Source organism: Schistocerca cancellata, chromosome 1, assembly GCF_023864275.1.
Source record: "Schistocerca cancellata isolate TAMUIC-IGC-003103 chromosome 1, iqSchCanc2.1, whole genome shotgun sequence".
Lineage (NCBI taxonomy): Eukaryota > Metazoa > Arthropoda > Insecta > Orthoptera > Acrididae > Schistocerca > Schistocerca cancellata.
The window spans coordinates 540,572,587-540,644,675 of record NC_064626.1 but is presented as its reverse complement, the minus strand read 5'-3'; the positions used below and the strand labels follow the sequence as shown (position 1 = coordinate 540,644,675).

Sequence of the window (72,089 nt, the reverse complement as noted above, 5' to 3'; positions counted from 1 at the left end):
GGTTCATCTGGAAGTGCATGTGTTGTGTATTTCTCCAAGAGCTATCTGGAACGTTGATTGCTCAGCTTCTCCACCGCGATGTTGCAAGACATCATCATCTCACTCAGTTCCTTGAAGAATGATTGCACGGTTGATGATGGGTCTGCCTGCTTATGTAACAGCGTCGATTTGTTATCATTGTCAGCACTTCAAAAAGCTGCTGCGTTTGGCGGTATTGCAGTGTTGCACATTAACACGGTTTTTTGCACTAGCTTTAACTTCACATAGCTTACAAAATAATGTTTCACCACCAGTGATGAAAAACGTCTGTCCAAAATTGCGAGAAAAACATCGTAATCTCATGCTGTTGAAGCACTTTATATTCGACATGTTGAATCAGACTGTGTTTGCACCACGTGTGCGATTTTTATTACACCAGAAGCTGCATTTTTGGCATAGAGAGGTTTTTATGGATCCCATACAACAACATCTTACACATCAACCAACCAATTAGTGTGCTACACTGCTCACTATAGTCATAATAAATGCTTTGTAACAATTGATGTGTTTATTTGTATGTCACCTGAAACATTATCATGTGATCATTTTTGTGTTTTTATTGTTGTGCCTTTAAAGGTGTGACAAATATATCTATTTTTGGTGAAATTTGACTGAAATATGGCCCATTAATAAAAAATGTGTAAATATGACTTTATATGAACAGTAATAAAACATTTTTCTGTACTGCACTACCCGGCTTCGCACGTAAAGTGCAAGGAAAAAAATATGACTTTCACTAAAATCAGGGACCCAATTACTATTATTATTATCATTATTATTATTATTAGTGTGAATTACTATTATTACTGGTGTTATTACTATCGTGAATGTTTTTGTAATGTCTTTGGTATGCTTTGTTCCTGGTCGGATGTGATAGAGGGCCGTAAGACTCTAATCAGATCGGGCTGAATAATGAATAAATAAATTAACAGGTATTATTGTGAGAATATCCACAAATGCACATGAAGTTTGTCGTGGTGTGTCAGTGCGATAAGGTCGCCTCGCGCTTCTTGCCGTGTGAATCCTCTGTCCACGACGCTTTGGAGGACGCGTTCTCTCCTTCCACCTTACGTCAAATGCCCGAGTTCTGCTGTGTGTCTCCTTATATAGTCATCGAATATGGCGGACATTTAAATTCCCGTACCTGTCGTTCGCAAACATTTAACCGCTTCCGGATCCCAAAGATCATCTTAAAGTATCAGCAGAAGATGTATAACACTTAACAAATGACGGTAAATTTCATCTTAATTTACGAAAAAAAATTACGCAAGACCCTTGAGGGTAAGTTGTTAAAATTTTTAACAAAATGACCTCCCCCCCTTCCCAATATCCCTAATACCGAATTTTCGTGGTTGTCAACAGAATATGCATGAAACGTCCTGGCAGATTAAAACTGTGCTGGACCGAGACTCGAACTCGGGATATTTGCATTGGTTCGGTGCGGATGTCCCAGGACACCCGTTCAAGTTCAGTGTTGAGCCGTTTTTTATTACAGAGGGCAGCTAACCCTCTGACTGAACACACTGAGCTACCGTGCCGGCATCGTCCGAGCTACCGAAGCACGACTCACCGCCCGTTCTCACCGTGAAACGCAAAGGTCCCAAGTTCGAGTCTCGGAACGGCCCACTATTTTAATCCGCCAGGAAGGTTCATATCAGCACACACTCCGCTGAAGAGTGAAAATCGTATTCTGAAAATATGCATGTTAAACGAGACTTTTCACTTAACAACTGCCATAGTGCGTTATTTGAACTAAACTCTTGCTGTGTACCAAGTCCACATTTCACTGCAAGGAACATGTTCGTGCTTTAGTAATGTTTTAAGAAACAGTGACAATGATGTCACTCACAGGATGCCTTAGAGGAACCAGCCAGTATAAGATTACAGTGTTTTAATGGCGGACAGCTCGCTGACACTCAACCGCTGCTTCATGAAATGCTGAGTGTCGCGACTCCCACCTTAGGCCTTGCAATGAAAAGTATCACAAAGCACTGAGAGCAAACGCTCTGTCTCCGCTGACGAGATTTAATGTCAAACGAATTTCAGTTGCACCCTCAATAATACTGTTTCAGGAATAACTCGCCGCGAATTTAACAGAAATAATTATGAAACCAAATTACTGTTTCTCCGCTAAACTATGCTGATCCACTGCTGATTTTAAGTCCATATTACTGAACACAATCACAGTGAAAATTAACGTTATTTCTGCTACACCAAAGTAAACCACACAAAAATTCTCCGTCTGGCTCTGAGCACTATGGGACTCAACTGCTGAGGTCATTAGTCCCCTAGAACTTAGAACTAGTTAAACCTAACTAACCTAAGGACATCACAAACATCCATGCCCGAGGCAGGATTCGAACCTGCGACCGTAGCGGTCTTGCGGTTCCAGACTGCAGCGCCTTTAACCGCACGGCCACTTCGGCCGGCGAAAAAATTCTCCGTCTGTAATTATGCATTCACGTTTCATTTATGCTATATTACATGGCATCACGTTCAGTTCTCAGTTTCTAAATTATCGTTGCAACAGGACCATGTCGGCTACTATTCAATTCTCCTTATTTATGAAAAATATGACCCTGAATATCAGACTACTCTATGCCATTTCAGCACTCGTAGGAGTCAAATTTCGTTTTTATGTGTATGAAATGATAACTTGACATTAGAAAATCCGAAATCTTCAACGATAATTGAAATCTCACATAGATTTGCTAATGGTCAAATAAAATGTTGCTCTGAATCACTTAGTAATGTAGTGTCTTAATAAATGTGATAATCACCTGCACCATCACATGTACAGACCACTACTAATCATCAACTAAGAAACAGTGAAATTAATATGGTTGATACTTGTGGGTGATACTCGTAAATATATTACTTTATTGCAATGCCGGAGAAGTGCATTTTTAAAGCAACTCTGTACTTAAGTTCCACACTTCGATTAACATCCAATATAATTTTATGATGATGGGCTATAAAACAGTCAATAAAAAATCAACATCTTTACGCTGCATTTTCCCTCAAAACTGCAGAACTTGAGCTGAATTGTTGTTGTGGAAGTCGTGACATAGTGATGGAAAAATAAATTTCTAGTCTCCATCATTCCTTCTGTTCCAATATAACCTTAATTATATCATAGTGCCTTCACCTTCTCACTTCTCAATATAATTTATATCTATTTTGCGACATGCTGTTCCTCAAACACCATGGACATACATAGTTGTATTCAAACACACAGTAATGACAAACTACCACTGTCTGCTACTACCAATGTTGTTATAGTAAATAACATTGCTCCCCAACTAGCACAGACCTCTTTTAGACATAATGAAGTGCTGTAAACACATCGTTTCTTTTTATTACATGTTCTTTGGTGTATATGTTGTCTAAGATTTCATAAAATGGATCACAAAGTAATACTGTCTGTAACTACTGGTTTACTTAGACAGAAAAGTGATAACATATATGCTAATATTTACCTATGCTACTAACAGACGGCATTACTAGTTGAATTTACAGAAAACTGTCACATATCAAAATACCTCAAGCTGAATTATCGACTGAAATTGACAAACACATGAATGCAAATTATGCTGTACCTTAATGATCTGAAATTGTATGTTTAACATATATGTTAATGTCGGTAACTAACCTTGTCGCCGGGCAGGGTAGCCACATGGTCTAGGTGTCTTGTCACGGTCCGCGCGGCTTCTCCCGATGGAGGTTTGAGTCCTTCCTCAGGCATGGATGTGTGTGTCATCCCTAGCGTAAGTTAGTTTTAAGTTATATTAAGTAGTGTGTAAGCTTAGGGACCGATGACCTCAGCACTTTGATCCCATAAGAAGACCCTACCACAAATTTCCACATTTTTTAACCGTATCATCACATATGCCCCTCCAGCTCAGCACAGGAATTCACTAGATAATACTGCCTGAACTGCCTTAGGTAGTTCATAATTGTTATAAACATGTTACAAACTGTTATCTTTAACAAACAAGATGAATAGTTCATCTACTTGTACTATAAATATAGATTACATAAATATGACAGATTCTATGGAGTTGAAAATTTCTGTTAATAGTTTAATATAGTAATGCTGAACTCAGTGTGATATAAAAAGCACTCATCTTTCAATGTTTTACAGATGCCCTTAGAAGTGTGTATTTGTTTGCATTGCACAGAAAACTTTAGTCGTGTTACTACATAGTGAAATAATACAAAATCTATTAAATATGTTACACGTCTTTCGTCAGCATAGCACAATACCCAATTACGCGATTGAATGGTAACCAAACAGCATACAAACGGTAAAATTCTTGTAGGTTAATATTAATAAAGTATTGAAAAATGCAAATCTAGGAAAGAAAAGCAAGCACTATTGTATTCTTTTACAAATAATTAAAGAAAACATCAGTTAGTCTAAACATCGGAAATATGGAAATTTTGTTAATTTGGTGCAAGTGTATTTGACTAATGAGAGTAATTCCACTTACAATAATAGTTACATGAATCTTATTGACGTACTCCCACTCATGAAAATGGTGCATCAGTGCGATCTGTGCATAGGAAAAATATGAATCAGTTAATAACAGAATATTAATGTCATTTTTAGATTTGAAGTGAATATGTTTGGAATATATTCATGAAAACCAATATCTTGTGTTGATCAACACATATTGATCAAATAAATATATTTTATCACTTTTTCATATCAAACACCATTCATGAGAATTATGTTTCAGATTTGTGTAACAGAAATTTCTTATTAATTAATTCACCTGTGACTCTTCACTTGCAGACTCTTAGTTTGTCCTTTTATGTCACATCTCTTGTTTGGGTGGTATTTTAATGATTTCTTCAATAAAGTTCGTTGTTCTTACTTCCATCATAATTTCATCATGTGTGAACCCCATACTCTCATGATTCATCAGTTAATTATACTTTCAAAAAGTACAGTAATTCCTCAGTAACTGTTATGTTGGTAGCAATATGGTCTACTGATCCTCTCCACTCTCTTATATAATATCCAGTAGGATTGCAGGCTGCGTGGTAGGCTGCTACGTATTTTAGATCAACACCAGATTCCATCGCTGTATTTTGCCATACTTTAGACAAAAATTGGGACTAGCTACCCAACAACATCGTTTTAGGCTTACCTATTTGCACAAAGTAATTTTTAAGCATTTTCTACCTTACTACCACAATAGTGGCTTTTCTTAAAGACTGTAGTTTAATATATATTAAAAATATCTTCTGCAACGAGAATATAAACAAATATCCTGAAGTTTTTGGTAATTGTCCAAACAAGACAATAACAGCTAATTCTAACACTTCATTAAGTAAAATGGGTTCCCTTAGGTCTTTATTTTCCAAATTTGGAACTTTTACCTTTGACACTTGTCACATGTTTTTATATACTCCAGCAATTCCTAATCATACTGTCATAAATTATTACCATCATTAATTTTCCCAATAAGTTTTTACCTCCACTATATCCTTATGGTAAATATACACACTCAATAACTACTCGTACATGTTTTTCTGGTCAGCATGTTTCCATTCTGTGTTCTTATCTTTGCCTAAAGAGTATCCCTCAAGTGCTCAAAAGTACTTAGACAAATTATTATCCCCTGGTTTCCCCAATTATTTTTTCATTAGTTTTGAACATTCATCATTATTTTGTTTCCTACACAAATATTTAATATACTGATTATTTCCTTCTGTTAAGACACTCCCTTTATGTAAACCATTTTCAACTTTTCCTCCAAGATTACATTCCCATCATTCTCCTTCATTGTCACAGGTTGCCTAGATGAAGCATTCAGCACTATATCTTTTTCCCAATATATGTCTAATTTCAAAATTATATTGCTGTAAATAAAGTACTGAATGTGTTAGTCTACTGTGCACCAGCTCACATACATTAACCAAGGTCAAAGTCTTATGAACATAAAAATAATCATTTTATGCACTCAAAGAAAGTTATGGAACTTTTCAATATCCCATACGGTAGCAAATGCCTCTTTTGTGAAATGCAATAATTCTTTAAACGTTTAGTTAAATTTTCTACTTGCAAATTCTATTATTCTGTGCTGTTCACTTTGATTAGTTTCTATCAGTTTGAAAAACTGACATCCAATGCCGCACACACTGCTGTCAGTGCTCATACAAAATGTTGGCTTACATTTGGGACACAGAATCCTTTCCTCACCGAAGGCAACTCTCAGCTTCTCAAAGCTCTCTTGATACTGTCATTTCCCAATACAACCCTTGTTTTTTGCTTTTACCGTTTTCAGTTCCTTCGGTTGTCACAATATATCCTTGAAATTTTGACTCTGCCCCAACAAATTCTGACCTTTTTTTTCAATTTCAGAGTCAGGTAACCTTTTTGCAATGGGTGAAATGCTGTTTCCATAACTCTACAATGATTCCCTAATCTTTGGTTCCTATTAAAGTACCATACACATATATAGTAATTTTTAGTGCAGCTGCCGGCCGTGGTGGCCAAGTGGTTAAAGGCGCTACAGTCTGGAACCGCGCGGCCGCTACGGTCGCAGGTTCGAATCCTGCCTCGGGCATGGATGTGTGTGATGTCCTTAGGTTAGTTAGGTTTAAGTAGTTCTAAGTTCTAGGGGACTGATGACCTTAGAAGTTAAGTCCCATAGTGCTCGGAGCCATTTGCACCATTTTTTAGTGCAGCTACTTCCCCAGAATGGAGTCCAATGCTCTAATGGAAAATGGGACAGAAATGTTTATCCGAAATGTGAGAACACATTATTGGTAATTTCTTATGCAAGAAAAGTAGCAGTTTATTTATGAGACTTTTTAGATAACGACATTTGTCAGTAATTTGGTGTTAGGTAAAGAATTGTCATAAATTTAACACTGAAAATCCTTGTATAATATCTTCTGTATTGTCTGATTTATCAAATTCGCTCTGCACCATAGCACTGGACTCTATAGCGTCTATTACTACCCATACACTCACTGCACGTTAGAACCACCCGGTCTGTTTCAGATGCACTGTCATTCCCAGACCAAATCCAGAGAAACCAAATATCGTCTGGGGAACGTGACCTGATGAAGTCCGCACTCCTCTACCATACGCCACGGAATCTTAACCTGTCTCTTCCGTAGATCGCAACCAAATCCTCTGACCTTCACACTATCTGCCTAACTCCGGAATAGATCTGTGTGGAGTTTCTGCAACAAACTAAAACTGACAATTGTAAACTCATAAAACACTCCTGCCCTAATTGCCCATCACTTTGTGTGCCATACAGCCTCTCTCCATAAGACGAAAGAGACTGTTCCTCCAATACCAGTACATTGACACACATCCACTGTGATGATTTATGATATTACGGACTGTGGTCCAGTCAACAGACTGAGATATTGCACACATGGGAAACCGCGTGGTCTGGAGTGTCCACATGACCTAGAGAGAAAGTCACAACTTTCTCTGGTCGAGTTAATACTGATCTTAGCTTGAGAAGGAAGCAATATGTGGCCCCCTGCCGAAATGGTGGACTGCTCTTCACGTCGTCTGAGAGTAACTGCAGCTCTCACATTCCCATGAAAGTCTGAAAAAGAATTTATGAGACCTGTTTTTCCTCTGGCTACATGGACAACATGCTGAGGCCTCTGATGCTGGCTCCTCACTCCTTGTGAGCAGTGACGTCCCTGGCTTCAGTTAGGTCCTTTATGACAGCTTCTGCTGCGAAAGCCCCAGCATAGCTACCCTTCTCAGAAAGGGCACCGTCAAGCCTCACTTACGCTTGTCTTTCCACTTCCTGGCTGCCTAAAGACCGACTGTCCGCTTTCGCATCTCATTCCGAACTGTACACTTTGGTGTCTCCAGCCGAACTGTACTTTTTGGTGTCTAGACCAGAACTGCCCTCTGACCGTCTCAGACTTCGTTTCCCGCGTGCTTTCCGATAGATAAATAAATAAAGAACAAAAGTAAGTATTATGCACTGAACCCTACAACAAACATTCTGTTACCTAATGATTCAATAAATCGTTCAATGTGTTTTGTGTGGAGGAAATGATGATCCCATGCTTCACTGAAAATACTGATAATTTAAATTTACTATCTCTTTTAAACAAATAAAGTCACAGAGTTGATAATTACGTTTGTCATTTTAATGATGCGCTTCTATATGAAATGTCGATCGTTAAGATCTAAGAAAAGCGTTAAGATTTTAGCCTTCAGATTTTTGTTGCAAAACTTGTTAATTTCACTTCAACAGTAAACTATTATACATATGACCAATATTCAAGTTTTATTGGGATCACAATGAAAATTTATGAAGGATGGTAGATTAAAATAACTGTGGCTGAATTGCCTGAATTACTACATAATTAAACAGCTTTCATAAATGTTTCCCTCTATGGTCGATCTTAGGTTCGCCATGTTTAACACTGCTATGCTTCCCTGGGTACCCTATACCCTATGACGTAGGTTCTCTGTGCCTCACTCGCACACTACAGTGCTTAGGCCTCAATAGACAAATGACGTCTGTGAGATTCCCCATCTCGTGGTTAATCTGCGCCCTTTGTGGCACCCGGTCCTGGACGACAGGGTTCGTTTCACAGTTCCTGAAGGCTCACTCTTTCGGCCACATACTTAGATGAGAGAGGAATGCTCGTCAATTCACTGTGTGCACAGCTGGGATGTACATATCATGTGGGTTTATTGACAAAGTCGTCGGGTATTAGTGCGACCTAGTGAGAGCAATCTGTATTCCTACATGTAATCTTCTTTTCTCTCCATTTTTCTCCTTTCCTTTCCACCAAAAAGGGTTCTCATCCTGCTATTTTGCTGTGTCCGTAAGAGAATAGGGGATTTAGTTTTAAGTGCAGCATTCTTGAGATACAAATGGCTGAACCTATTCTCACGATAATCTTCTTCACTTGGTACAATAGAGCAGCCGTTTGTGGGACCTCTGCTGCTGACAAGAAAACAGTGGTTTTTGGCGTTGTTTTACTGTCACTACAGGGCCAGAAAAAGATGCAAAACTCTCAGCAACAGGGTCATTCCATTGACAGGTGAGGTGACAAGTAGTTCATTATTGTAGGTGTATATGATAACAAATTCGAACCAAATATAACGCAAACGACACAGAAAATGGTGTACGAACAGTCCCATAAATCAACAGTGTACCCCCATCTGGTAAAAATGCAGACATGTGTTCTCACATACAAATAATCATAAAAGTGCCAAACGGATATCTGCCATAGATTGTCCCAAGGATCTTGTTGCAATTCGGCAATGGTTCTTCCAGGCTTTGGGGGATGAATAAGTTCCTGCCTCATCATGTCCTGTACATTTTCAGTTGGCGAGATATCTGGTGACCTGTAAGAATGTCTACAACTTGGTCTACAGATGTGGGAGTCTTCCACAGCCCACTGCTGGAAGCAGCCAGCCGGCCGAGGTGGCCGAGCGGTTCTAGGCGCTACAGTCTGGAACCGCGCGACCGCTACGGTCGCAGGTTCGAATCCTGCCTCGGGCATGGATGTGTTTGATGTCCTTAGGTTATTTAGGTATAAGTACTTCTAAGTTCTAGGCGTCTGATGACCTCAGATGTTAAGTCACATAGTGCTCAGAGCCATTTGAACCATTTTTTTGAAAGCACCCACAGGACACCGTACACTGTGCAGAACACGCATAGCAATCCGTGGATACATCTCTCCATCTTTCCACAGTCACACGCGACTCCGTTAAAATAGTTGAAGCATTGTCGAGAAATGGATTGGAGAGTGTTAGAGATGACGATTTTTCCCCACGTAGGCCCGCACGCCATTCAGCGGACGATTGGAATGATTGCACTGATGCGTTTGAGCGAATAAAATAATACTAGCATTGGGTCATATTTGTTATTTGCGAATGATTTTATTAACTCCGTAGTCGAGGAAACTTCAATACAAAGGCAAAATCGACTCATGCACCGTAACATATTGGTGGGTCACAACAAATCTATTCCTAACTCTCGTCATGGTAGCGACACAAGAGGGAGGTGACCAAATAAGCTATTCTGGTACGTCAATATCGTACTCGAACTGTAATCGATGTATCTTCTTATTGGTTCTCAGAAAGTTACGTTATTCTTGATTCAATAATTGTAAGTAGGCTGTTTATGTTTTCTTATTGGCAACGTTACGTAGCGCTCTATATGAAAATCACTGGCTGTGCTGTGTGCAGTCTGTGGCTAGTTTGCATTGTTGTCTGCTATTGTAGTGTTGGGCAGCTGGACGTGAACAGCGCGTAGCGTTGCGCAGTTGGAGGTGAGCCGCCAGCAGTGGTGGATGTGGGAAATGAGATGGCGGATTTTTGAGTACAGAATGGATGTCTTGAACTGCTATGTATATTATGATTTTTCAACACTATTAAGGTAAATACATTGTTTGTTCTCTATTAAAATCTTTCATTTGCTAACTATCCCTATCAGTAGTTAGTGACTTCCGTAGTTTGAATCTTTTATTTAGCTGGCAGTAGTGGCGCTCGCTGTATTGCAGTAGTTCGAGTAATGAAGATTTTTGTGAGGTAAGTGATTTGTGAAAGGTATAGTTTAATGTTAGTCAGGGCCATTCTTTTGTTGGGATTTTTGATAGTCAGATTGCGTTGCGCTAAAAATATTGTGTGTCAGTTGAAGTACAGTCCTGTATTACATCTGTTGGTAAATTATTGCATCAAGAAGTTCATACCAGCCGTCGTCCCACGATCCATAACGTATCAACGAAGATTGAGTTGCGTTATTTTCTTCCAGACTCGACTGTCAGTCCCTACACTAATCGTCGATCTCCTACAGGTCATCCTGCATTTCGTTAGCGTTGTCTGACGATGCAACTTTCAACAGACAATGTGTAAAGTTCTTCAGGTAACAAACTACCTTTTTTTCTCATATAATCCCAGTTTGTGCTTCTGTTGTGGGGTTGTTGACGGTCGCTACGTTCTCCTCTCTCAATAAACTGTGACAGAGTAAGTCTCAAACAGTGACGATGGATTCTATGCCACGAAATTGACGGCTGTTGACTGTGACTTTGTTCTCCTCTTACCATAAGCAGTGAGAGATTTACTCTCAACTGGTGAGGAAGAGTTTTGAGCCTCGTTATTAACAGCTATTGACTGCAACTCTGTTGTCCTGTCACCAGAAACTAACTCTCACGCGGTGAGGACGGATTTTGTGCCTCAGTATTGATGGAGTTTGGCTGCGACTCTGTTCTCCTCTCAACAGAAAGTTTGACACATTAACTATCAAACGGTTCGACATAATTTTGGATTTTGATTGCGTCTCTCTTGTCCTTTCACCAGAAACTATTATTAACTCTCAAACGGCGAGGACGGATTTTGAGTCTTGATATTGGCGGCTGTTTTCTGCGACTCAGTTTTCCTCTTAACAGAATCTGTGATAGATTAACTCACAAACGTTGCGAAAGGATCAATATTCACGGCTGTAGACTGTGACTCTGTTCTCCTCCTCTCACCAGAAATTGTGACAAAATAACTATTAAACGATGAGGAAGGATACTGCCTGACTTGTCGACTTTTGTGAGCAGTTGTGATCCGAATTGCTACTTCATTGTAAGTCTAACGAGGTTACTTAACTGAAGAATAAGGCGCACGTGTTTGGAAGTTTTATCGACAGAAGCGCCGGCATCCTCATTGTGAAAACAAGTAATCAAAATCTAATTCCAAGAGCTATACGAACGTGTGTTTCCGTACCTTTGATGCTATCATTCCTTCAGCTGTCTTCGGGGACCCCAGTGTTGGCCAGATACGGGACATGTGAACTAATACTGGATCAACCTTCGTTGTTGACCACTGAATTGTGAGATTTCATGGAAGCTGCACCTTCTCTCCAACAGGCTCCGAATCGACGCTACTGCTCTCTAAAATTTTAATCAGTGTGTATTACATCGAAACGGCGTTCCTCACTCATTCTCCAAAAAAATTGAGTATGAATGGTATCACGTCAACAGATTTTTTTGTGCAGAAGGTTGGTCGTGTAAAAAAAATCCAAACGAAGAAATGACTAGTTGAGAGAAAGGACGATACATCTGAATGACAACAGACTCTGACGACCAGTATTAAAATGAATGTACGCTGTAATTGTATATATCTGTCGGTTTCATCATCAGACTGTGCTTAAATTTAGAACCAGTAAAATGAGACCTAAGTAAGCGGAAATATGTCGTCTGTAATACGACCAGCTGCTGTTAATTTTCCGGTCAACAATGCACCATTTTTCCCGAATTTTTCGGAAAGAGAGGACCGAGAAAGGCTATGCCATGCTGCGTCTCCTGTCTATGAGAACCGTGTTGCCCACAACATAATCCCTTTGATGGTTTGCAACAGTAAGCCTCTCAATGATGCAAAACACCTCTCTCGCTGCGTCTACCACTGGTGATCGTTTATTAACGCCGTACGCAGATTAAACGAGCCCATGAAAAAACGCGTTGTTCTTCTACTAATCCAATCTTGTTGGGATCTGGGGCTTGGACAGGTCCTACAGGTGTCATGTATTCAATTTATGTGATTGAATTATTACACTTCCACGTGTGGACATTATCTCCATCTGGACAGTGGTACATATTTCGCTATTACTGCTTCCACTGATAGCGTAATCGAACAGTAATGGTGATTTGGACGTTATTCGCTCATTTACTGATATCTTCCTTTCCCACATTACCCACAGCCAATCACATGACTTGATTTTATCAGTAGTAGTTATGAGCAATTAATTAAACCTAAATGAGCAAAGTAAGAGCCCAAGTGAGCGGTTTGTTTACATAAGGGGAACTAAAGCTAGTGGCTGGTTTCTTTACATAAGGAGAATAACGTACCCTTTGTCGCAGGCACGGCGTATCTCCTGTACCTTCACAAACTTACTTTTTCTGCACAATATTCCGGAGACTAGTCTTAGCTACCAGAGACTCGCACGCGCATGAAGCTTCTAGTGAGGTGTCGGTGCTGCTATTTTGTCGACATACAAGAAGCCTGTACGATGGATTATCACAAAATGCGTTGTATTTCTTTTTAACCGCTACGACCATATGATCTTGGTAGGAATAAGTTCAGTGATAACGCAGATTATGTAGAATAAATACACTGTAGATCTGCAATAGCGGCTAGTGGCGACTCATTCACATCGAATTTTTGTATTTACCAGATCTTACACTACCATCTTTCTAGGTCTCCTGATCTGTCGACACGTCATTACCATTCAGCTACCAGCACTGTGTTATCCGTACAGGTTTCCTTTACTGATTAAGGGATTTCATGTATACACTGCGTAAGAAAATTTCGTCTAATCGCAGTTTTACCCATCGTGAGTTTCATAATGCGTTAATTATCAGGTACTATGGACAGGAGTGAATAATCGACATCTAACCCCCGACAAAAAGATAATTTCACGTATCTTAAACACTTTGTAACTTCATAATAGATAATTTGTTGTTCCCCTTCTGTATAGATACTGATTGCACGCACTCACTAACCATAAACTTCGCAATCGTAACGTCTTAGAACAATCGTAATTTAAAGAAATTAGCCAAAAATCAATGGCGAAATCACCAAGGACTGACCATGAGACAGTCTTGCAGCTATATAGACAGCTGTGTAAAGATGTCTGCTTGCCGGCCGCGGTGGTCTAGCGGTTCTGGCGCTGCAGTCCGGAACCGCGGGATTACCTTATTAACACGAGAAAGAAAGGTGCGGTCCCTAATACTGAACGGTATGCTCATAACTGCGTGACGTTTTACGTTAATGCGGACGATATTTCAGATTTAGAACTCATATGAAATGTTTTTATGTCGTTCGTGCCAAATAAGAATATGGTATCATTGTGAATGTTCGGGTGGTTATCTTTGTTACATTGTGAATATATACTGTAGCTCTGAGACAACACATTATTCGTAGATGTAAAAGAAGGGATTTCATTACCGTCACATAGTGGATATTGCTGTACTGGTGATTCACGATCACTCGCAATAATCACTCCCATTGACACTCATACATCCAATAGTATTTCGGCTTTGTTCCAATCCCGAGTTCATCGATACTGGTCACTGTCTTCTTACATTTCGTAATAACTGCTGTTCCTTTGTAAGCCTGTCACACGTAATAGGAATTACATAACATACACCAGCTGTTATAATGTCTTGTAACAACTGAGGTTATTATAACTTTAAATGACAGAAGTTTTTCTTTCCGGTTTCCAAGCAGCTCAGTTAAGAGATTAATATGTGCACTAATACTGTTTCTGACGAGTAACTATAATAACCATCAAGGAAATAACTGATTTTATGAAATTTGCGGGGAAGGTGTTGAGGAAATTCGCATGTATTTTCAAGACAATGTACGCTTATTAATTTTTCCAGTGTTATTTACCATGGTTAGCGTTGTCATTGGTGCCGGTAGCAGGAGTATCTCCACTGTCACACAAACTATTGTTATTGCCGACTGCAGCTCCTACGTCTACATCTGTACCCTACGAACCACTGTGAAATGCGTGGCAGAGGGTACGCCCTATTGTAACAGTTATTAGAGTTTTTTCCGTTCCATTCACGTTTGGAGCGCCGGTAGAATGATGGTTCAATGTCTCCATGCGCGCTGTAGTTAATCTAATCTTATCCTCATGATCAACAAGGGTGTATTCTACCAAAAAACCGGTTTCTGCCTTCTGCTTTGCCTATGACTGGGCCCTGGTGATCGTGACCTTTCGTATCCCTACAATGTGTTACATCCAGTTATTGGTATCGGTTGACGCATTAACATTATAGTCATAGGACCCTATGCTTTATTTTCGTTTGATGAAACGCACAGTTTTACTTTTCTGTTCATTTAAATCAACTTGCCAGTTATTACACCTCTTTAAAATCTTATCAAGATCTTTCTGAATATTTGTGAAGTTTCTTGCAAGCAGTATTTCATTATAGATAACTGCACCACGTGCAAAAAGTCTTTGGCTGCTATTAGCAGCGTCCGGAAAGGCATTAATATACAACAAGAACAGCAGGAACCCAACAAACTTGTCTGGGGTAGACCCACACCCGAACTTCCTTTTGCATCTGTCGATGACTCTCCATCCAATATAACATGCTGCGTCCTCCACACTACGAAATCCTCACTGCAGCCACAGATTACACGCGACACATTAAAAGATTCCGCTTTTGATAGTAAACTTAAATCAACTACAGAATCAAGTGCTTTTCGAAAATCAATAAATGCTGCATCTTCTTGATGGGCTTGATCAAAAGCTTTCAGTATGTCATGTAAAAAAAAAGTGCGAGTTGGGTTTCACATGATCGATGTTTTTGAAATAAACGCCGGTTGGCATCGGTGAGGTCATTACGTTCAAGATACTTCATTATGTTTGAGCTCAGAAAATAATCTAAGGTTCAATGACGAATGGAAGTCTCAACAATATAGGTAGCTGTATAGTGGATCACTTTTGCTCGACGCCACTGACAGTGATATTTGTTTCAGTCATTTTCTCAGTGGTACGATAATCAAATAGGGCAATACTCCCGGATTTTCATTTGTAGAGGAACTTTCGGAAACAGAGTTACGCATTCCTGCTTCACCCTTGTCACTCTCAATTTCTTTTTATGTCGTCCATGAGTGAGTAAACACTGACTCTGAAGCCACTAACAGCCTATATTACCGACCACAATTTCTTTCGGTTTTCTCAATGATCTATTGAAAATATACTGCTAGGGTATCACTGAAGGCTTCACTCATTGTTCTCTTGACAGAAAGACGCGTTTCATTCAGCATTTCTCAAGCTATAGCCCTATGTTTTGTTTTGCACTTCTTATGCAGTAATAGTTGTCTCTTTAAAAGTTGCTTTACAGTGACTGTACGCTACGGAGGTCCTCTCTCATCATAAGTTGCCTCTTCTAGGTACACATCTATACAGTGCATGGTCAGCTATTCTTTCAAGCTTGAGTCGTAGTTCCTCTCCATCCTCCTGTCCTGAGTTAAAAGTTTCAAGTTCCTCATTGAGATGTGACAGTATTGCTTCTTTGTCTACGTTTTCTGAACATAAATTTTTGTACTTGTTTTAGTCGACTTTCGTACTTGCTATAACTGCTTCTTGGTTACTTTTACCAGTTCCGCTATTGACGTCTTCAACGAGATCAGATGTATTTGTTGCCATCAGATCCAATATGTTTCCATCATGAGTAGGTTTCAGAAATATCAGCTCAAGGTAGTTTTCAGAGAAGGCATTTAGGAATGTTTCACAGGAAGTCTTGTCATGCCCACTACTAAAAAAATTGTTACTAGCCCAGTTGATTGTTGAATTATTATAGACTGCTACTATGATTACAATATAACTGGGTAGCATACGCTGGTGTAATTAAGTTCTAGTTGCTTTCTATACAGTTTCACGTGAGTTCTTGTGTAGTTTCTCTAGGAAGGTCGTACTGAATTCCTTCCACAGTAAATGTCATGTCTCAGTAAGCATCCTTTCATGATTACTGTCGGATCCACAACAAAGCCATTTTCATTATGTTCCCAGCTTATTAACCTGTTTGATGATCAGTTTTAATATTAGAATGAAATGCCTGATGACATGAAACTACATCAGTCTTTCGCAAAATATTGTAAGAATAGACCCTGTGCAGAGCTATGTTACGTAAGTCAGTGTTGGAGTTTGGTAAAGAGCAGAGGATTGCTCTCTGCATACTATGGTGAGTGTAACTGCACTGGAAAACTTTGTACTCATTGTTCCTAAAACACAGCGTACCCACTCCCGTGAGAAAACGTATTTGTCTTGTGTAGATTATTTGGGTATTTACTGCGGACAACGACAGACTTTATTACACAAGCACCTCAGATCGGTTCCACGTAAGTATTCTGCACGGGTCGACAAAGTTAGACAGTACGCGACAAATTTTGCTTTAGTGACTAATGACTAAATTTTTCAACATCCCATACCATTCCTCGTCACTTTACCTTCACAGTTCCTGCTCTTTTCGATTACCCCACTAACGACTGCTCACTCACTCCCTGTTCGCACATTACGTAGCCACTACCATGCTCACACTTACTTACAGTGTGTGCTGGTCCACAGAGCACACTGCAAAGATCAAAAGGAGAGTTACCAACTGTGGTAGCTCTTCAACCGACACTACTTCTATCTGTAATCTGCATAGTCCTTGACACTTTTGGCTGTTGACTTTATTTTAGGATCCGAACCTTTTGTGAGATATGATACATCGAGTGCAGAGCAGAGTGACCATTCTTTGAAGTCCACACGAGCAGCTGCAAAGTTCCTTATCGACAGAGATGAAAGCGCAATCGAGCTTAACTGAACTGGACTCCATTGGATACCGGTGAAGTACAGCGACCGTTGAATATTCAAATGTAAAGAAGGACAGCAGTGAGTGGCAGATATCCATAATTTATTGCAGATCTAGAACTTCAATACAACATACACATCATCGGTGCATTACCGGAAGAGGTATATAGGTATGGACATTTAGGAGCATAATGTAGTGACAATTGACGCTGACAATATCGCAGTTTGTTGTTTACCTTACCTTCTTCCATGTAGTAGGAATCGATTTGTCTCAAGTGTTGCCTTTGTCACCGCCATCTGTTGTTCGGCTTGTACTATGAAATAATTTTACAATTAATTTTGACTTTTGTAAAATGATCAAATTATTCTGCTGTATTCGGTAAATATTTCACGTAGGTTAGTGTGAATAAATCATACATGCATGCTAACATTTGCACCAGACAAAACTATGGTAGCCATAACACCCACATGTTTTAGGCACAGCACACCCTGAAGAATAACAGTGTTTTACATTGATGCTTTTGGCAATCTTACTAACAATTTTATTTGCCTTTTGACATACTTTGTTGACATCAGTATCGAAAGTTTAATAAAATTCGTTGAATTGTTTCGAAAACATATGTCATCGCCGAAGAGAATGAACTTCGAGGGAAAAGTGAATTTCAATACATTTTGTAGAGCAAGCAATTTAATATTAAAACAATTTTGATAATACTCATTCTTCTTCACATATTCTCTGATGTACCAACTTAGAATTTTGTGGCATCAGTATCCTCTTTGAAAAACAATCGGTCCGTAATATCACTGTATAGTTACGTGGTAAAAGGTGCGTTTTTAGAATGTTCTGACATATACGAATGTTTTGTTTATTATATTTCTGAGTAAATTGTGGACTACAGTTGTGTGTTCTGTAAACAATGATAACAACATCATTTCAGGAAATCGTTTTCTCCCTTACTGCAGAGTAAGTACTGGGGCAATTAATCTAATGTTTCTAAAGACTAGTTGACACGACGACATTGGGTTGACCCACTGGTTGCGTGGAATGAGTTGCACGCAAATGGCTTTATATTTGACTGTAGACACGGCGAAACCAGTATACACTTCAGTTTCGTCGATTTGTGGTTCCTGAGTCGTGTCTGAAATTAAAGTATTGGCAGCTGCAAGTCGCACGAGTTGTGATGGAGTTAAACCTTGTTGCGTGGAATCGCTGCATAAGAAAACAAATAAAAAACATGTTTCGATTCGTGAGTATGTGAAGAAAAGACGTCAGCTCGTTTGCTCAGCATCCTCGCTGAAATAATTTGTAATGGAAGACCCAAGAAGCTCTTTTAATTATCTTACAATGTCACCAGAACAATTAAAATTTCTTCTAAATAGAGTTAATTATGACATAAGGAATAAAGATATTGCAATGCATGAAGCACTGTTGCCACAACTGAGATTACATTTCACACTGCATGCATTACAGTCGATATCACTCGGCATGCTATAATATGCGGTTTTAGTTGGTGATGACGCTGTTTCATACACCAATAATTATTAAGAGTAATAATTATTAACATTAACAGCAGTAATTATTCGAAGCAGGCCACATTAAGAAGAGAACGGTTTGCAAACTACTCTCTTGAAGATAGAGTTGTAGTGGCAATCTTCCAAAATTCAAACATACGTGAATGGGAACCACTGCTGCGACGTTTTAAATAGATGAATATTGAATACGCAATGTGTAGCCTTCCCTCCTGTCGACAATATTCCTTAAAAAAAATAGTCAGCCAACACGAACGATGGGATTTTAATCTTGTAGACTGAGCATTTCTACAGCTAGAATTACATTTGCTTGTATTTCTCTTAATTCAGTTGTATATGTGCTTCTAATCCAAAAGTTTTTGCGCTGCAGTTCAGATATTGTCAAACTAGCTATGTTCTGATCGCACGTGACGGTCTCTGGAGCAGCAATATGTTGCTATGCATCAGAGGTACGTGAGGTAGTATCCTCTCCCATGGATACTGCCTCCTCTGCTGGAAGTACAGGGCCTATCACCTGTCTGTCAGTGGTGCGTCTAAAGTCGTTTACGGGGGAGGCAGGGTCCATAGAGAACTCAAGGTATTATACCCACGTTTCTAACAAATAATTTTGAGGCTCTGTCTTCCACTGAAACTGAAATTGGGCAAGTAAGATACACTTCACTTGAGAAACCGAGTGTAATCGACGTCAGGCAGAAGAAAATGAAAAAGGGCAGATGTTGGTTGATCGTTGTAGTTCGAGCATACGGCAAATAATGATACCTCTTGTTGAAATGGCCACATTGGATAGGAAAGGTCACTCCACGCAGTCCGTACTTATGCCTGGGAGCCTAATTCAACATCTTGAGAAGCTGTTCGGTAGCCATTGAGGAAGCAGGGTACAACCAGCTAAACACAATAACGCTGGTCGCCAGGGCTCCAAGCCCATGTGCGAATCATTCCAGCGACTTCGAGAGAGGGTTCAGAACACTAGCCTCGCTCACAGAATTTCAACGAAGCTCACAGTATGTAGATACGTTCCCAGAGCAGACCGTGATCTCTGGTCCAGAGGCGAGTAGAATGCCTAAACCAAAGAAGAATCTATGACAAGCCTGGTCGTTGACTTCCCTGACTTATGCGACAGAGGGCTGAGAACTATAACGTCTATCTAAATAGGTTCGGAATACACTATACGTAAGAGGTGGCTACTATAGATGGCTGACAGTGTGTGGTGTGTACACAAGGATCTTTTAGTTTAGACGAATCTCATCCAGTCGAAATAGTATCATACCTCAATGTACTACGTAATACCGGAAGAGCTTGTCCCTACAGATGAAAAGATTAGAACCCTGTTGATTAATTGAAGACACATTGAAAGCAAACCCCCAAGTGGAAAGCAGTCCTGAAAATCAGTTGAGCTCAGATGACACTAGGTATAAGAAGCTCCACAAAACAGGGACTGACTGCAGTGAGACTTCCTGTTCGTGAAATCTAAGAGTATTCGAAAGGGTAGGCTAACTGAAAATGGAGGTGCCGTTTTTGCCATAATAGACCAGGAACCCAAATACGCCGCGAAAGAAAATGAAGTTTCATGCCAGACTGATTGGGTTACGCTCATTCTCGAAGGTGGCATAACTTCGACCACCAGACTCATACCCAGATGTAATCAACAACTCTAGAGAAATCATTTCTAAATACCTTCTCGAAGTACTAGCTATAACGGATGGTTCGGAAACCTACTTATGATGGAAGTTTATTAGACCAGTAGCAACTCATATACCGGACCTCCTTGAGGAACTGAAACTGGTATCATTGATTCTTACATTCCAGACAGAAGGCGTAAATATTGTGCTAGTTCCAGAGACAGGCCACAACAACAGGGAGGGCACCGCCATAGCGGGTGTCCCACCAACAGACTGTGGAGCAGATTACGAACCGACAATAACAAGGAAGTCGACTCCAACAGGGCGTCATATGCTGTACAGTCGGAATATGGCCGAGAGGGAGTCACCAATCTTCCAGTCATCTTCAAACTGCGCGTACGGCACCATGTGACCTCGGCCGTTTTGTTCTTCCAGGCTTGGCCAAAATCAGATACAGAAACATCCGTGTTTGATTTTCTCCTTACTCTGTCTACTTCAAGTTCAGTACTCCTCCTTGATGGCCTGGACACTGCTCACGAATTAACTAGTGATTGCTGCCCATCGGACTTTGCTTCGGAATACCATACGGCCTCTGCTTTCGCACAGTCTCCCTAACTCTGCTGAGTGCTGTGATGCACGCGCAAATGAATTCTTGTTGAAATAGAACAAGAAGAACATGAGGAAGTTATATTTATTACGATTTCTAAGGTACAAAGTGCAGCTAAAGCAAGTAGGAAGGTTTGCAGGTGCAGTAATGTAGATAAATCAAAAGGAGAAACCCAGGAACAGTTACCATTTACCTTTGTCCAAGAGCAGGTGGAAGAACTGTGTCTCAAGCTTAAAAGAATATTTGACCGTTGTTGTTGTGATCTTCGGTCCAGAGACTGGTTTGACGCCGTTCCCAATGCTAGTCTATCCTGTGCAAGCTTCTTCATCTCCAAGTAATTACTCCAACTTACACCCTTCTGAATCTCTTTAGTCTATTCATGTCTTGGTCTCGCTCCGTGCTTGCCTCTAATACTAAACTGATGATCACTTGATGCCTCAGAACGTGTTGTACCAAACGATCCCTACTTCTAGTCATGTTGTGCCACAAATTTCTCTTCTCCCCAATTTTATTCAGTACCTCCTCATTAGTTACGTGATCTACCTGTCTAATCTTCAGGATTCTTCTGTAGCATCACATTTCGAAAGCTTCTGTTCTCTTCTTGTCTAAACGACTTATCGTCCATGTTTCACTTCCACACATGGCTACACTCCATATAAATACTTTCAGAAAAGACTTCCTGACACTTAAATCTATACTCAATGTTAACAAATTTCTCCTCTAGAGACACGCTTTCCTTGCCATTGCCAATCTACATTTTAAATCTTTTCTACTTCGACTGTCATCATTTATTTTGCTCCCAGAATACAATTTTAAGTGTCTCATGTCCTAATCTAATTCCCTATTTATAATTCAGCTGATTTAATTCACCTACTTTCGAGTGTCCTCGTTTTGCTTTTGTTGATGTTCACCTTACATCCTCGTTTCAAGACACTGTTCATTCCATTCAACTGCCCTTCCAGGTGCTTTGCTGTCTCTGACCGTTAATCTGTGTTTGACCCTTAGTAACCGTCAAAGTATAATTGATAACACATGTCTCGCAGAAGAAAACACTCATGGACTGTTGCTGGCCTGTGAAAAATGATCCTTGAAAAGCAACCAAGAGCACTCTTTGCCACTGGTGAGACCTTACTGTGAAAGACTTAGTATAGACAGAAGGTTTCTGTCGGCAGATGGCTTTCCGTGTTCATAAAACGTATTATTCGCTAAACCTAGGAAGCATAACGAGAAGCTACCCTTCTTGCCTTTGTGTGATGTCATGAGCCGTCGACGTGCGGGATAAAACTAGTAGAATGCTTGCTGGACTCTTATATGTGAAAGTCCGTCCACAAGAATTGGAAAATTGGCCGCCCGGAACGAGAAAAAGAAATACTGCTCAGGAGAAATCATCTGTTGGTTGCCACTGAATATCGGCAACCATTGATAAAATGTGAGAAAACTTCAGCAGTCTGGAAGAATGATAGAACAAGAGACCTGTATGAAATGCAGTGAGTTCGGTGGGGTAGGGATTCGCTGAACGTATGGTGGATATACTCCGAGAGGAATGAGACTTCTTTCGAGAGACGTATTGTCTGGACGTCTCTCCCACACTTTGTATTCAGGTTTTCACTCCCCTTTTGGGGTAGTCCGATGACTTCAGTTTCCTAGATGTTATTCCGATTCTCATTCCAGTCTTTCCTGGATTTCATACTAGTCCAGTCCTTATTCTCACAAGCATTTTGCTTTATTTCCTTTTCTGGAGTTCTCCTCTGTCTCCCACGCGATGCTGCTTTTGCCGTTCGATTCAAATTCTCGTTTGGCTGTCCTGCCAATGAGCCATTCAGAAGACCATCTTCATCCGGCTCAAATTAGTTTCCTTGGCTGCTGCCTCTTCAATCCTGCCGCTTACAAAACTTTGGAGAACTCACTCCTAGTAACGGTGTTACAAGCATGGCGAACGCGCCGATCGTTTACCGCTCGACAGGTTACGGCGGCTCTAGTCCTCTCGGCCTCCACAGGCGAAACAGCCCATTCAACCGCGAGCAGTGGTCAGCCATCCATCAGGAACTGCCCTCTGACAAGACAACAGACTAAGATACACGCCGCCTCAGATCGGCGCCTGACGACAACCAACTCTACGTCTACATCTACATACATCTACGTAGATACCTCGCAAGCTACTGTACGGTGTGTGGCGGATGGTACCGTGTATCATTACTAGTCATTTCCTTTCCTCTTCCACTAGCAAAAAGAGTGAGGGAAAACGACTGTCTATATGCCTCCGTATGCACACTAATTTCTCGTATCTTATCTTCGTGGTTCTTACGCGCAATGTATGTTGCCGGCAGAAGAATCCTGTGGCAGTCTCCTTCAAATGCTGGTACTCTAAATTTTCTCAATAGTCTTTTTAGAAAAGAACGTCGCTTCTATCCAGGGTTTCCCATTTGAGTTCCCGAAGCATCTCCATAACACTTACGAGTTGTTCGAAATACCGGTAACAAACCTAGCAGCCCGCCTCTGAATTTCCGCGATGTCTTCCAACAGTCCGACCTGGTACGGATTCCAGAGACTCTAGCAGTAATCAAGAATAGGTCGCACCAGCGTCCTATATGCGGTCTCATTTACAGATGAACGGCTACTTCCTAAAACTCTCTCAATAAACCGAAATCGACCATTCGCCTTTCCTACCACATTTCTCAGATGATAGTTTCATTTCATATCGCTTTGCAACCTTCTACACAGATATTTAAAAGACTTGATTGTGTCAGACTGGAACTAGTAAAATTGTATCCGATTATTACATTTCTGTTCTTCCTACTCATCCGCATCAACTTACAATTTTCCACATTTAGGGCTAGCTGCCACTCATCACACCTACTGGAAATTTTGTCTAAGTCGCCTTGTATCTTCCTACAGTCACTCAACTTCGACTCCTTACCGTATACCACAGCATCACAGCAAACCACGGCAGACCTCTGTCCGCCACGTTCGCCAAATCATTTATGTATACAGAGAACAACTGCAGTCCTATCACTGTCGCCTGGGGCACCTCTGACAATACCCTCGTCTCTGATGAACACCCGCCATCGAGAGAAATATACTGGATTCTATTACTCAAGAGGTCTTCGAGCCACTCACATATCCGTGAACTTATTCTATATGCACGTAACAGCGTTAAAAGTCTGCAGTGGGGCACAGTGTCAAACGCTTTCCAGAAATCTAGAATTCTGGAATCTGCCTGTTGCCTTTCACCCAAAGTTCGCAGTACTTCATGTGACAAAAGGGCAAGCTGAGTTTCGCAAGAGCGATACTGTCTAAAAGCATGCTGATTCGTGGACATAAGCGTCTCAGTCTCCAGAAAGTTTAACATATTCCAACTGAGAATTTGTTCAAGGATTCTGCAGGAAACAGAAGTTACGGATGTTGATCTGTAATTTTGCGGGTCCGTTCTTCCTTCTTATATTCTGAAGTACTTGCTCATTTTTTCAGTCATTTGGGACTTTGCGGTGGACGAGAGATTCACGACAAAAGCAGGCTAGGTAAGCGGCCAACGCCGTGTAAAACTGAATTGGGATTTCATCCGGAACTGGTGATTTATTTGCTTCAAAATCTTCCAGTTCTTTCTTTTCACTAACGTTGCTTATTCCAATGTCGTCCGTATGGGAGTCTCTCGAATGGTCAAATTACGGAATGTTTGCACGATTCTCCTTTGTGAACCATTTCTTAAACGTGAAGTTTCAGATTTCGGCTTCTGTTTTGCTATCTTCAACTGCCGCAGCAGAATGTGAAACAAGGGACATAGGACCAGAATTTTCTCAGGATCTCTGCCAGATCTTTTGATAAGGTACGACGGTGGTAGTTGTATGCTTCGCGCATAGATCTTTTCACAGACCCACGAATCCATACTAACCTTCGCTTGTCGTTATTTGTGCGTTCTCTTTTAAACCGAGGGTGAAACATCATCTGCTTCCGAATTTCCTTATAAAGCCATGATGGATCTCTTCCATCCTTTATCCACTTACTAGGCACACAATTCTCAAGACCATGATTTACAACCTGCTTAAACTTTGCCCGTAATTCCTATACATCCAACTTACTGGAACTAAGTGGTGTCAGTTCACCGTATAAGTAACTTTCTACACTGCTGACGGCCGATTTGCTGAGATCTAACTGAGAAAACAGCTCCTCATAGAACCCATTTCCGCCGTATCTGCCCAGTTCAAGCGCCCTCATATACTTTCTTCAATGCCGATTTTATTTTGTTAGTTACTATAATAAGTTGTCTTGACGTTACAAACTACGCTCACCTCTCTGTCATTCCTATTTACCGAACACGTCCAGTGAAGGGGTGACTTCTGTTTCGATTAATGTTGATCAGTTCTCTCGCCCAGCAAACGAGCAGGCAAATACCACTCCATTAAATATCAGGTGTGTAGCCGGAAAAATTCGTGTTTTTCTCTTAAAAGTTAGGCTCTGTATCCTTCGGTCACCTGAAACAGTTTCATTCAGAGTGAGACACCACCACTCAAATTTCCCAGTCACTTAATTTCAGCATCCAACGGGAGACCCGAAATCACACAAGGTGCCGCATTTTGGTTCCCAGAAGGGACTCCATATGTACTACGGTTACCACAGTGTGAACTGGAACGTAGTGGAACAACTAATGATGGGACGGATACTCTATGATATACAGACGCAGTAAAGATCTATCTAAATGAACAGTGCCTACTGCATAATAGATGCGCAACCAAGACTTGGGCTACCGATAGAGAGATGCTGGATAAAATGCATTTGTTCAAGGGGGCAATGGGCGAAGCTTTCAATAACCACCTTGCAGGATTCTACGGAGAGATATCCCGCAAAACTCATACGTGAAGGTAGTCACTGGTACAATAGTTAGCGTGCACACACTCATTGGTTGCACAGAACTGAAACAGAGCATAGCTGGCACAGAAGAGATGTTGAACACTGTTACAAATCTTCCTCTAAAAAGGAAGATACAGAAGTACTGCCCACTTTACAACTTCAGAGTGTTGCAGATAATAGTTTCATTGGCGTTGAGAAACAATTGAAATACGCAAGACTGAGTAAAGCTCCAGGACTGTCCGATTCTACACAGAATGTACCGTTGAGTTAGCTATCATTTCAACAACAAACTGAGCCCATTGATTGGAAGAAAGCACAAATCACATTCATCCATAAGAAGCTTATATCATTGATGTCCATGTGTTGCAATATCCTACAATATATTCTGAGTGTTTGTCACTGACGATGTCGTCGAGGCAACATGGTAACGCGCTATGTTAGTCATCTCCAGAGCCCGATGATCAACCGTATGCGCTGAACAGTGGGCTCCGAAACAGTTGTCCCAGCACCAGCATTGTACCCTGTTTTTAGATCTACCAGAGATCACCATCTATCCTGTGGTACACCTTCTCGTGGTTACATTGAGCTTCAACCTCTTTCCATAGAAACTCAAGTCAGTGGCATGTGAACAGCAGACCAACTTCACCGTTTTCGAGATGTTCGTTCCTAGGCGCAAGGCCATACCAATCTCCCCTTTGTTAGTGTCGCTTACGTCAACGGATTTCCCAAACTGAGGCCCATAGCATCGCTAGAATAATGCCAATTTGTCTCTCCTCCGCTTATGTAAGTTCTTTTCCTCGTCACGTGTCCATAACGCCACCAGACAGTACACAGCCTCGCAATGGGCAGTGGTTATAATGTTCGACTCATCTGTGCATGTTCCATAATCTGGTGATCTGTGGAAAGCCACACGTAGCAGCACTCACATTATCTTACTGGTCACTATGTTCTATTTGATCTCTGCACATCAGTATGAGGGCTACTGTCCGATTATGTTTTTCCCTAGACCCTGTTGAATTTCTTAATGCTATGACCATAAAGGAAGTAGCTACTCGTTTTGCGTATGGGTGGCTGCACAAGGCCTAAGGGAGACTCAGTGCTATCATCCTAGATGAGTGGCGTGGACTGCGTTGGTAAAGTGTCGCACAGAACTATTTTTGTGGAATTTGAGAAAAGTTTACTTCTTCCTTTACGAAATGTGAGCATTGTTTTTTGATAGCGACCTTTTCAGGTAAGAGGTTGAAAAGTTTTTGTAGAGTAAATAGTCACGTGTTTTATTACAATGAGGAAAAGCGGTAAGTGTGAAACTCGTGAATCTCAGTGCCAACACGTCAAATCATTAGAGCTGCGAAAAGGCTTATTAGCTTGTCTGACGTCTTACGCCTTATACATTTCATTAGTACCAAAATGACACCGAGGAAAGATCGCCATCAACATTGTTACAATGATATCACCAATTTCAACGTAAATGACATGTTATGAAGGAAATTTAGAATCAGTCTTGTATCTTAATCCTCTCTAGGCAAGGGAGAAGCGAGAACAGTTTAGTGAAGGTGAAGGAAATGTAAATACTCTGTAGAATAAATTTAATTTCTCACATTAGTAAAAACACACCTTTGTTTGCAATTCATTTCTCAATGAATTTAAATGTTGAATATACATGCTACTAAGTTGTCTACAATATTTCAACAAATTGTAGTTTGCATGATATTCTTACAATATGCACTGTATTTTTTCAGTTTGTGTTAGACTGCCAATCCTTCACAGACTGCTGTGGAAATGATAAAGCATGTTCAACAGCCCATACGTTCCGTTTAGCACCTGTGGAACAAAGGAAATAACATTGCGATAATTGAGTTTTTATTTTTTCAATGGAAGGTTAAGTAAAAGGTTACTTTCAAACGTTAATGAAAACTAAAATAAATAAAACAGTTCTTAATACTTATTGTTACGATTGCCTCCGGTTTCTGCAAAAGTGAGGTGCTTAAAAATTGGTCACATTACAGAAATAAAAGCAACAGAGTTTTCATACAGTTATACAGCACATTATCACACAATCATTTAAGTGGTTATCAAGTACCTCTATATAATGTGTACTATTCCGAACTGAAACGTCACATGCCGTCAGATAGAACTCACCATCTAAAATCAGAACTTCTCCAAGCAGTTCATCTTTATTTGTAGGAAGATGCATTGCATTTTCGGTAACGGTCATTTGAACTCTAGTCATCAGCCTCTAGTTTCTGCTAGCCCGACATCAGCCGTGTTTGTAGAACAAAGTATTTTTATATTACTTTTTACCAAAAATGTTTCATTGAAAAGTGTGAAAACGCTACATATCTTACGAAAAAGTTACCCACCGCCAGGAACACGCAGCCCCGTTAAGGGGGTTTCCAGGTTTGAAGTACGCCTCAGTTGGCTCGAAATGCGGAGTTATAATTTATTTATACTACAGATGCAGGATATTAATATATTTGTGATGACTGCAAACGAAATAATGAAAAAGGCGTTGAAATAATTGGCGTTAATGTGTGATTGTGCTTGCTAATAGATGATTCTGATTTCCAGAAACTTGTGAGTTGAATATTGGCCAATTAGCCTCATTCCATTTCAGTAAGCGTCTATCGGACAAGTTCTAGAAGGACACGCGCTCTGAGGATTTCGTCAAATTTAATTATTTGTACAGACAGTTCATCTATAGGTTCCGAAGAGTTAGTTCGCGAGTATCAAAACATGTGACATAAACTGCGGTATCTTTTGACTACAGTGACTTAGAAGCTTACATTTTTGACGTCGCCAAGGTATCGTGGATCTTAGTATTTCGCACAAGTTTCAAGTAGTTTTAAGTGGCAAACAGATAGACAGAAAACATTTCTTTGTGGTAAAACTAAAAAATTATCAGTTTTCGGACTTTTTTCCTTAACTAGTGCTCTGAAACCCTGCTTCACGCCAATTTCATAATTCTAGGTCAACTGGAAGTACCAAGTTGGTTTGATGCGTTATGTATGTCGTGTTTCTTCTTTCGGGTATGTCCAAAAGAACAGACAGCACATGTCTAATTAAGGCGATGACAGCCAAAGATCCATTCAGTACAGGTGCACACCAATGTCGAACTCTTAGTGGAATCTGTGAGATGCCGCTATTAATGAGCCTAATGAGCAGGAGAAATACGTAAGTAGTGTGTGGTGTAAGTCGCGAATTTAGGTCTGACGTGCGGTGTGATGAGGTAGTACGTTCAGTTGCGGTGCCAACTGTGTTCGGATGGCGTAGTGGCAAAGCGCGTCAGCCTACTTAGCAGGAGGCCTGGATTCGAATCAAGCTGCAGAACAAGTTTTCAACTTCCCCCATTGATATAAATCAATGCCCATTGGCAGATGAAGTCTTTAGTTAACTTGTGTTTTGATGAGTGCGTTTGTGACTATCAAAACATGTGACATACATGGCCGTATCTTTTGACTGCGTTGACCTAGAAGGTTAAATTCTTTACACCACCAAGAAACCATCAGCCTATGTATTTCGTAGAAATTTCAGTTTGATACATTCCGGAGGGAATCTCATCTTAACAGACAGACAGCCTGGCAGGAGAACAACAAAATCTTACTATGAGCGTTGCTGCCAGTGGAGGTACGTAACTTTAAAAATAAATAAAAGTACGGCACGTCTGAACGTGACAGCTGCCCTTAGCGTCTGAGTAGGACAGTGCGTCCAGAAAGCCAATTTACGTTGCGTGAAATGAGAGCTGTTTGAAATGGTGGATACGTGGTAAGTTCAGTGCAATGAATATGTCTTTGAGATGGTCATGACGAGAATGATCTTCCCAACAACAGACTGTATCTCCTGGGCCCCCTAAACTATTCATTGAACGACAACAGAATAGAAAAAATGTTGTTCCTTTCATCAAGATTTCAACACCTATGTGTTGAAGTTTGGGTGCCACTCGTCCCACGAAGCACGTTCACTTTTTTAAGTGAGAAAGAACTGTAGGTAATTAGAGACGGATACAAAGTTTTTGCCGGCCGGAGGGGCCGTGCGGTTCTAGGTGCTACAGTCTGGAACCGAACAACCGCTACGGTCGCAGGTTCGAATCCTGCCTCGGGCATGGATGTGTGTAATGTCCTTAGGTTAGTTAGGTTTAATTAGTTCTATGTTCTAGGCGACTGATGACCTCAGAAGTTAAGTCGCATAGTGCTCAGGACCATTTGAACCATTTTGAACAAAATTTTTCACTAAGCCAGTACGGTTATTGTCAGTTTATTGAAGGAGATTCCGCACAATACAGAGATGTTATATCCTGACCTTTCGGAGATGGATCAATACTGACCTGGAGCAGCGTCTCCTTAGACAGCTTGGTCGTCTTTCCCACTGTGATCTCGACCGGTCGCGCCGTCGCCGTCATGAAGAGCAGCAGGCTGCGTCTGAAGCGGACGTCGCTCTCTGTCCAGCCACAGCTGAAAGCCGACTGCATCAGCTTCTCGCTCTGAAACACGGAAATTTGAGTGTTACGGAATGCAAGAGCTTCCATACGAGACATAATACCTTCATAATCAAAAGAAAAGTTCTTTCTTAAAAGTGTACTTCAACTTCTTCGTTTCAGTCCCATTGAACGAGTTGGTGTAACAGCTTGTAACACCATAGCTTACACACTACATACTCTTTGTTGATTCATTTAGCTTTCTGTTTTGTTCAACATCCCATCGTTGAACTTCTGTAATTAATGTATGATTAATTCGATACTGTAATGAAGTGCAATCTCTGTAATACGCACAATATGAGCAAATGATGTTTTTCTTTCTTTCTCACATAATATCTTTGGTTATCTTTGTGGCTGAATAATTTTATTTAAGTATTTATTTTGTAGAAATGTCAATATGTGCAAATATTCTGTTTTATTGAATATGTTTGGTTGCTGTTATGTAAACTGCTGACCTTCACTTAGGGTTCTTAGTTATTTGTATGTAAAAGGTGTTGTGGCTCCCCTCGGCAACGGAAGCATGTAGCGCGCGTAAAATGTGGTGGGCATGGATAGAAAGGTGGAACCAAGAGTCAGTAGGGGACGAGTTACCGAACTGTCAACCGCTCATGTAAAAGTGGTGTATTGTGCTGGTGCCGAGAGAGGAGTTTCGTGCCGTTTCCCAAGGTGCCAAAGCCTCGGATGGATGGATAAAGAGCTGGAACTATTCTGGAATTGGTATCTATCATCGCCATCAAGAAATGACAGAGTCCAGCATTTCTACTTGCAAATCCACCTACCAACATGCACTCGCCACTACATTGCGCAATCACTGTAATGGAACAGAAGAACTATAGTAATGTACAGTGCAGTGTTATAGTGTACTCAAATATACGGTAACTTATAATTGTACCTAACTTGATTTTTCCTTATCACAACACTTCTCAAGTTCCTCTCCATTTGAACTATGATTACCGAGTGTCCTTGTTGTGGAAAAAATGAAAGCCTCAAAGCCAAACAGTTAATTAAATAATGTTGTTTGATATTTAGTAAGAGTAGAGTATTCAGATTTACTGTGGATTTGGTAAAATTGTGGGAGATAGTATATGTAACTTTTTGAAAGCTTCCCAATGATTGAAATTGTCCTATTTAAAGTTTTATGGACTTTGAAAGTTACCTATTTAATCATTGACTTGAAAGTAGAAGACTGTGGTAATAAAAACAAGCAGTAAACCATCTTGAGGTTAGTTCCAAAAGTAAATATTACTAAAGTTTGAAATGTTCTTCTCAGTAAACATTTTCTGTTACTTTTAAAAATTAAAATTCTTAAAACGATGGCTTATAAAGTTTTGCTTAGTTAATGATCATGGTGCTGCCTGTTGTAAATTGTAAAAGGTGAGTCAGTTTCTAACAAATATGTCAATATAGTGTCTCACTGCAGTAATAGTCGTGAACTGCATTTGTGGAAAGTTATATACTCATGTTTGTTAAGTGCTTGTCCCTCTTGAGTACTGAAAGTGCATATTAATGATGTAACAGGATCCACAGTCTGTCCATTGTCCTCAAGCTAGATAATGATTAATAGAAAGACCACTATCTATGAAAACAGTAACTTCTTTATTCAAAGACAGTGATAAGTTATTTGTTAATCATTCTAAGTAGAAAGGTGTTTAGTAGTGTGACACATAATCTATGCATAAAAACCAATTTTGCTCTGAACCATATCCATATTTCACGTCAGACAGGAATATGCTTCAAAAGTAATACTGAATCTATGTCCAATTTATGATTTTCCAGTGAATATCAATAGTAACGTTATTGAGACCACCCATTCTGACTAAGTCCTGCAGGTAATAGTGTGTATCATTATCTGTTACATTTATGCAAATAGTTTGTTCTGCTCTGTCAGCTCCAGTCTTAACGTGAACATATGCAAGTTCTTGAGTTCATTGCACTCTCGTGTGTGAAAATATAGGCTGTGTTGGCCCACTGAAGGTACTTATTTTCAATTTCTTGAACAAGAATGTTACTCATTCTTATACCTAATTAGGCTGGCGACCGTTTTTATTATCGTTTGGACAGTGTGGATAGCAAATTATTGTTTGCTACTGTTTAAATATTTACGTAATTCTGACTTTCACTTTCGATAAGCCACCTCCGTTAGGTATATCACGGTCAACACAACTAAATTGCTTTCAGACGGTAACACTGCACTGTTGCTTTATACCATAATTTCTTTAACAAGATAGTTTCATTATACGATCTGTCTCCAACTTTAAGGTTATGGCCCGACAGTAGCAGTAGCGGACGCAAGTGTTATACGTGGCTTTTCCGTGACAGGACTATTTGTTCTGTTGGGGCATAGTACGTAATAAATCAAAATTGGTATTTGATTGCACAAGCTACGTAAATCCAGTTGCAGTGTTATAAGCTAGACTAGTGTTTCCCAAATTCTGAGACAGTTGCCCCTGAGTGCAATCAGATATTAGCTATTGTCACCCCCTCCCCTCCCTCCAACATCATCAACATACTGAAATGGATCACAAACTAATGAGTCAATGAGACAACGGTTACTGCTTAATTCTAATTAGCTTCTGTTTTAGAATAGCGAAACAATTCTCACTGGATCTTGGGTGCCATCTACAACTGCATCCCAGAAAAGAAGGTTAACTACCCAGATTGAGGGCAGACACTTGTTACAAAACGTGATTCCTTTGCACCACTCCTCTTCCTACCAACTTTTGTATCATCCACAACCTGCAAGCCATTTGAAATCGGCTAAGTTAAAATGTGTGCCACCATACTCTGTAACTCCTTTGATTTCTGCTGGACACCTTGTTTTTGAAATGGCAGAAATAGGAAGACTTTAGGAGGCCATTCTTTTGTTGGACCTGATATTTCGCAATAATAATAATAATAATAATAACACTGTGTGGGCCCTACAGCAAAGCGGTAGCCATACTAGTATAGTAGATGCTTACTGTTGTGTTGCACAGTCATTTTATTCGTTTATTGTTGCAATGTGAACAATGAGGCAATTCCTGTTCTGTTTCAGAATATACCTACCTCTGCGAATAGACCTTTTCAAGAAATATTTAAGCATATGTAATGTATGTGTCTCACTTTTGTTATCATAAATGCTTGGTGCAAAGTGTGTTTCGAGTGGATGGACTATATGAGGAACATGATGTTCATACATTTGTTCCATAACTCTAGCCTTCACCACACTGTGTCATATGTTGATGCTAGTATTTGGGAAAAAGGTAATTATTGGTAACTTGGTAACTTATGTGACCAGATCTGTAGTCTTACGAAACAATGATAATAGTAACGATCTTTTAAAAATAAGTCTGTTTCTCGACCAACATAACTGAACCTTTTCGTTTTTATGCCTCAGAAAACTACATTTTACCCTCAGAGGGTAATTACCCCTAGGTTGGGGACCACTGAGGTAGACGCTAGTATCTCAAATGAGAGTAGTCATATTTGCAGAACCACAGTGCGGAGGTCCTACACTCCGTTTCCTTAACTTCAGTTAACTTTACGATCTTTACAACGACTATACGGTCAAAGTTTTGTCATGTTATTGCTTTTAAAGGCATTTGTTGGGATCATAAAGCGTCACCTGGTTCGTGTATGGATCGGAGCAGAAATACCCCAATATTTCTGAAATTTACGCATCCAGGCAAATGATCGAATGAATCGAGTGACAGTGTCATTCTGTCGAACGAGTGTCTCTTCAAACTGACCGCACAAACTGGTAGTGACGACCGCACAAATGCATCACTGTAAGTGTAACCTAGTAGCCAGCGTCGCTGGCTGGCGTATGGGATAAGCGTCAGTTGTGATCAAATATGTGAACTTGATTGTTTCTATAGAAAGCAGACTATACAGCAATACTTCTATCAGGCATTTACAACCAGAGTCACCCCTCCAACCATACGTTAGAAGGAAAATCCCCTGATATGTATTGTGATGAATTTAGAAGTCTTCTTCAGATAAAGACTGGTACCACAGTCTCACATGTCACTCATCAAACTTGTTTGGAAATTTGTTTGTTATCAGTTTGTTCATAATGATTCTCAAACAGTCATTGTTGCTTTGTGGAGTCTCATTCCACAAGAATATATTGTTGCCATTTCCAATTTCATGTCAGAACGTGTAGGGTTTTATTATTATTGTTGTTGTTATTATTACTGAGAACACGAATCTTATGTGATGTCCTATGAGACACCCTATTATAGACTATCACTGAAAACCAATGAGATGCACATGCATATATACTTGTAAATCATTCGGCCTACTCACAGTAAAAGACAAAAGACTGTCGATGAAGAAACTACGCAAAGTCTATAAAATGATTCCTTCAGTAAACAAATCCAGACCAAATCATATGTTTCACTGATCTAAAACTTGCACGTGTACGCAAGACGATCCGAAGAGATGCGCTGACTTAAGGTGGAATCCCTAGCTTTATGACCAGCAGTGGACCAACATATTGGTTAATGTGTCCTGACAGTGGGTAGTGGGGTAAGATTTGAGAACTGTTAACTCTTACCATTGCCTGGAACCTAAGGACTTATTCGGAATCGGAGGGTGGACAGGGAAACAACTTTTCTGTTTATAATGTTCTGTCGATAGCGACGCTTTTTCTTAACTGATTAGTAGTTCACCTGTTTTAATTAGCAAATAGGGGAATAGTATTTTTTTTATCATGCTGACATTTGATTCTCACCCTCCAAAACACACGTCCATTCTGTAACGTCACGTCGCATTTTTTGCAGCACTGAAGGTTTAATACAAGAATGAAGATTTAAAAGAAATTGAGCCTGTGTCTGGGATTCCCATTTGAACCTGACGGTTTTCAAAGGCTGTGGTGTACTACACCGTTTTATATTGAAAGTCAGTCTCACCTTCTAAAGTACGCACGTACTATGTAATGCAATCAAAAGACGATTTTGCGCCATATTAAATCAGACTGGAGATGTAATCTGAAACAACGATGCAGAGGTATGTTTTTGCGTATTATGAACTACTTGAAGTAGCATGGTTAAATAGAGACAAACAGATTTCTTTTAATAGACCATACACTTCGTATGTTGAAAGATTTGTTTGTGCATGCTATACTCGTACAAAAACATAAATGCTATGGTATTAACCATATTAGGTAACATTATTTCGGCAACAAAAACTCTAAAATGATTTTTCATTTATTGAGTATTTCTTGTTATGATTTTTGGGCTAGGAACAAGTGTTTCGGGCGGAGGACAATTGCACCAATAAAAACGGAACTTTACATAGTGCAGTTAACATACGGATTTAATCTTCTACACACATCGCAACTGAACAGCCATGCTAGGAGTGTGCGATGAAGGCATCGGTGTTCGAAGGATCTCTCAAAAGTCCACACAGGAGATACTTGAGGTAGGTGCGCAGCACTTCGGCTGACCTGGATACGAGTAATTTTGTGCACACGCTGACTCCGAGTATACAAGCAGTTTTGAGAGAAGTATCGAAATTAGCCGATTTGAGACAAATCGATCAAATGACTCTAAGCGCTATGGGACTTAACATCTGAGGTCATCAGCGCCCTATACTTAGAAACTACTTAAACCTAACTAACCTAAGGACATCACACGCATCCATGCCCGAGGCAGGATTCGAACCTGCAACCGTAGCAGCAGCGCTGTTCCGGACTGAAGTGCCTAGAACCGCTCTGCCACAGCGGCCGGCGTTTTGAGACATTTCTGTTCCTTTCAATATGGGGAACTGACCACTCGATGTCACGATAGGTGGACTCGTCAGTATAAAAGGATATGTGGGGTACTGTGTTGTCAATAGGAAGGCAGAAACAGCAGAATGGATCGGTCAGGAGAGGTCAGTGGCTTCGAATGTGCACTAGTCCTTAGATGTCTCTTCAGTATTAAATCCATAAGGGACATTTTAACGAACCTAAAGTTGCCCAAGTAGATTCTTGCTGATGTGAGTGTGAAGCTGAAATGCGAAGAAACACTGACATCTAAAGAAAAACCAGATAGACCTCTTGTACTGACGTGCAGGGGCCATGGAGCATTGCGTTTTATGGTTGTAAACAAGCCCATGAAACCTGGGCGAAAAATCACTGGTGCGTTCTAAAGTGCTACCAGCAACTCACCTATTACAGTTACTATGCTTAGGAAGTTAAGAAGAATGGGGCACAGTGGTCAGCAGTTGCTCATAATTCACACATTTCTGTTGCCCCAAGCCCGGTTAAGAAAGGAGGAGGGAGAGGATTAACATCTTTTGAAAAATATTGGTTCCCCACCCCCAGGTGATAGTCACACGTGACGGTCCCTCGCAAGGGTTACGGCAAAGCAACGTGGAACCATGCGCTCCCCACAATGACTTGAAGGGCGGAAGGAGCAACTGTTTCTGCTGGTATTTAAGTAATAGAAAGTGTAGGCGACGTAGATGTCCTAAGCCCTGGTTGGCGTTGTACCTAGGAGAAGGTAATATGATTTAAATTCGGTCTTCCTGGGTGGAGTTATACGATGGGCACATAAAAGAAACAACAACTAAGTCTCTAAAGGAATAGGTGGATAGTAGTCAAACACGACCACAAGGCCATGATGAAGAAAAACAAGTTGGTGTTAAAGATATATTATCTTTAGGTACATGGAACGTAAGACGATGTTTTAATACAATGGAGTTAGAGCTTACAGAAAACTTTAAACAGAGAAATATGAACATTGCTGAAATAAAACACACAAAGAAGAAACTCGGAGGAACAAAAGATTTAAACAGTTACACATTAAATTACAGTGAAGGTGAACAAACGAAATTAGCAGTGAGTGTAATAGGCGTTCTTATAGATAAAAAATGGAAAGAAAGATTTTTATGACTACATAAATTACAGGTTAGTAACTGCTAAACTCAGAATTCATTCAGGACATTTATGTGTTATAGGCGTATATGCAGCTGGTGAAATGAAAATGGGAAGATTCTGAAATATTTTATGAAGAGCTGCAAAAACAAGTAAATAAATATAATAAAACTGAAATTTGTTTACAGTAGGAGGCTTAAACACAAGAACTGGGAAGTTACCAATAGTAGGTGCAGTAGGCACATTTGGTGAAATTTCTTTGAACCAAAATGACAAGCCGCTAAGAGATTTTGCTAAATCTATTCACATACTTTCTTCAGAATGGAAGACAAATACAACTGGAATGCAAGATGTTCATGCTCAGTATTGACTGTGTAATAGATAATAGAAAATAAGTGATCTAATTCGAGATACTCATGTATTTAGAGGTAATGATGTTGCCTCTGGTCGTTTTCTAGTCTCTTCGAAAGTTGTAATATGTGAAAGATGGAGGACAATCAAATGTAAAGAAAGTCCAAAGCCAAATCTTGAAATATCAATTTCATCTTCTACAGGAAAAAAGTGTAAGGAACTTATATCAACAAAACCTCTCACAGGAATTGCAAATGGTTGAAACTAAAAACATTATTGTAGAAGCATGTAAAAGATTAAAATCAGCAATGCTGAAAATATCTAATGAGTTAATATGGAAATATAAAGTATAAGACCAGAGAAGGGGGCTGAAAATACAGGATACAGCTACAGCTACCAATATTTTAAAAAAGCAGAGTGCGTAAATTGCCCATTTGCAAACATGAACAAATCAATACAGGGAAGTATGTAATTAAAAAATAAATAAAACATAGAATTTCATAAAATAGTACCACAGTGTATCCTGGGGAAGCTTCATTGCTAATTTGGTACGTAACGTTCACAGAAGACAGAGTATAGCTTTTAAACTTACGAAACAAATGAATAAGTAGAAAAAGATACTGCAAACATTAATATAATAACATGAAATCAATGGATACACCATTACAGAAATTTGTTGTATGATGCAGATAGTAAAGAAAGTTAGTCAAAGATTATACACTATTACTGATGCAATAATCTCAGAAGAACAGTCAGGCTTCAGAAATTGATCTTTCTGTAATGATAACATATTTATAGTAAGACAAATTAATGAAAAACACCAGAAATATAGCTGAGAAATGCATATGCATTTATTGAGCATACCAAAGCATTTCATAAGATAATAAAACAGATAAATGTTGTGGAAAATACTGGAAATAAAAGGTTTCCTTATTAATACCGTAAACGGTCTATGTATAAATACAAAAATAGCTGTAAGTTCAGGTTTGTAAATGTCAGATGATATTTTAATCAATCAAAGCGATGGACAATCGTGCAGTCTTTCACCTACTTTATTTAATTTGTATTGACGACCTAGCTATAATGGAATACAGTTAGAAATTAAAACATAGCTCATGACAAGATCATTACGCAAGAAATACAAAATTTTTTACAAAGAGTGGTATATAGATTGAGCCAAACCGCAATATCTTAAAATATAGTTAATATGCAAGTAAGACAATGGCAATGCATTTCAAAGGAATGAGTCTAGTCAGGTCGAAGACAATAATAAATGAAAAAATTTTAGAATAAGTATCCCATTTGAGTTATCTGGGAAGGTTAATGAATATCAGACAATTTGCAGAACAACTGGAAGAACTTTGGGACTAAAAACAAGAAAATAATCTCAAAGGATATTCTATAAAGTTGTGGCTGTAACTAGTCTTGTATAAGCTTCCAAATCGTGGACTGTAACAAAAAGGAAACATCGCGTATATAGGCAGCAGAGATGAAATTCATGAGATATTTAAGGCTGTAACAAAGTGGATGAAACAATAAGTATAGTTTTAAAAATCTTTACAGTTCAGGACAAGGTAGAAGAGAACATAATAAAAAGAATAATCATATTAATAGCATGACAGAATGCAGATTGCCAAAGACGATAATGTATTACAGGCTGATTGGAAGGAGAGAATTTGGTAGGCCTCATAAGAGACGTATTGAGGGTGCCAGAGACCGGAACAGGTGACTACAACATCTAGTCCTTGAAAGGAGATGATGACGGTTTCTGCAGTCAGTGCTGAGCACCGCTCGAGATAGCGTAAAGAACGACGTCACTGGACAGTCGACAAATGGAAACGAGTGACTTGAGTGATATAACGCGCTGTATCCTGTGGCAATCTGATGGTATGATTTGGGACTGGCGAATGCTGTTGAATGTTACCTACCAACATGTGTAGCGCCAGCAATGAAGTAAAAAGCAGATAGTGTTATGGTCGAGGTGTTTTGACGGTTAGGGTGTGGTTCCCTTATTGAGATTAAGAAAATACTAAATGCGGGAGGCTATGAACACATTTTGTAGCACTGTCTACTGCATAATTATATCGAGAAACAGTTCGGAGCATCACTGCTTCCTGTCATAATGAGGCATCTGTGTGGCAATGGTTTGTGGACAGTAACATTCCTGAAATGGACTGCGTATCCAGAGTTCGGACGTGAAGCCAGTGGAACTCCTTTGGGATGAGTTACCATTTCGACTTCACTCCATACCCCAGCATCATACATGACTAACTTCCCTGGTTTCCCCTCTTAAGGAAGAATAGGCTGCCATTCCTCGAAAGACTTTCAGGAACCTCATTGTAAGCACCCCCAGTACAGTTCAAGCCTTCGAAAAGGCGAAGGATGGACTCACGCCATATTAATGTCCACCATTAGGTGTCCAGATACTTTAAATGAAATAAGGCAGGTACTCAAGAACAAATTATGATATCTATGTGAGGTCATCAGGATAATCAAAATAATTTTTATTAAATTTCTAGAATTATTTATAAAACTGTAGCGTACAAGGAGAGATGAATCGTGCATTAAGAATTGCTGTGCTGTAAGTACGGGAATGCAGTTTGTTATTTTGACGATCTGTGTTGTAGCATCTACACCTAAATTGGAATGAAATATAGAAAATAATCAGGATATAGATAAGAGTCAAGAAGAAAATATTTCTATGATAATTTTGAGGTTTGTAGATGAAATGCTTGGATATAGAAAGAACTGTTGACATTAGAAGAATTTTGTTCACCTAGTAGAATATCACAAGACAACTAAAGTAATGAAGACATAAATCTTAGTTCTGCACAGAGAAAGAAAAGTATCTTCAGCAAAATGCAACGTTTATGTGGTAGTGAAGTCCTATCTTGGAAGGAATACAGTAACTTATCACTTCGGATCATATTGTAATTTCAAAGTGAATCACAGAGAAGCAGAAATTTTGAGATGTAGTCGGATGGATTTGAATCCTCTAGTGACATGAAACAAGTAGAACTAACGAGATGTCGCAAATGTACATCGTACCGGGAAACCTGCCGACTATACACAGAGCTCTTCCGTTGGATGCGTGTGAACTCGCCTCACTCACTACCTCGCAGAAATAGGGTGACGCCCACTTTCTTTTCTAAATTCCACAGAAGCCCTCCTGGGATTGACGACATTGCGGAGCTCCCGGCTTTCGCAAGTCTTTAGCGTTGAAAATGGATTGCACCCTTTTGCTTCAAAACTGCGATTAACTCTCCAGAAGAAAAAAAGCTTTGAAATGGTAATAATCACAGAAGTATAAACGCAGCACTGTGTGCTTCGAATACGAATCACAGAAGTGTGCTATCATGCCCAGAGGACCACTCGATGCTTATCGGCCGCCATGTTATCCTCTCCCCAGAGCCATTGGTATGGAAGGAGGTGGCACCGGCAAACTGCTCTCTCAGTTTTTGTGAGTTTTCCACACCTCTTAGACGCTACCTCTCATTCAAGTAGCTTCTCTGTTGGTCTTACGAGTGTGAGTGCACCGTTCCATCAATGAGAAATCCTTGACAGCACTTGGCGTTGAACCGTGGTCCGTCGCACGGCAGACGTAGGTGCTTACCGATCAGCTACGGAGGCGGACACTTTCACATCTCAGCCTGACAGTGAAGCTCCATTTGCAGTCTAACGTGTAAAAATTTACGAATTAATTGTGATACCAAAGTTTGAGTACTTTTAAACTGTAATATGTCCATGGTCTTTTTTCAGACAATTCGTAGTTGAATCCCAGTAACTGGAGACATTGGCAGGAGGAAAATTTCAATCTAGATGTAAGTCGCGCTTACCGGAAGCAAAAGTGAGCGGCAAAAATGACAAATACCAGTTATAGTCTCCGTCTGAAATACGTTCAGCCGTTACATCTGAACTGGCTTTATTTTAAATGAGGATGCTATAATTACATCTCTTAACTAAGATGAATATTTATAACTCATAGAAGCTAAAACTGACAAGAACTCCTGGTGGCTAGTTTAGTTTCGCATTCTATATCATTCCCTTGCGCAGATGTGACAGCATACGAAGTCCTGAAGTACGTTAATTTTTATGTATAATTCGGACTTTTTTCACACATAATATGAAATGAAAGAACCACGAGCTACGATAGAAACAAGGTAATACTTCGGCACCGTTGACAGTAATACAGACCACCTACCTTATCGGTTAAGACGTGGCCAAATACGCAGTACATTCCAGTTTCGTAGAGGACGGGAGGTATCGTCATAACCGCTTTCAGTGCTTTTGAAACGTTTCCGTCTCTCTGGAACAGCTGTCAATACGACAAACATAACTGTGTTAGCAAGTGTATTAGTAATGTATTACCCTGTGGAGGTAATAAAAAAACATATACACACATAATGGGTTCTCTACCAAGCAGTACACAGTTGTATACGTAAGGCCAAAGGCCAAGGAGGTATAAACTGCCATAAAACAAAATCTAAAAAAAAAAATACGACAGAAAAAGTGGTAAATAATGTGATTAAAATGGTCTCACTTTCAATCTTCTTCTTAAAAAAAAAGAAAAAAAGGAGGCACAACCTACTAATTTGTGCCGGTGTAGGGTTGCTACACCAACGACAAATATATCATGTGGTTAGGGAAATATAATGGGGGTGATAACATCAAAAGTCTCATTTATCAATAATTATGAGAATTTGAACAGGAAATTCCTGAACTCTTAAAACAACATAGTTTAGCCACGTTAGTAAGTTACCGCTTTTTTTGTAATTTCAAAAAAAATGTTTAAATGTGTGTGAAATCTTATTGGACTTAGCTGCTAAGGTAGTCAGTCCCTAATCTTACACACTACTTAACCTAAATTAGCCTAAGGACAAACACAAACACCCATGCCCGAGGGAGGACTCGAACCTCCGCCGGCACGTAATTTCAAACAATGAAGTCTTATAATATAGTGTAGTAAATCATATTTAAGAAAGGAAAATTATCATGATCATAAAATATGCTAGAAGATTCATATGTGGTTATAATCTACCACCAGATTTTAGACGACTACTTAAGAAGTGTAAGTGGGACATCACGGCACATGAATAATTTCATGTAGATATCCCATTACAACTGAAAACGACAATCAATAATGCACGTAATAATAACACCAAATTTAAAAACGACATTCATAATTTCACACTGAGATTGAGTTTAACGCAAAAGGATATGCACAATGGTGTAACCAAAGTATTTGTTGACCTACCCAATGATGTAACTGTGACAGAAAACAAACTGAACCGGTTTCTCGTTTCACACCACTTTCTATTCAGAAGAGGAATTTCTATTTATGTAATATCTTAAATCTGATGGGTTTGAGCTAAGGCGCCGGTTCCGGGAAGAGTAGGTGCGCCGGCGCCATATCGATTAACGATGAGGTTTGATGTGCTGACCAGTCTGGGTGTGGTTTTTAGGGTGTTTCTCACGTCCTACGAGGTGAAAACCGGGCTGGTGCCATAGTCCCGCCTGAGTTACACGATTCGCAAACATTTAAAAACTTTCGCTCACTTTCACGGGAATAACACTAAATGCAGACGTATGGCGTACACATATTTCGTCACAGGGGGCGGGGGGAGCATGGGGGGAGTGGATAATGGCTCGGTGACAGGAAAAGTGTGCGACCACTTCTTGATTTAACCAAGCCAAATTGTTTAATAACCATGCCGACCATGAGTCGATGGGGGTCGAAGGCACAAGAAAAAAAAGTCAGTGATGATTATTAATTTAGACCTGACAAAGCTTGTAAATTTTCAGAATGTAGCCACATTCGATATGACTGTGTAATATGAACGTAATGTGATTTACTTGTCAAATTCCTGAGTACAAAGGAGTGAAATATGAGGATAATAAGGGAACATCACCAACTTGGCCTCATATTATGTGAGGAAGAAAGCACATGTGCAAGACATCTGCTCCAGAAACCGATCCCTCGCGAAAATTTTGACCATAATTCTGACTGTACACACTTATGATCTTATAACACTGCAGCTTTAAAAGCGTAGTTCCCATCGGGTTGTCTGCCACTCGCAACGCACCACTTCAGCCGCCTAAGGCCAGAGCGTGATGTACTCCATATTTGAGTGACAACGAGAGTTCTCCTATTCGCGGGACGTTGAAAGCTAGGGGAAAGGAGAAGAAAAATTTCGAAGTAAAGAATTCTCTGGCGCAAGCTACATGTTGAAAAGCGCGATCTTTGACACAATGAACAAAGCACGTTAAAAGTGTCAAAATAGTGTTGTAGTCACTGCCCCGCTGACAGACTTTATGCGAAATGAAAGCCGGTGTCAAAAGGTCAATGAGAGATTCTTTTAACGAATTTGAAGGCAATATTTTATCTGCAGATTAAAAAAATAACCCCAAAAAAATTTGGTCGTACGTAAAATCTACGAACACTACAAATAATGCAATACCTTCTCTTGCTGACAGTAACTGATGATGATAAACAGAAGGCCGAAATTCTAAACCTACTTTTCAAAAACTCGTATACGGTAGAGGACTGCAGCACCATCTTCCCTTTCAATTACTGAACAAACGCAAGAATGGCTTACATAGTGGTTAGTGTACCTGGGATTGTAAAACAGTTAGGATCCTTAGACGCCAGGAAAGCATCTGGCCCAGACGGTATCCCAGTAAGATTATATGTTGACTATGCTACTTATATAGCACCATTCTTATCCATCATCTATCAGATATCATTGGAACAACGAAAAGTTCCACGGGACTGGAAGCAGGCCCACGTCACAGCAATCTATAAAACGGGTAGAAAATCAGATGCACAAATTACCGGCCAATTTCACTGAAGTCGATTGGTTGTAGAATCATGGAACATACTTTGTGTCCAGACATAACGACCTTTCTAGACTCTGAGAAGCTCATCTGCAGAAACTAGCACGGTTTTAGGAAACAGCAGTCATGTGAGACACAGCTGGCCCTCTTTGTGCATGATATACAACGGGCTCTAGATACCGGCTCCCAGGTTGATGCCATATTTCTCGACTCTCGAAAGGCGTTCGACTCAGTTCCGCACTGTCCAAAACGTGCGCGCTTACGGTCTATCCGATGACATATGTAGTTGGATAGAAAGTTTTCTAACAGACAGAGAGCAGTATGTCTTCAACAGAAACAAGCGTAACTTCAGGTATACCCCAGGGCAGCGTAATAGGTCCGCTGCTTTTTGCGATTTACATAAACGATCAGGTTGATGTTATTGACAGCGGCATTAGACTGTGTGCCGATGACGTTGTAATCTACAGGAAAGTAATATCACACGAAAGTTGTGAACAAATCAATGAGGATTTGCAGAAAATAAATGCGTGGTGTAATGCCTGGTAGTTATCTCTCAATATTAGTAAGTGTAACCTACTGCGTATAACAAGGCGAAAATCCCCATTAATGTACGAGTACAAAATAAATGCGCAGTCCCTGGAAGCGGTAACATCTGTGAAGTATTTGGTTGTGACTATTAGAAATGATCTCAAATCGAATGATCAGATTATACAAGTAACGGGCAAGGCGAACTCTAGATTGCGGTTTATTGGTATAATCCTGAAGAGATGCACTCCTTCAACAAAGGAAACTGCTTACAATACGTTAGTTCGTGCAGTCTTAGAGTATTGTTCGTCTACATGGAACCCTTACCAGTTGGGTCTGATTCAAGAGATTGAGAAGGTCCAAGGAAGGGCGGCAAGATTCATAACTGGTACATTTAGCCATCACGAGAGCGTTACAAATCTCATAGAAAGTTTGAAGTGGAACAGACTTGCAGACAGACAATGCGCTAAACGGAAGGGGCTGCTCACTAAATACCGAAATCCGATTTTCGCCGAGGATGTAGACCATTCATTATTAACATCAACTTTCTTTCAAATCGCGCTATGATCATCATTCAAAGATAAGGGAAATTATAGCTCGTACTGAGGCGTTCAGACTGTCGCTTTTCCCTCGAGCGATCCGTCGGTGGATGAGGAAAACGGGGGGGGGGGGGGGGTGATATGACTTTGGCGTGAATTGTGCCCTCCGCCACACGCCGCTTGGTGGCTAGCGGAGTATAGATGTAGATGTAGAATTAAACTTTGCATGAAACTCCGAGTACTCACTATAAATTAAAAAAAATGTAATTTTAGCACAAAACCGCAGAGCATCAAATAGAAAATGAAAGATTTTTTATGTGTAGAGATTTAACAGCACCATTGATGCTTCTATTTTTTCATTTAAAAATAAATTTCGACTGTCCATATTAAATTATGGTTTATTTTTATAGACCAATAATTAAAAACAAAAAATTATTTTTATTAAAATATGTGATTTAACATTTATTGATTAACATTTACACCTGTTAATAAATGTGGAATCAAAATAAATATAAGAAAAGTTACGCCAAGCGAGATTACTTACGCTACCAACTCAACCACCGAATAATTCCTTGCTAATCTAGATATGTTTTGTACTAAGCAGCATTCGGAAATTTTCTGATCTTCCTTCGAGGTGTTTGAGAATTGATTAGTACTCTATTGAGAAACTAATAAAACTAATATCTGAGCAATGGCATGCAAATCCTAATCGAAGAAAATCGAAGAGAGGCTGTCCGAAATTGCTTGTATGTCATTCTAATGTAACGTAGATCTAATAACACAAGGTTGGGGTAAAATGGCTCTGAGCACTATTCGACTTAACTTCTGAGGTCATCAGTCGCCTAGAACTTAGAACTAATTAAACCTAACTAACCTAAGGACATCACACACATCCAAGACCGAAGCAGGATTCGAACCTGCGACCGTGGCGGTCGCTCGGCTCTAGTCTGTAGCGCATAGAACCGCACGGCCATTTCGGCCGGCTAGGTTGGGGTAAACCCAAAGTTACCTTTATATCTAAACATTTCTCCCCAGTCAGACTGACTTGCTGTGTTCTCTTTGCTGTTAACTGTACAATCCAAACACAAAGCTCTGCCTATATTCCTACGTTCGTATTTTGTTCATTAGATGGCAGAGCGGAACTGTACCGAACGCCATCTGGACGTCAAGGTGTTATTCAGGAAGCCGGTATCTCGTGAACGGACGGAGGATGCCAGGTTTCACACGATTGTTTTTTCGGAATCCATGTTGCTGAAATAACATGCAAGAAATTTAAAAACACCGCCAATATTGATTTGAGACGACAAGCACGTTTTCGTAATAAAGGCAAGAGCGAAATGAACATTATAGCATTGTAGAGCACCTGATGAATGAGGACTCTGCCTTCAGAACACTATACAAGAAATTTGTCTTCAGATCATCAACAAGCCTCTCAACCCGTCTAATTTCCGAAATATTGCGGATTAGGCAACAACTATACACATCACTCTCGCAGGTACGGAAGACAGACTGCAGACTGGAAGATATGTGATGAATTTACAACTGACCATAATCTCCTTTAATTCACAATAACAGAAACAGGTAATGACTTATACGCCAACATCGAGTACGAGCTGCTATACAATCTACGCAAAGCCAATTGGGAATTTTAAAGGCTGAATTGAAGCTATAACCACTGCACGAAACGGGGTTTGACGCTGACGATAAAGCCTGCGAATTGGTGCGATCGTTGCAGACGGTACAAGAGAAAGCGATCCCATTATTTGTTAAGAAGTCATAATGGTTTTAAATTCCCTGGAGTTCCACCCTACAGTCTTTAAGATGCAGAGGAAGGCAGGCAAGAAGAAACTACGAGATCCTCATGCGAAACAAAACGACAAAGAATGCCGAGTCTCTATCGAATAGTCAAACAACAATATGAAGAACTAATACACAAAAGAATACTTTGAAATGGGAGGTGTACTTTAAGGACCAAATGGTAACAAATTTTCGGGGATTTACATACAAACTTGAACAAACAAGGTTCGATTACGCACTGTGTAATCAACCCTGATACGATCCAATGCACGATGACGACAGACTGGTAGATATTAAAGTAGTATCTACTCAGAACTCTGTTGCCGAACGATATGACGATGGAAGACACAGAGAACCATCAGCAGCTTCGCTCTGAGTTACGAGAGCATCATATGAATAACAGTGTTGTGATTCCACTTGCCCAGGAGGAAGTGAAGCTGGTGATAATGAGGTTAAAGAAGAAGAAAGCACCAGGACATGACAGAATACTGGCAGAAGTGTTATATCATCTAGTGGACCAGATTCACACGTGTATGATAGTATTGTTAAACGAATGTCTTATTCAGGGATTGGTGCCCAGAATCTAGATTATCTCGAATATAATTATACTTAAACAAGGGGAAGACAAAGACCCAAGAGGATTGCAATCTTATAGCCATATATATTTGGTAAATGCTCTAGCCAAAGTACAGAAAAATGTTCTGTGTCGTCGCTTGAGGGATCATATACATGTAGTAGGCATGAGCCCCTTGCAGTGCGGTTTTAGGAATGGGAAATCCGCTGAGTATGCGTAAGTATATAGATACCTTCGTGTAATCATTGACCAAAAACAAAACTTCCATGGACATGTAAACATCGTCTTCCAGAGAGGCGTTTAAATCCTGAACAAAATACCAACATTTGGCCAAAAATGTTTTCAGCTGCCACTAGATGCAGTAAGAATGTACTGCAAGGCAATGTTTACTCCTAATGTTGGCTACGGGTCGAGAGTTGGACTCTTAGGGGCAAAAAGATGACAGCACAGACGCTACGGCGAGCACAGAGACGTGTACTCTTGCGCCTGACAGATGCGTATAGAACAACACCGAGGCTGGTGAAACTTGGCTAACGATACGAGGTTTGCTGCCTATGACGTAGCAGCAAGAAAGAGACGTGCACAATGTTAGTTTCAAAAGGCAAATATGGTTAGAGTAAAGGACGTACTGGGCACAAGAACCGCACTGAATAAGGAAACAGAGGCTTGCAATGATAGAGAATGGCAAGAAATCTAGGACAGGGTATAAACGGGGAGGAGAGCTTACTAGTTTCTTCCTAACAAAAAGAAAGATGAAGAATATCATACTTTCGTCTGACCAAGGGGGCTATACACTTTCTCTCGGGACGTGGGTCATATCCCAGCTACGTACTGGAAACGAATTCGGAGCGATCGGCACCCCAGTGCACACTTTCTAGGAACGGACTATTAGACAAGGTGTTACAGACCAAGACAGGAACGTCTTTGGTAATACAATAGTCTATAACATAATATAGAATGAAAAATTGTGGTATGAGCTGAACTTGCTGCTAAGCTTATGAAATGAATGCCTGTAGGAGTGAAACAAGCAAGAAGAGGTCATACTTTACGACAAGAGGAGGCACTACAACAGAACAACCTCCTGCAACACCTTTCCGAAAGTAGTATGAGACGAGCCTTGGCGAAGACCACGAAGGATTTTCCGAGACTCTAACAGTCGTCTCTCAATCCGTGCACGTTGGGTGGCACAGCAGCACAGCCCGTGTGAATCTTAAGTTGCACCTCCGAAGGCGTGCCGATTGTGCTGGCGGCTAACTATCCAGATACCAAGTACAGTAGTGTGGCGTAGTGGGCTGGTGTGTAGTGAATGTTGTATAGTAGTGTCGTTCAGAATTATAAATTTACAAAATGCGTTATGCAGCAGTCTACAGTAGTGTAGCAAACCTGCCGCATGTGCCTTCTGGAGTCCAGATCAACAATTATCTGTGTACCAGATGGCCAAATGGAGTATGTAGATTGTTTTTTTCCTTTTTTCCTTTTATGAAGATATTTTATGTAGATGTTTTCCTCCTTGAACAACATAATTGAGCTGTACAAACACGTCTGAAATTATTTTAAAACATTATGTGGCATATTCATATCAACTCATGTGCAAAATCTTGTCTGTTCTTGTACCTAGATAGCAACTAAAGGAAAATAACAGATAAAATGAAAATAATATCCCTTGTTGCGTCCTATATTGGAGATATTCGGTCTTTAGAAATGATGCGATAAAACTGTTGTGAAGTGTGGATTTTGGGCAAAATTTTAAAAATGTTGGGACTAGTTTCTTTTGATATAAGTCCCAAGTCGCTGGTACGAACCCATTCACGAAAATTAGAACGCATTTGTATTCTACTGTGAACCGTGACTTAGCAGGTAAATCTCCAAACCTGTCAATCACGAAATGAATTCCTTAGAGATAGATGCCCCAAGCATGTGCTGCCGACATTCTATACTTTTTAGGACCGTACATGAGCGTTAATGTGACTTTGCTTCTCAGCTGAGAGACAATTTATAAAAGCTAACTACAGCATCACCGAAACAAGAAACAGATTGTGTGGCAACATCGTACTGAATATCAAAGATATTTGGAGTGAGACTATTTCACTTATCAGCGCATATCGCGATACACGGATAAAAATGCACTTCTAAAGCAATGAACAACTGGCCTTCTGTTAAAACGTGAAATACATTTCTTCATTGAAAAAATTTGTTTCACGATTTTTGGGAAATCTTTACATTTCTAACATTAAGTCTACTCTTGGACGGGTGACTCTTTGTTGGTACTTAAATATCGCTAAGATACTAGGTGTAGCTGTAAATATCTTCTTCTTCATGATTTCCAAGTACTGTTTTCAGTTTACAGAAAATTATTTTCCTGATGTCAGTATTAGCATAAGTTTAGTGTAACTAACCGACATATCCATATAAATATACGTTTACTGTAATTAACCAACAGGAGTATAAAAGTGGTCTGCTTGCCTGACATCCTGACATTCGAGGTCAGTGTAATTTAAATAGACATTCTGTGACATGTCAGGAATTCTTCAATACATTGTGATTGACACTCGTTATTTCGCCTGGGTTAATGCACTCAAAAGATACTTGCGTTCAAATACGCCGTAGTTCGAATGTGTGGGAGAGAATGACGTAGGACGTGGAGGTGATCCTAGCAACTGAATATTTACAGCCCAGAGGAGCCTGAAGTGCACATACTATGTGTGACTTCCTCCAGCGATACCTCAGAATATCAGAAGTTCTCAGCAACATCGTAGCTATAATTAAAATGGGTGGATTGTACACAAACATAGTCAGATCGTTCAAAAAGGGATACTGGAAATCACACTAGAAGCACTACATTTTGTCCATGAATTAGGAGATTCTTCCACACGATACAATTAGGAACAGACAAATATGTGTACCTAGAAAGCACATCCACAACTCTTTCATAGCAGGGAGAAAGAAATGAAACTCAAAAACAGGAAGTAAGGTTTTCTGCCGTTCATACCAAGACACCAGTGGTTTGAAACGATGGGAAACTAACGGAAGTTCATTTTGTCCATTGTGCAGATCGTCTCACAGGAGAACTGGTTTCCCACTTTTTTTTTATAATAATCATTCTATCGAAATCATTCTATATTAACTTAATTTTCTGTTCCACCTCGTTATTTGGACCAAATTATGAGGTTGTCTCAAAGTCTTTTCGTATAAATAACTTATTTGTTTACTTACCACGGCAGCAATAAATAGATTTGCACACAGGTTAGCCATGTTGACGAACAGGAGTATAAATATTGGCACGCTCATTGTCGTCTGCAACAGGGAGATGGATCTGCAACAAAATTACGGTAATATTTATAAATTGAAAGTAATGAAACCAACAGAAAATTTTCTTTTTATTTTGTTCTTGTAGCCATCTATTCTCCAATTTACTTAATAATGCCTGCATTTCGTATTATCTGAGGACCTGGCATACAGGAAGTCTGTCATAGAATTTTTACAGAATCTGTCGTCTTTCTAAATCTCACCAGTGAGACATGAAGCAGTCCACAAATCGTGAGCACATATCCTACAAAACTGAAACTTCTTCAGGTTGTTACTTCACACAGAGTTCCTCGCTTATTAATTTTACTCGTTACCAGTGACTAAACGCATGGACAAAGCAATTGTGAGTGTAGATCTAAGATTACGAGGTGATATCAGTGGTGTCGATTGTACGGAATCAAAATGTAGCAATGACAAAGAAACGACGTAGATACGTTATGGGAAATCGGAGGAAGCTTTGTAGCTGTAGTATTAATTTTGACGTGATGGAACTTTTTTCGCTAGTTACAAGAGTGTGTTGCTTCTAGTGTTACACGAATAACATCCAGTACAAACAGGAACATAAGCAGAAATATTTTTCACCCAGAGTTTCATAAACAATTACATTAGTTAATTGGCGTTTGTATGAATAAACATGTAGTCAGAGGTACCTCACTAATGTTTTTAATATATACCCGAGAATTGATTCGTAGTTAAAAATCATAATTAATTATTATTTCCGATAGTATTTTGGCTAGTTGTCAGTTCATATGAAGCCCTTGTAGCTATTAAACCATATTTTTGATGATGCCAATATCTATTTTTAGTGGACACGTTAACCCGTTATAGCAGTCTCAGAGCTAGTAAGTTTACCAGTTGCGACAAGTGTGAAGTCTGTCAGTGGCTGAGTATTGCAACGTCTAAGTGAACAGATCTCATACTTTCACTCTCTGATGTCATACGGAATAATATTTTGGGGTAACTCTACATTCAATCAAAAAGTATTCACTGCTCAAAGGAAAGTAGTTAGAATAATGTGTGGGGTTCATAGTCGCACATCTTGTAGGCATATTATTAAAAGATTGGAAATTTTTACAACAGTCTCACAATGCATCTACTCACTAATGAAATTTGTTCTCAACAACATGGACCAGTTTAAAAATAACAGTGATATTCATGATTATAATACCAGAAAAAAGAAGGACTTACACTATCCTTTGGTCAACCTATATTTGGCAGAGAAAGGAGTAAAATACGCTGCTATAAAAATTTTCGACAAATTTCCAGATGAAATAAAGTGTCTGACAGACAGCAGTAATAGCTTCAAAAATAAATTGAAATCATATCTCCTTGACAACTCCTTCTACACCATATATGAATTCTTGAATAGGAGTAAATCAATCTATAAATAAAGTATATGCATTTTGTGCCATTTAAGGGAATGGGGTAAATAATAGAAATATTAATCTTTAACTCTGTACTGTAATATAATTATATATATTAAAAAATTTTGTTTCATATGTGCATTTCTTGTTCATTTGACACGTTCCACATCATAACGGCTACCGTACCGTGCGAGTGAGCAATGAAACACGCAACCAACTAACTAACTAACTAACTTCCTGGGGTGTCGTTACTCCGGGGTGGATGAAATAACTTTGGCAGTAGTGACCAGAGGAACTCATGCAACGGCATTGGGCCAAGTGCACGCCCAACTGAGCTAATTCTCATGCCTTCCCAGAATGAACGAACAATAATGTGAATCACAGAATCAAGCCGAACAGTAGCAGTAACGTACATTGGGTAGCGACGCCCACAAACACGAAAGACTTTCCAGAACTTTTTGTTATCACTACAATAAACCAGGTCACACGAATACCGAATGTAAAAGAATAATCATTTGTGATAAGTGTAAAAGGTGCAGGCGTCGTACACAGTATTGCAAAACACCTAAGCGCTACAGTTGCAACCGATAGGAGTACTCTAGAACTCAATTCAATGAGAAGTTAGGGACCGTCCCCACAAGTAAAACAGAAAAATTAGGGTGTGAAGTACGAGCAGTTAAGTACTACCACGCCGGTGTGGCTAAAAGCTAGAGTCGTAGACCTCGAGGCAAGAAACGAAATTACAGTATGTTATCAAAAGTATTCGGACAACCCCAAAAACATACGTTTTTCGTATTAGGTGCATTGTGCTGCCACCTGCTACCAGGTACTCCATATCAGCGACCTCAGTAGTCATTAGACATCGTGAGAGGGCAGAATGGGGCGCTCCGCGGAACTCACGGACTCCGAACGTGGGCAGGTGACTGGGTGTCACTTGTGTCATATGTCTGTACGCGAGATTTCTACACTCCTAAACATCCCTAGGTCCATTGTTTCCAATGTGATCGTGAAGTGAAAACGTGAAGAGACACGTACAGCACAGAAGCGTACAGGCCTACTTCGTCTGTTGACTGACAGAGACCGCCGATAGTTGAAGAGGGTCGTACTGTGTAATAGACAGACATTCATCCAGACCATCATACAAGAATGCCAAACTGCACCAGCATCCACTGCAAGGACTATGAGAGTTAGGCGGGAGATGAGAAAACTTGGATTTCGTGTTCGAGCGGCTCCTCATAAGCCACACATCAACTGGTAAATGCCAAACGACGCCTCGTTCGATGTAAAGAGCGTAAATAATGGACGATTGAACAGTGGGAAAACGTTAGGTGGAGTGACGAATTACGGTACACAATGTGGTGATCCGATGGCAGGGTGTGGGTTTGTTGAATGCCCGGTGAACGTCCTCTGCCAGCGTGTGTAAAGCCAACAGCAAAATTCGGAGGCAGCGAAGTTATGGTGTGGTCGTGTTTTTCACGGAGGGGGATTGCACCCGTTGTTGTTTAGCGAGGCACTATCACACACACGCCTACACTAATGTTTTAAACACCTTCTTGCTTCGCATTGTTGAAGAGCAATCCGGGGATGGCGATTGCATCTTTCAACACGATCGAGCACCTGTTCATAATGCACGGCCTGTGGGGGAGTGGTTGCACAACAATAAAATCCCTGTAATGGTCTGACCTGTACAGAATCCTGACCTGAATCCCATAAAAAACCTTTGGGATGTTTTGGAACGCCGACTTCATGCCAGGTTCAAATGGTTCAAAAATGGTTCAAATGGCTCTGAGCACTATGGGACTCAACTTCTGAGGTCATTAGTCCCCTAGAACTTAGAACTAGTTAAACCTAACGAACCTAAGGACATCAGAAACATCCATGCCCGAGGCAGGATTCGAACCTGCGACCGTAGCGGTCTTGCGGTTCCAGACTGCAGCGCCTTTAACCGCACGGCCACTTCGGCCGGCTCAAATGGTTCAAATGGCGCTGAGCACTATGGAACTCAACAGCTGAGGTCATCAGTCCCCTAGACTTAGAAGTACTTAAACCTAACTTACCTAAGGACATCACACACATCCATTCCCGAGGCAGGATTCGAACCTGCGACCGTAGCGGTCGCACGGTTCCTGACTGTAGTGCCTAGAACCGCTGGGCCACACCGGCCGGCTTCATGCCAGGCCTCACCGACCGACGTCGATACCTGTTCTTAGTGCAGCACTCCGTGAAGGATGGGCTGCCATTCTCCGAGAAACCTTCCAAAACCTAATTGAACATATGCCTACGAGAATTGAAGCTGTCATCAAGGGTAAGGGTGGGCCAACACCATACCGAATTCCAGCAATACCGATGGAGGGCGCCAAGAACTTGTATCTCATTTTCAGCCATATGCCCGGATACGTTTCACACATAGTGTATGATGGCTCACTGCTACGAATTAGGAAGGCACTTACGGTTATTGATTGTTACCTAGGAACATATCAGCGTTATGAAGGGAGAGATGCTCATAAAAGAACCACCAATTGGCAGTGAAGATATCCGTTGATTGAATGGAGTGTCACAAGGTACTGTGAGCACGTTGAGAAATACAGATCTGGAAAGTGTAGTAAGGAAAGTGAGAGTGAAGCATGAGTTCCATGTCATAAGATGAGGATTCAACTTTTTTACGAAGATCTAGCAGGAAGCAATTCATTGTGGTCAGTTATGGTGAGAAGCGATTAGAAAACAGGGACTAAACATTCTGGTGCAGACAGTGTCGTATGCTGAGGTAACGCAGTGAGTTGCTCATGGGTCAGGTGGCAACCATGGTTAACGGAAAATGAATTAATAGACAACCCAAGAAAATGATATATAATGGAAGAATTCATGGCATGAGTCAGACTCGAAACAAATAGCAGATGGCAAAAAGGATCTGCAGATAGAAGGGTAATATCACACACCCGAGACATGAATCGAAGCAATGTTTAAGTCCCAGGATGACGGAAAAAAGTGAGATATGCAAATCAAAGGCAAATTGGAACGTGACAAGTGGAGAATTATCCTTAAGACAAAATAGTGCGGTACCAGAAAGTGACATAAGAATAGGCCCTAGGAAAGAACAAATTTTAAGGGTATGTATAGAAACAGGTTCGATTCCCAGTAGCGAAAAGCAAGTGATTATTCCCAAACAGGAAGTAAAGACAAGCATGTCTACACCCCAATATGTGGTATGAATAGACCAAAGAAAATATATTCTCACTGCGTTGAATGTGAATGAGGTTGACGGTCATCTCAGTGCAATAATAATCCTGGTTGAAACTTTAGAGAAAATGACCCCAATCCAAACTGTACCGGAGCCAACAAACGCACGTATAGAAATCGAATTTCCCGCGTTAGAGAAGCGATCTGAGCTGATCATTTGAATAATGAAACGCAATATGGACTGGAGAAACTTTGTAGCACTTTATTTAAAAGGTGGTAAATTGCCGTATGCTGGATCCGTAAAGCATGTACCCAGTGTTCCAGAATACTAAGGAAAGATTTTGAATGTATATCTGTTTAGATTACTGGAAGTGCAAAAGGCAGGTTAAAAACAGCAAATAGAGAAAATTGTTAATGAGGATAAAATCATTTAAAGTTAGAGTCCATCAAACACACCTGTACTGCTAATGTCGAAAATAGAATCAGTCAAATATAGACTCTGAACAAATGATAGAAAACTGTACGCAATTTCTCTGAGGTAAGCCTTTCCCATTTCTAATATGGGTGAGATGTTGTACCAACTGGGGAAAGTCAAGTATTTCTCCACTTTAGACATCGGTAGTGAATTTTATAAAATTTAAAATGGGACCAGCAGGGAAAGTACACGAATCAGTGCAAATCAGTCATTTTGGCAGGATTGGAAGAGACAAATCGTTTAGTGTACTTCGATGAAATAATTTGCTATGGAGGTCATTAAAGTGACGTAATGAGAAGCTGCAAGAAGTCTTAGATAGGCCAAGGATACATAGAACACACTAATAACCAGATAAATGCAAATGCCTGAGAGAGGAGGTGATATTTATAGCTGTGATATGTTTGACAAGACAAGTTTACAATCAGTTTGAAATGGAGACCTAATAGAAGGTGTTTATGTCACATTAGAGTGCACACAGTAGGAACTTGGATACGTATGGAAAAGTTAGGAGAAGGATTTTAACCAAAACGCGGATGTCAGATGGCTGATAACGGTGATGCTGACTATGATTTAATGTCTTTGCCACATTTTTCGTTGGTGCCCTATCTCAGTGTTTCATAGCATTCATGCTCATAGCATTCATGACCCACAACTATTATCAAACTTCATAAGCTTTTCTTGCCAATTTTTATTATCTCTTCTCACACGCTGATTTAGAGAGCCTTTTCTGGGACACGCCTTTTCTTCTATTGCGATTGTAACCTCAGCCTGAAGGTGTCTGCGGTAGGTTCTCTGCGGACAGAGGCCAGAAAATCCATCAAGTAAGTCTGTCCTTTAGTTGCGCCTTCACTGATTGGATTGGATTGTTTGGGGGAAGAGACCAAACAGCGAGGTCATCGGTCTCATCGGATTAGGAAAGTACGGGGAAGGAAGTCGGCCGTGCCCTTTGAAAGGAACCATCCCGGCATTTGCCTGGAGCGATTTAGGGAAATCACGGAAAACCTAAATCAGGATGGCCGGACGCTGGATTGAACCGTCGTCCTCCCGAATGCGAGTCCAGTGTGCTAACCACTGCGCCACCTCGCCCGGTGCGCCTTCACTGAGAATCCATTCCAGAGAATTATGTCGTTGTTCTGCATCCAATTGAAAAAGGTCATAGATGAACTATTGTTTGGAACACTTTGGGGCATAATTTGTGACAGCCTATGTTGTCACATATCTCAACAAGATACTAAGAACGAAATATTAGGAGATGGGGCGTACAGATGTATACATACAGACTTTTTTCCGTACTCCAGTGGCTAGAACAGGAAATTCAAGAAGCGTAAGTTCTTCCCACCATGTTCTGTGGGGTGACTTACTTAGAATACAATTAGATGTGGAAGAACACCAGCAGACGTATGTAGATCTGTTGCTCAATATAATACTATAGAGAGATTTGGAACTGACCACTGGTGATTGGTGCCAAATCAGATATCGTGAATTACACTTTAATCGCTGCTCTTCACGAAATCTCAAATTAAATCAAATGCTCTAGCAAACAAAATCATTCCAGAGATGTAAGATACTTTCCTTACTAACCTGAGAAGTATCTGATGATGCCGAATGTTCCTCGTTAATTGTCGGTGCATCTGTTCATCTAAGTCATATTCTGTACAAATGTCAGCACAAGATACAGCCAGTGTTTCCGTGGTTGCCTGACATTCGCAAATTCCTCCCGGATTTTTGGCACTAGTAACCTGATCATGGTTCTTCTGCAAAGCAGAAAAGTTGTCGCTTAAAACTTCAAACTCTGCCCCAGTCACCTGCATCGTGTGGACGAAAAAAATGTCAATGCAAGCAGTACACTCAGCAGCGACAGTTAGGCCAATAGACTGAGCAGCGTACAGAATCTCGTAAGCGGGTGACACGTAGGCATCGAAAGGTAACCAGATGGGCAGTGGCAGCTGCCGGCTGCTTTCGTCGTCCCCCAGAAGAGCTCGGGACACCAGCGGCGACGACAGCCACTCGATCAAAGCGGCCACCACGACAACCTGGAAAGCGAAATAAACGTATTGTGAGCCGTGTCATTAACGATGTACAGTAGATTTACAAAGAGGAGAGACATAAAATAACTTAGCTGAGGCACGAGACACGCATTGCTTTCTCGAGTATTCTACATCACAGACATAATCCAGGTAAAATTAAATGGAAATGGAAATAGAAAAGGTCACCATTCATAGAGCTCGCACAAACTAAGGTGGCTTACGACGTTGACAATTGAATCCCCAACAGTAGCGCATTACCCTACCCTGCCTCACAGTCTGCACAAGCGGTACACGTCAAGTCACATTGTGCGCGCTCTGCTGTAAACCACAATTGCTCCTTTCATTCTCTTCAGTTGGACATTATTGAAAAACAAAGCAATGTATTAGACGACCAATTTATTGGATAGTGCTACTTATGAAATTTTTGCATCTCCGTAAGACCACCCGTCTGAACCCTTTTCTCCGTGATGGAATCCTAAAATAAGATTTCAACTACAGACTCAGCTGCGAGAAGCTCTGATGGATGAATCTCTAGCAGATCTATATACCCACTATGTGGAGTGGTCGGAGGATTATCTGGGTCTGGATCATATAGAGCATTTTATTTTCTCTTACTCGTTTAATGCAATGCCGGGTGTAATTCTTTTGAGGTAGAGATCATCTCACATAGCTTGCGTATCGGGTGCAGCTTTTTCGTGTAGATGACTGTTCTGTTTAGTGGGTGTCTAGTGCATTTCGGTATCAGATACTGGACTTTACGGCGTACCGACGAGCAAGTATAGACTCATGTCGCAATATAGTAGTGATGAAGAGTAGGCTGAAATTTAAGAGAATTGTCAGGAAGAATCAATACACAAAGAAGTGGGATACGGGAGTACTGAAGAATGACGAGATACGCTTTAAGTTCTCTAGGCCTAGAGATACAGCAATAAAGAATAGCTCAGTAGGAAGAACAGTTGAAGATGAATGGTTATCTCTAAAAATGGAAATCACAGAAGTAGAAAGGAAAAACATAGGTACAAAGAAGTCAACTGCGAAGAAACCATCGGTAACGGAATAAATACTTCAGCTCATCAATGAAAGAAGGCAGTACAAGAATGTTCAGGGAAATTCAGGAGTACAGAAACGTAATTCACTGATGAATGAAATAAACAGGAAGTCAGGCAAACTTAATACGAAATGGTTGCGGGGAAAAATGTGAAGAAATCGAAAAAGAAATGATTGTTGGAAGGAATGATACAGCACATAGGAAAGCCAAAACAACCTTCGGTGAAATTAAAAGCAAGGGTGTAACATTAAGAGTGCAATTGTCATCCTAGTGTTAAGTACAGAGGAGGGAACATATAGTTATAAAGAGTAATTGAAGGAGTCTTTTAACGGTAAGATTTGTCTGTAGTGATAGAAGAAGATGAAGTAGTCGATTCAGAAGAGAGAGGGGATCCAGTATTAGAATCAGAACTTAAAAGACCTTTGGAGGACTTAAGATCAAACAAAGCATAAGGGATAGATGACATTCCATCATAATCTCTAAAATCATTGAGGGAGGTGCCAACAAAACGGCTGTTCACGTTGGCGCAGAATGTGTGAGTCTAATGACATACCGGCTTTCTTTCGAAAAATATCCACACAATTCCGAAGACTGTAAGAGCTGACAAGTGCGAGAATTATCGCATAAGCAGCTTAACAGCTCATCCATCCAAGTTGCTTATAAGAATACCATACAGAAGAATGGAAAAGGAAAGTGAGGGTTTGTTAGACGACGATCAGTTTGGCTTTAGGAAAGGTAAACGAGCCAGAGAGAGAATTCCGACATTGCTGTTGATAATGAAAGCAAGGCTAAAGAAAAATCAAGACACGTTCACCGGATTTGTCGAACCCGGAAAAGCGTTCGAGAATGTAAAATGGTGCAACATGTTCGAAATTCTGAGAAAAATACGGGTACGTTATAGGGAGAGATGGGTAATATACAATATGCACAAGAGTCAAGAGGAAATAATAAGAGTGGACGACCACGAACGAAGTGCTGGGATTAAAAAGGGTGAAAGACAGGCATGTAGTCTTCCCTCCTAATGTTCAGTCTGTACATCGAAGAAGCAGCGATTAAAGTATAAGAAAGGTTAACGAATGGAATTAAAATTCTAGGTGAAAGAATGTCAGTGATACGATGCGCTGATAACATTGCTATCCTGAGTGAAAGCGAAAAAGAACTACAAGATATGTTGAATAGAATGAACAATCTAATGAGTACAGAATGTGGATTGAGAGTAAATCAAAGAAAGACAGAGGAATAAGAAGTAGCAGGAATGAGAGCAGGGAGAAACTTAACATGAAGACTTTCGGTCACGAAGTAGATGACGTTAAGGAATTCTACTACCTAGGCAGCAAAGTAACCGATGACGGACAGAGAAAGGATGACATCGAAAGCAGAGTAGCACTGGAAAAAAGGTCATTCCTGGCCAAGAGAAGTATGCTATTATCAACATATGCCTTGATTTGAGGACGAAATTTCTGAGAATGTAAGTTATGCACGTGGCATTGTATAGTAGTGAACCTTGGACTGTGGGAAAACCGGAACATAGACGAATGTAGAAAAACTAAAGAATGAGGAAGCTCTGCGCAGAATCGGACAGCAAGAGATATGTGGAAAACACTGACAAGCAGCGGGGGTAAATGATAGTACATCTGTTAAGACGTTAGGGAATGACCTCCATGTTACTAGAGGGAGCTCTAGAGGGCAAAAACTCTAGGGGAAGACAAAGATTAGAATAAATCCAACAAATATTTGAGGAAGTGGGCTACAAATGCTACTCTGAGATTAAGAATTTAATATGGGAGAGGAATCGGTGGCAGCCTGCATCAAACCAGTCAGAAGACTGGTGACTCAAAAAAAGTGCATTGTAGTGCCGTGTTTGTGTATATATATATATATATATATATATATATATATATATATATATATATATATATATATATATATATGTGTGTGTGTGTGTGTGTGTGTGTGTGTGTGTGTGTGTGTGTGTATGTGTGAGGCGGTGTGCTGATGGTGATGATGATTTAAATGGTGAGGGTGATGGCAGAATGGAGAGAATGACCCTGTGTAAGTACATGGACGTCTCCTCTTGAATACCATCAAGGGAGTCGTCTATGCAACATTTGCAGTACATGGATGGGTATCCAAGAAGTTGTCATGTGTATTATGTATTGTGGAGGCATATTGCATCCTTTCATCCACCACCAAGGGCTTTTCCCGACCTCCATACAGCTCTGTCTTAGGAAAAGGGTTGACTGCCTGTAGAGCTCTTGAACCGCACCAGACCGAGAATTCCACAGAGTTGGCAAGCTTACGCATCAAGTTGAAGTCGCTATACAATAAGAATTTTATTGTTTTGTATTTTACACGTGCATTTTCGACATCATTACTTTTCTAATGACTGTTCCGAACATGGTTATATGCAAAATGTTTATTGATTAAGCGTTACCTTGTGTGACACACATCTGAATGTTGAGTACCCGACTTTTCCTTACCAGATCGTCTAACAATAAGAAATGTAATACAGAAAGAACGGCTTTGATGCTACGAACAATACTTCAAACTTCCCATCGACAGTTATCAAAAGCGGAAACATTCTGGAAACAAATTTAAGGTGACAGCGTGGTAGTGCTATGTAGTATTACCTCGTTCCATAATATGTAAGATTTGATGACAAGTGGTCCAAGCGTTTTACTAAATTCTTATGAATAAATCAATCTGTTGCTGATATTGAAGCGAAGTATTATACTGTGAAGCGGAAGAGTCTTAATGACTGTGGTAGTAGCACCTCTGTTAACTATAAACTGCCGTATATCCCTTGAACAAAAGACCGTGACCAGTAGCTTGAAGGAAGCACAGATCACACCCGTCTTCAAGAAGGATACCGTTCAATATCGTTGAAATAATTTACAATAGAATCTTAGAACATCTTCTAGGCTCTAACGTAATGTGGTATCTGGAACACAATCACATCCTCTGTGCCAACCAGCACAAATTCCGGAAACAACCTGGTGTGAAACCAAGCTGGCACATTTCTGGCTGCCGGCCGCTGTGGCCTAGCGGTTCTAGGCGCTGCAGTCTGGAACCGCGCGACCGCTACGGTCGCAGGTTCGAATCCTGCCTCGGGCATGGGTGTGTGTGATGTCCTTAGGTTAGTTAGGTTTAAGAAGTTCTAAATTCTATGGGGACTGATGACCTCAGAAGTTAAGTCCCATAGTGCTCAGAGCCATTTGAGCCACATTTCTGGCTGACATCCTGAAAGCCATCCATCAAGGCAGTCACGTAGAGGCAGTATTTTTTATTCTCCTTAAATCACTTGACTCAATAGGGTACCGACGCTTATTATCGAAAATATTATCATGTTGGGCATAATGCGAAACATGTGGCTGGATGGAGTCTCTCCTGGTAGGTTGGTCAAAGCATGCGATCTTGGATGAAAAATCATAAATATATGTAGATGTACCTTCCAATGTGCCCCAGAGTAGTGTTTTGGGACCATTACTGTTCATAGTATATATTTATGTCCCAGCAGGTATGGTAATCGTGACCTCAGACTTTTCGCAGATTATGCGGTTATGAGACGGAAGTATTATCTGGAAAATGCTGGGCAAAATTTCAGTCTGGTCGTGAGACGATTTCAAAGAGACGCAGACATTTACGGTTTGCCTTAAAATCTCCAGACACGTGGAACCGATCACTTCACAAAAGGAAAAAATTACTAATGAACCAGGATTAGAACCCGTCAACCCATCAAAATATCTGGATATAACGGTTTGTAGGATATAAAATGGAACGATCACATTGGCTTGGTCGAACCCTACGTAAAGCTGGTGGCAGACTTCGAATTATTGGTAGAATACTATGGTCGTTCTATCAGTCTACACAGCAGGTAGCTTACACTCAGCTGACAAAAGCACGGAATAGCCCCTACTATCACGTCGGCCCCCTTTTTGCCCGGTGTAGTGCGGCGTCTCTGATTATTAATCAAAACGTCCTCGGTCCCCCGTTCGAAACGCGAGAGCCCTTAAATTTTGATTAATAATCTGCATTGGCAGCCGAAGGCTTCCAGCATAAGAAGTCACGTACATTCCGCCAACGGCCTTGTCATAGAGGGAAGAGCTGAGAGGTTCAGGACTCCCTCTTGTCCTTGGAGTGGGGAACTGCCCCTAAAGGCGGAAGAATCAGCAATGATGAACGGGATGAGAATGCAAGAGGCAATGGAAACCACTTCATTAAAGACACATAATGTGTATCCATAGGACTGGTGGCCTGTAATTGAAAAAAAGTGACATGATGATATCTCCATCTACAAGACTGCCAAGGGGGAGGTGACAATGCGAAAAAGGCTGAATAACCAACAAAAGGATAACGTTCTACAACTCGCATGTTGCAATGTCAGAAGTTTGAACGTGATAGGGAAGCTACAAAATTTGAAGAGCGAAACTCAAAGGTTCAATGGAAAGAAGACAAGGATTTCTGGTGAGATGAGCTTAGGGTAATACCAGCAGCAGAAGAAAAAGCCATAACTGGAATAGGATTCGTTATGAATAGAAGGGTAGTGTAGAGAGTGTCTTTCTGTGAACAGTTCAGTGAAATGTTTCTCCTTCTCATAATCGACGGCACACCAACACCGACAACGCTAGTTCAGGTATACATGCTGACTTCTGTATCAGAGGACGAAGATACAGAGAATATATCATGCGGGTATTGAAAGGGTAATACAGTATGAAAACGGGGATCAAAATTTGATAGTCATGGGGGACTGAAATGCAGTTTACGGGAAGGACTAGAAGAAAAAGTTACAGGAGAATGTGGGCTTGTGACAAGTAATGAGAGACGAGAGAGACTAATTGAGTTCCGTAGTAAATTTCAGGCGTTAACAGCTAATATCTGTTCAAGAACAACAAGAGGAAAAGCTATACTTGGAAAAGGCTGTGTGATATGCGAAGTCTAACATTAGATTACATCACGATCAGACAGAGATTCCAAAATCAGATATTGCATTGTAAGGCGTACCCAGTAGCAAATACAGAGTCAGATCACAATGTTGTAGTGATGAAGAGCGGGCTGAAGTTTAAGAGATTAGTCAGGAAGGATCAATACGCAATGAAGTGGGGTGCAGAAGTACTAAGGAAGGACGAGGTAAGCTTTAAGTTCTCTGAGCCTATAGATACAACAATAAGGAATAGCTTATTGGGCAGTACAGTTCAAGAGAAGGGGACACCTCTAAAAAAGCAATCACAGAAGTTGGAAGGAAGAACACAGGTACCAAGAATATAACCGCGAAAACCATGGGTAACAGAAATAGCACTTCAGTTTATCTATGAAAGAAGGAAGTACAAGAATGTTCAGGGAGATTCCAGAATACACAAATATAAGTCACTAAGGAATGAAATAAACAGGAAGTGCAGGGAAGCTAAGATGAAATTGCTCCATGAAAAACTTGAAGAAAATGAAAAACAAATGATTGTCGGGGGGACTGACTCAGCATATAGGAAAGTAAAAACAACCTTCGGTGCAATTAAAAGCAAAGGTGGTAACATTAAATGCTCTATGAGGGTGGAGACTACTCTGATATGATAGAAGAAGAAAAATTAGTCGATTTAGAAGAAATAGGGGATCCAGTATTAGAATCAGAACATAAAATGGCTCTGGAGGACTTAAGATCAAGTAAGGCATAAGGGATAGATGAAATTCCATCATAATTTCTAAAGTCATTGGGAAGTGCCCACAAAACGACTATTCACGTTGGTAGAGAATGTGTGAGTCTGGCGACATACCATGTGACTTTCGGAAAAATGTCATCCACACAATTCCGTAGACTGCAAGAGCTGACAAGTGCGAGAACTATTGCACAAGCAGCTTAGCAGCTCATCCATCCAAGTTGTTTATAAGAATAATATACATAAGAATGGAAAAGGAATCGAGGATGTATTAGATGACGATCAGTTTGGCCTTAGGAAAGGTAAAGGCACCAGAAAGGTAATTCTGACGTTGCTGTTAATAATGGAAGCCAGGCTAAAGAAAAATCAAGACACGTTCACAGGATTCGTCGACCCGGAAAAAGCGTTCGAGAATGTAAAATGGTGCAAGATGTTTGAAATTCTCAGAAAAATAGGAGTAAGCTATAGGGAGAGATGGGTAATATACATATGTACGACAGCCAAAATGGAAAAATAAGAGTGGACAAGTGGACAACCAAGAACGAAGTGTTCTGATTAAAAAAGGTTCACACTGGGATGTAGTCTTTCACCCCTACTGTTCAATCTGTATAGCGAAGAAGCAGTGACGGAAATAAGACAAAGGTTCAGGAGTGGGATTGTGATTCAAGGTGATACGATATGAATGACACGATTGGCTGATGACATTGTTATCCTTAGAGAGAGTGGAGAAGAATTACATGATCTGCTGAAAGGAAGGACAGTCTAATGAGAACAGAATATTGATTGAGAGTAAATCGAAGAAAGACGAAAATAATAAGAAATATCAGAAATGAGAACAGTGAGAAACTTAATATCACCAGTGATGTTCAGCAAGTAAATGAAGTTAACAATTCTGATACTTAGGCAGCCAAATAACCAAAGACAGAGCAAGGAAGGAGGACATCAAAAGCAGACTAGCAATGGCAAAAAGAGCATTCCTGATCAAGAGAAGTCTACTAGTATCAAACATAGGCCTTGGTTTGAGGAAGAAATCCCTGAGAATGTATGTTTGGAGCACAGCATGATATGGTAGTGAAACATGAAATGTGAGTTAAGCGGGAAAAGTTGAGAATAGACGACGTATTTGAGATGTCATGCTACAGGAGAATGTTGAATATTAGGTGGATTGATAAGGTAGGGAATGAGGAGGTTTTGCATAGAATCGAAGGCGAAAGGAATATCTGGAAAACAATGACAAGGAAAAGGGTTGAGATGATAGAACGTCTGTTAAGATATCAGGAAATGACTATAATGGTACTAGAGGTATCTGTAGAGTGCAAAAACTGTAGATGAAGGAAGAGATTTGAATACAGCCAGCAAAGAATTGAGGAAGTAGGTTGAAAGTGTGTCTCTGAGACGAAGACGTTGGCACAGGAGAGGAATTCAGAGCGGACCGCATCAAGAAGACTTATAACTGAAAAAACAATTACTGTAGAACTGGACGTGGGACGGCTGAACAAGTCGTTGTAAGTCCCCTTCAGAAATATTGAGCGATGTTGCTTCTATAATCGCGCAAGTGCTGCCGGTGCAGGAGTTTGTGACGAAGTGACCTCTCGATTATAACCCATAAATTTTTGATGGTATACATATCCGACAATCTTAGCGGCCAAATCATGCGCTTGAATTGTCAAGAATGTTCTTCAAACGAACTGCGAACAAGTGTGGTCTGGCGACATGGCGCATTGTCATCCATAAAAATTTAATCATTGTTTGGAAACATGAGGTCTATGAATGGCTGCAAATGGTCTCCAAGCAGCCGAACATAACCATTTCTAGTCAAGACGCCACCAGCTTGTGTGTGTGTGTGAATTTCTAAGGGACCAAACTGCTGAGGTCTTCTGTCCCTAGACTTACACACTGCTTAAACGAACTTATGCTGAGAACAACACACACATTCCCGAGGGAGAATTCGAACCTTCAGCGGGAGGGGCCCCACAATCCTTGACATGGCGGCTCACCACCAGCTTGGACAGTGCCTTGTTGACATCTTTGGTCCACGGCTTGGTTATGCCTGCGTTACATTCGAACCCTACCATCAGTACCATCAGCTCTTACCAGTTAAAATTGGGTCTCATCTGACCAGGCCGTCGTTTTCCAGTGGTGTGTGGTTCAACCGATATGGTCACGAGCCCAGGAGAGTCGCTGCAGGCGATGTGCTGTTAGTAAATGCACTCGCGTCGGTCGTCTGCTGCCATAGCCCATCAACGCCAAATTTTGCCACACTTTTCTAAAGGTCGTCGTACGTCCTAAATTGATTTCTGCTGTTACGCCAAGCAAATATTGTTGTCTTTTCTCACTGACAGCTCTACAGGAACGCCGCTGCTCTCTGTCCGTGGTGAGCGGTAATGACTGCAATATGTTATTCTCAACACACTCTTGACACTGTGGATCTGGAAAATTTGAAATCTCCAACGATTTACGAAATATAACTTCCCACGCGTCGAGCTCCAACTACCATTCCGCGTTCAGAGCCTGTCGATTCTCGTCGTAGGGCCAAAATCATTTCGGTACCTTCTGACATTAGCCACCTGAGTACAAATGTCAGCTCCGTCAGTGCATTCATACCTTGTGTACGCGATGCTACCGCCATCTGTAAATGTGCATATCGGTATGCCTTGGCTTTTGTCACCTTAGTGTACAGTCATATTATTAGAACAAATAATTGGTCCCCTGGTCATGTGTTTCATGAGGTTTTCCGGAATATTTTCGATCCAAAGATGACACCTTCGTCACAGATGTTACATTTCAGACACAGTTTGTAAAACATAAATTTCAATGTGGCAACCTAACCTGTAAAATCAAATACACACGTTGCACGTGCCTCTGGCAGCGGCGTCTTGTGCACTCATTGCCTTCTCCTTGATTGTGCTGCACCCTGGTGTCAGCCAACATCTGCACCAGCTGCTGAAGCGTCGCTCCGTGCACGATGAATAGGACAGCCTGAAAGTTGAGTCACACGACAGTTACTATGGTGATAAGAAGACCGATGTAAAGTAATTAACAGTTGATTCACCGTAAGACTTGTACAAAGTTATTTACAGAATTGATGGTTCGTTTGGTTTTCGACTTAGTCATCATGTTTTGCCCCACTCAGCCTGTCTAATAAAACGCAACCATTTTATGCTTTTACTTGTGACAGCGTTTCTTGTAGTAAGCTAAATGCCAGAAATAATTTTTTAAATATTATGCAAATATCTTTTTATATAGAAAACATATAGCAATGTTCTGTCTCAAATAAACATTTACAAATGCCGCTGGATGTGTTCTTATAAAATAAGATAGAAACGTTAGGTCAGTGGTCTTATGTTAGGGCTAACATGAGCATCTGACTGTAATTAATGGTAAAAACCGTCGGAAAAGAAATTAAGATGGCTCTAACTGACAACAACATATATTCCTTTCATTCATTCGAATCATTCTAACGAATTACAATAAGGACAATACAGTAAACATGACGTTGGGGAAGCTGAACGGATTTACCGAGAAAAAAGCTGTCGATTGTGGCATGGAAATGTACAGTTTGTCATTCAGTGCCTTCAGTTCATCTCGAGGTAAGCTGTTGAAAATATATGCTTTACAGAAGCGCATATTCTTAAGAGCGTTAGACAAGTACGTATTCCGCATAACGCCTTCTGGTGTTGATTTAGTGGCTTCAGATGCTTCTGTTTAATAGGTCAATGTGGCCAACAAGAAATCCACAGCTTATAAAATAATAGCTTTCATAACGTTCGTGCATTAATAAAACATTCAGCCTATATCGGATTCTTTTCTCGCCTGAATGAATCAGTCATTACGGACGTAAGATATGTTACCCGCCAAGAAATCCTCGAATCAATATTTTAAGCATAAATAACCAAAAAGCAGATTATTCTACGTGTAATATAACCAAAAATAACCTAAAGTAATCCGTCTCACACAGATACATTTCTTATAGTGCTCTTATAGAGCCTGACTCGCTCTGCAGCAATGTGTCCTTGAATCGAAATCTGGGAGTTGGAGTACTCTTCAAAAACTCTGACGTTTGCTCGTGCCTCTAGTATACGTATATAGAGTCCAAAGTATTTATACTAGACTCAGGCATGTGAATAATGGAAGAGGTTTGCAGATGGTTCATAGCAAACAGTGCTACCCATAATCGTACAAATAAGTTAATTACTTAGTCTTAAGGTCCTTACACCTTTTGTTCTATTAAATGGTGTAGAACCAGTAATTTTACATTATATTTGCACTTTTATGTATAATTACGAGTACATGCTAAACATTTACAGTTTTTTTTAATAAAGATGCGAAATAGTATTTCCTACCCATCACATTTTACATGTTACATAAACAGAACAAACTCGTATTAAGCAATTCCAAACATTACGTTAACTTACTGGCAATGGAAACAGATATCAGAGGGCATGTACTTGAGGTCTCACATGTAAAGTTCTTGGACATCCAGATGGGTAATAAAATGAGGTGGCACTAGCACTTGTATAAGCTAACGAAAAGCCTAGTTCTGCCCGCTTTAAACTTAGAAATCTTTCATATTGTGTTGCCCAACAGATCAAAGTCGGTAGTAGGCTTTTCACACTTTCACTATCGTTCTGTGGCAGGATCTTCTAGGGAAACGCAGGTAAGATCAGAAAAGCAAATTTCTCTACCGAAGAGTGCAGTAAAATCATTGAGCAAAATCAGTAAACGAACGTCTGACAGAAGCCTGTACAATCACCTTGATACTATTACACTCATGTGTCAGTTTATGTACTCTTATAACGGTAATTGTGATTAGTACTAGGAGTGGATTTATAAAGAACTGTAAAATTTACAGCCACAATATTAGAGGTAAATATAATTGTCGTACAAACTATACATCTCCATCTAGTATTCATAATATTTTATATTCTGCTGGAAAGTCTACAACAAGTTACTGACTCACATGAGAAAGGAAAACCAATATCCCAATACATTCACAATCAAAGGAAAAGGATTCCTGAGTAGTCAGTCCTTCGGTAATTTATCAGAATATTTGGACTCGGGGATGTAAATTTTACGTAGGCCTAAGGTGCGTCTTGAATTTTTCAGTGGATTTTTTCGAAGCATTTCTGTGTCATTTAATATACATTTACTTTTAGGGAGTATTTTAGAAGTAATGCCGATAACTAACAGAAAGAGCATAGAATGGCTGCTTCTGCCTAGTAATACACTCCTGGAAATGGAAAAAAGAACACATTGACACCGGTGTGTCAGACCCACCATACTTGCTCCGGACACTGCGAGAGGGCTGTACAAGCAATGATCACACGCACGGCACAGCGGACACACCAGGAACCGCGGTGTTGGCCGTCGAATGGCGCTAGCTGCGCAGCATTTGTGCACCGCCGCCGTCAGTGTCAGCCAGTTTGCCGTGGCATACGGAGCTCCATCGCAGTCTTTAACACTGGTAGCATGCCGCGACAGCGTGGACGTGAACCGTATGTGCAGTTGACGGACTTTGAGCGAGGGCGTATAGTGGGCATGCGGGAGGCCGGGTGGACGTACCGCCGAATTGCTCAACACGTGGGGCGTGAGGTCTCCACAGTACATCGATGTTGTCGCCAGTGGTCGGCGGAAGGTGCACGTGCCCGTCGACCTGGGACCGGACCGCAGCGACGCACGGATGCATGCCAAGACCTTAGGATCCTACGCAGGGCCGTAGGGGACCGCACCGCCACTTCCCAGCAAATTAGGGACACTGTTGCTCCTGGGGTATCGGCGAGGACCATTCGCAACCGTCTCCATGAAGCTGGGCTACGGTCCCGCACACCGTTAGGCCGTCTTCCGCTCACGCCCCAACATCGTGCAGCCCGCCTCCAGTGGTGTCGCGACAGGCGTGAATGGAGGGACGAATGGAGACGTGTCGTCTTCAGCGATGAGAGTCGCTTCTGCCTTGGTGCCAATGATGGTCGTATGCGTGTTTGGCACCGTGAAGGTGAGCGCCACAATCAGGACTGCATACGACCGAGGCACACAGGGCCAACACCCGGCATCATGGTGTGGGGAGCGATCTCCTACACCGGCCGTACACCACTGGTGATCGTCGAGGGGACACTGAATAGTGCACGGTACATCCAAACCGTCATCGAACCCATCGTTCTACCATTCCTAGACCGGCAAGGGAACTTGCTGTTCCAACAGGACAATGCACGTCCGCATGTATCCCGTGCCACCCAACGTGCTCTAGAAGGTGTAAGTCTTACTACCCTGGCCAGCAAGATCTCCGGATCTGTCCCCCATTGAGCATGTTTGGGACTGGCTGAAGGAAGGGGAAACTTTATTGACACATTCCAGGGGTCAGATACATCACATGATCACACTGACAGAACCACAGGCACATAGACACAGGCAACAGAGCATGCACAATGTCGGCACTAGTACAGTGTATATCCACCTTTCGCAGCAATGCAGGCTGCTATTCTCCCATGGAGACGATCGTAGAGATGCTGGATGTAGTCCTGTGGAACGGCTTGCCATGCCATTTCCACCTGGCGCCTCAGTTGGACCAGCGTTCGTGCTGGACGTGCAGACCGCGTGAGACGACGCTTCATCCAGTCCCAAACATGCTCAATGGGGGACAGATCCGGAGATCTTGCTGGCCAGGGTAGTTGACTTACACCTTCTAGTGCACGTTGGGTGGCACGGGATACATGCGGACGTGCATTGTCCTGTTGGAACAGCAAATTCCCTGGCCGGTCTAGGAATGGTAGAACGATGGGTTCGATGACGGTTTGGATGTACCGTGCACTATTCAGTGTCCCCTCGACGATCACCAGTGCTGTACGGCCGGTGTAGGAGATCGCTCCCCACACCATGATGCCGGATGTTGGCCCTGTGTGCCTCGGTCGTATGCAGTCCTGATTGTGGCGCTCACCTGCACGGTGCCAAACACGCATACGACCATCATTGGCACAAGGCAGAAGCGACTCTCATCGCTGAAGACGACACGTCTCCATTCGTCCCTCCATTCACGCCTGTCGCGACACCACTGGAGGCGGGCTGCACGATGTTGGGGCGTGAGCGGAAGACGGCCTAACGGTGTGCGGGACCGTAGCCCTGCTTCATGGAGACGGTTGCGAATGGTCCTCGCCGATACCCCAGGAGCA

The 72,089-nt window shown here is 40.7% G+C and overlaps 1 long non-coding RNA gene across 1 annotated transcript; it reads right to left on the bottom strand.

The window, feature by feature from the left end:
* Positions 1–30,409: 30,409 nt before the first annotated feature.
* Positions 30,410–57,807, bottom strand: LOC126161761 (uncharacterized). The gene is made up of 4 exons (XR_007534952.1): positions 57,785–57,807; positions 51,095–51,194; positions 41,814–41,927; positions 30,410–30,426 (listed from the first exon to the last, which is right to left on the bottom strand). It is a non-coding gene; the product is annotated as an uncharacterized LOC126161761 (long non-coding RNA).
* Positions 57,808–72,089: the final 14,282 nt, after the last annotated feature.